This window comes from Nicotiana sylvestris, chromosome 11 (assembly GCF_000393655.2).
Source record: "Nicotiana sylvestris chromosome 11, ASM39365v2, whole genome shotgun sequence".
Taxonomy (NCBI): Eukaryota; Viridiplantae; Streptophyta; class Magnoliopsida; order Solanales; family Solanaceae; genus Nicotiana; species Nicotiana sylvestris.
Window position 1 is genome coordinate 112,859,408 of NC_091067.1, and position 72,089 is coordinate 112,931,496.

At 35.4% G+C, this 72,089-nt stretch overlaps 5 protein-coding genes and 2 long non-coding RNA genes across 8 annotated transcripts; 4 read left to right on the top strand and 3 right to left on the bottom strand.

Moving 5' to 3' along the window:
* Nucleotides 1-19,925: 19,925 nt before the first annotated feature.
* Nucleotides 19,926-24,439, bottom strand: LOC104232962 (3-methyl-2-oxobutanoate hydroxymethyltransferase 1, mitochondrial-like). Its single transcript, XM_009786236.2, has 5 exons — nucleotides 23,747-24,439; nucleotides 21,971-22,177; nucleotides 21,743-21,889; nucleotides 20,596-20,649; nucleotides 19,926-20,492 (listed from the first exon to the last, which is right to left on the bottom strand). Exons 1-5 carry the CDS (start codon nucleotides 24,170-24,172, stop codon nucleotides 20,250-20,252), a joined length of 1,077 nt encoding a protein of 358 aa, XP_009784538.1. The 5' UTR covers nucleotides 24,173-24,439; the 3' UTR covers nucleotides 19,926-20,249.
* Nucleotides 24,440-31,405: 6,966 nt separating this feature from the next.
* On the top strand, nucleotides 31,406-32,173 carry LOC104245240 (uncharacterized). The gene is made up of 2 exons (XM_009800823.1): nucleotides 31,406-31,624; nucleotides 31,751-32,173. The coding sequence occupies exons 1-2, from the start codon at nucleotides 31,406-31,408 to the stop codon at nucleotides 32,171-32,173; spliced, it is 642 nt and encodes a 213-aa protein (XP_009799125.1).
* A 5,982-nt stretch (nucleotides 32,174-38,155) lies between these two features.
* LOC104245238 (probable amidase At4g34880) lies at nucleotides 38,156-43,140 on the top strand. 2 transcript variants are annotated; one of them, XM_070163044.1, is made up of 7 exons: nucleotides 38,156-38,498; nucleotides 38,600-38,883; nucleotides 40,306-40,520; nucleotides 40,930-41,157; nucleotides 41,253-41,448; nucleotides 42,430-42,818; nucleotides 42,938-43,140. In XM_070163044.1, the coding sequence occupies exons 1-6, from the start codon at nucleotides 38,255-38,257 to the stop codon at nucleotides 42,787-42,789; spliced, it is 1,527 nt and encodes a 508-aa protein (XP_070019145.1). In that variant the 5' UTR covers nucleotides 38,156-38,254; the 3' UTR covers nucleotides 42,790-42,818; nucleotides 42,938-43,140. The 2 variants fall into 2 exon arrangements, with proteins under 2 accessions (XP_070019145.1, XP_009799123.1); XM_009800821.2 differs by having other exon boundaries at nucleotides 42,430-43,140.
* On the top strand, nucleotides 43,117-44,276 carry LOC138881511 (probable amidase At4g34880). Its single transcript, XM_070161743.1, has 3 exons — nucleotides 43,117-43,354; nucleotides 43,461-43,519; nucleotides 43,941-44,276. Exons 1-3 carry the CDS (start codon nucleotides 43,117-43,119, stop codon nucleotides 44,274-44,276), a joined length of 633 nt encoding a protein of 210 aa, XP_070017844.1.
* A 2,502-nt stretch (nucleotides 44,277-46,778) lies between these two features.
* LOC138882358 (uncharacterized) lies at nucleotides 46,779-53,370 on the bottom strand. The gene is made up of 2 exons (XR_011403946.1): nucleotides 53,278-53,370; nucleotides 46,779-47,269 (listed from the first exon to the last, which is right to left on the bottom strand). It is a non-coding gene; the product is annotated as an uncharacterized lncRNA (long non-coding RNA).
* LOC138882357 (uncharacterized) lies at nucleotides 48,293-52,940 on the top strand. Its single transcript, XR_011403945.1, has 2 exons — nucleotides 48,293-52,574; nucleotides 52,760-52,940. It is a non-coding gene; the product is annotated as an uncharacterized lncRNA (long non-coding RNA).
* Nucleotides 53,371-61,323: 7,953 nt separating the features above from the next.
* On the bottom strand, nucleotides 61,324-62,464 carry LOC104245239 (NADPH-dependent aldehyde reductase-like protein, chloroplastic). Its single transcript, XM_009800822.2, has one exon. The coding sequence runs from the start codon at nucleotides 62,239-62,241 to the stop codon at nucleotides 61,441-61,443; it is 801 nt and encodes a 266-aa protein (XP_009799124.1). The 5' UTR covers nucleotides 62,242-62,464; the 3' UTR covers nucleotides 61,324-61,440.
* Nucleotides 62,465-72,089: the final 9,625 nt, after the last annotated feature.

A 72,089-nucleotide genomic window follows, 5' to 3' on the forward strand; every position in this document is an offset into this window, starting at 1 on the left:
AATGCTCAACTGAAGAACGGTTGAAGTGCTTGAATGAATTCTCAAGTGTTCAAGTGATGTTTTATTGTAATGCTCTTTGTTAATACAACTTGGATGACATCACTTGAATGATGTAATCACTTGGTTGGTCAAAGGGGAGTGACTGCAGTACTGTAATGCACTGTTTGCGTGTACAGCGTAGGCAGTCACTTTCCAGTTGTAGACAGTTGACTTTGTACTACTGTCAGGGAAACACAAGGAGATCAGGTCCTTGTGTTGATTCTCTATCTTCTGAAGTCATGGCAATTCACATTAGCTGGAGTCCGTTAATTTGAGTTATGTACCAAGTGTGCCAGATTCCTTTTCTAGTTCTTTGACAATAAATTTGTTAGATCATCAAAACATAAAGCTAAGGTACTGTAATCCCATCATAAGTTCTCTTTCTTGTTTAACATATTTTTCAAAAGATTAATTACAATCATATCTTTTGTACTGCAATCTGCAAAGATGTGGTTTTCGTGAGCTGGAGTAAAACCTGCTTATGATGATCATGAAAAAGAAGGATAGTAAAAAATTTATGGGACTTTAATCAAAGCCATAAGGTATTCTACTTTCCCGTGATTAAGGTTAATCTATAAAATCTTGCACCCACATTGACTCTTCTTTAACTGTTTCTTCTTCACAATTGAAATTTAGTTGTGCTCTAGTCCTAGTCCTATCTAACATCTCAGGATAGTTTGAGCAGTATGTTGGCTGAGGATCATCATTATTCCCTTATTCAGAAAGAACCTACCAAATTGAAGACTCGTATGGGACCACATGGAGCTATTTGTTTTCATTGTAGGAAAATTGAAGTATCAAATGACTTATAATCACCAGGGATATATGCAGACTTAGTAAATGATAGAGCAGAATGAAAGAAAAAGATCAAATATAGCTGGTACCTATTAGTTGAGAATGTGTTTTTGTTGAGTTTCTTTTTAATATAGAAAGGTATTAAAAAGAGGGTGAATGGGAAATGGAGGGAAATGAAAATTTTGAGTAAAAAATTTTAAGTTTCCCTCTCCTTTTAATGAGACATTGTCTCTCATTGGTAGAGGAAAAGGAGTTTGGTGGGTTTATATACAAATGCACTTCATGTAGCTCTTAAAGAGTTAAGAAGAAGGCAAGCCTCGCGCCGTCGTCGTCGCTCGCTCGCTCGGCTCGGCTTCGGCTACGGCTTCGGCTTCGGATTTGGATTTGGTCAAATGATCGATTGATTGATTAATTTTTTGGACCAAATTTATTTGTTAATAGTAGATATTAACGTAATATTATCCGTGTTTGTAACAGATATGTTCCAATCCGTGTATTGTACCACCAGTTCCTAAATCATTAAAGGAGATGATGAACGCATTGTTGACAAGTTCTGGATTGCCACAGAACTTGTGGGGGGAAGCTATTCTTACGGCTAGACGAATACTAAATCAAGTACCCCATAGCAAAACACAATCCATTCCATATGAAAAATGGAAAGGAAGGAAGCCCAACTTGAATTATTTTAAAGTGTGGGAGTGTTTGGCAAAAGTACAAGTTCCTAAACCCAAAAGGGTAAAAATAGGACCGAAAATAGTTGATTGTGTTTTCAGAGGATATGCGACCAAAAGTAAAGCATATCGATTTCTGGTTCATAAATAAGAAAATCCTGACATTCATAATAATACGGTTATAGAATCTGATAATGCTGAGTTCTTTAAAAATATATATCTGTATAAAAAGGAATGTGAGTTGTTTGGTGAAGGATCTAAACGGCCTCGGGAAGAAACAAAAGAAAGTACATTTTATTAGGAGGATCCAAGATGTAGTAAACGTCAAAAAACGTCTACTTCATTTGGACCAGATTTTGTGACTTTCTTATTGAAAAATGAGCCTCGAACATTTAAAGAAGCTATGTCTTCTTCGGAATTATTGTTTTGGAAAGAGGCAGTCAATAGTGAAATAGAATCCATATTGAATAATCATACATGAGAATTGGTTGATCTTCCTCCTGGAAATAAACCTTTGGGGTGTAAATGGATTTTTAAAATGAAAGATGATGGCACTATTGATAAATTTAAAGCAAGACTTGTTGTCAAAGGGTATAGACAACGAGAAGGTCTTGACTACTTTGATACATATTCTCCAGTGACGAGAATTACGTCCATACGAATGCTAGTAGCTTTAGCTGCAGTTTATGGTCTTGAAATTCATCAAATGGACGTAAAGACAGCCTTCTTAAATGGAGATTTGGAGGAAGAAATTTACATGGAACAACCTGAAGGGTTTGTAGTTCCAAGTAAAGAAAAGAAGGTATGTAGACTTGTTAAGTCCCTCTACGGACTAAAACAAGCACCCAAACAATGGCATGCGAAATTTGACCAAACAATGTTGTCAAATGGTTTTAAGATAAATGAATGTGATAAATGTGTGTACATTAAAAATGTTCCAAATCACATAGTCATTGTTTGCCTATATGTGGATGATATGCTGACAATGAGTAATGACATTGCCAACATAAATGCAACTAAGCATATGCTAACTAGCAAGTTTGATATGAAGGACTTGGGAGTTGCAAATTTAATTCTGGGGATTAAGATCCAAAAGACTCCTGAAGGTCTAGCATTGTCACAATCTCATTATATTAAGACAATACTTGAAAAATTCAAGCACTTAGGCTTTAAAGTTGCAAAGACTCCAATTGACGTGAATCTTGCATTAGCAAAGAACAAAGGCCAAAGAATATCACAATTGGATTATGCTCGTGTGTTGGGATGTAATGTACATCATGAATTGTAAACGACCAGATATAGCTTGTGCTATAAGTAAACTAAGTCGATACACGAGCAATCCAGGTCAATCTCACTGGATGGCAATGAAACGAGTTTTGGGATATTTAGAACATACCCAAAACTTTGATTTGCACTACAGTAAATATCCTGCGGTGATTGAAGGATATTGTGATGCAAATTGGATCACCGGTTCAACTGATTCGAAGTCCACAAGTGGATATGTATTCACTATTGGTGGAGGAGCGGTATCTTGGAAGTCGTCCAAACAAACATGTATTGCCCGCTCTACAATGGAGGCTGAGTTCATAGCCTTAGATAAAGCCGGTGAAGAAGCTGAATGGCTCCGGAATTTCTTGGAAGATATTCCATTTTGGCCCAAACCGTTGGCACCAATATGCATACACTGTGATAGCCAAGCGGCAATTGGAAGGGCTGGGAGCGTTATGTATAACGGTAAATCTCGTCATATACGACGAAGACATAAAACCGTTAGGCAACTTCTCTCTAGAGGAATTATCACGATTGACTATGTAAAGTCAAGTGATAATGTGTCAGATCCACTTACAAAAGGCCTAACTAGAGAGGTAGTTGAGAAATCATCGAGGGGAATGGGACTATGGCCGAGAACAAGTCATTGTGGCGGTAACTCTACCTAGAAGACTGGAGATCCCAAGATCTAGGTTCAAGGAGATCAAACAAAGTCATTAATGACGGTTCAACATTGTCAACAAAATTTGTTTTAGTCCATTCTCGTGATGAGACAATGTTCAGTACCAAGGATAAAGCATTAAGGCTTTTTAATGATTTCTAAATTTGATACAGGGTATATCAAATAGTGTATCTATGAGATGACACGTTTAGGAATCACCTATGTATGTGTGAAGTGTTAGCCGCTTCAAGGAGAATTTTGCAAGGCCAATTCTCTACGCACTTATGAAACCAGGCAGTGTTCATGGCTGAAACGAACACAACAATGAGAACCAAAGACGGTTAAGGGATTGATTGTGTGACTTATGGTTGTCTAGGTATACACTAAAGTTCGACGGTTCAAAGATATCAAATCTACCGATTGACCGAGTATATCCGACATAATTTCACTGCGGAAAGTTCAAAGGGAAACCTACTTATCCAGATGCAATTAATCCTTGCTTGAAAATCACACAAGTTTTTCATGCATACTTCCGTGATATAGTCATTCCCCATTCATGTGGGGGATTGTTGAGTTTCTTTTTAATATAGAAAGGTATTAGAAAGAGGGTGAATGGGAAATGGAGGGAAATGAAATTTTTGAGTAAAATTTTAAGTTTCTCTCTCCTTTTAATGAGACATTGTCCCTCATTGGTAGAGGAAAAGGAGTTTGGTGGGTTTATATACAAATGCACTTCATGTAGCTCTTAAAGAGTTAAGAAGAAGGCAAGCCTCGCGCGTCGTCGCTCGCTCGCTCGCTCGGCTCGGCTTTGGCTATGGCTTCGACTTCGTATATGGATTTGGATTTGGTCAAATGATCGATTGATTGATTAATTTTTTGGACCAAATTTATTTGTTAATAGTAGATATTAACGTAATATTATCCGTGTTTGTAACGGATATGTTCCAATCCGTGTATTGTACCACCAGTTGCAATAGCAGCCGCCTAGTGCTCCTCCCACCATGGCTAAGTGCTTGCTCCATAACAAGCTAATACATGCTCCACCATGGCTTGCTCCATAACAAGCTAGTGTATGCTCCACCATGGAGAGGGGGCGGGTCTCACAACTGACTGCTATAAATATGAACAGCAGCAGTTGGAGAAAAGACACACCAAAATAGAATTGAGAGCTATTGATCTTCTCTTCACCGAAAACTCAACGTTGGCTATAATTTGCATTCCTTCCTCTCAGAATTTCCATTCGACTTCTGAGTTTTCCTCCCTTGTTCTGCATTGTTTTAAACTACAAACAAAGCATCCGTAAGTGTGATTTACTGCCGAACTTTGTATTCGCTGAAATACTGGGGTTTGAAGTACCGCTACACCAGTGTGTAATTCGTTCTATCCTGGGAGGAAATAATCCATAACCTTGGGTACTATGAGGGGATTAAATTCCTTAAGGAAACACTGTGAATTCAGTGGGCTCGAATTAATTTCTGTTTTATTTATATTTATGTTTATAATCTAACGTTCTAATTTCTAGAATCATTATTTACAAATACAGGCATAATAATAACAAGCTTAAGGAATTTAATAATTTTAATTTCTGTATTTGTGTTATTCTTATTATTCTGGAAACTTAAAACCTTTGTGGTTTTGTGTACTCCCATTTGGAGAGTAAAGCCTTCGTGGCATTTTGTTGGAGATTAAAATCTACGTGATTTTTCACTCCAGTTTTAAACGTTTATTAAACGTTTGTTTGTGTCATTTTTTTTTTGAGAAAAAAAAATGGCGAATGACAAAAATCAAGCTGTTCCGATGATGACTGCCAACGCATAGACAAGTCGAACTCCGACGTTGGCACCGGCAGAGAAACCCAGAAATTTTTCTGGGATGGATTTCAAGCGCTGGCAGCAGAAGATGTTCTTCTACTTGACTACGTTATGTCTACAGAAGTTCATCAAGGAAGATGTTCCTGATCTTCCAGATGAAACTCCAGAGAATGAAAGCTTTCTCGTGATTGAGGCGTGGAAGCATTCTGACTTCTTGTGCAGGAATTATATTCTTAGCGGACTGGAGGATAATCTGTATAATGTATACAGCGGCGTGGAGACGTCAAAAGAATTGTGGAATGCGCTTGAAAAGAAATGCAAAACTGAAGATGTCGGGATGAAGAAATTCGTCGCTGCAACATTTTTAGACTACAAAATGGTAGATAGCAAGTCTGTTATTACCCAAGTCCAGGAATTGCAAGTGATTATTTATGATCTACTTACTGAAGGTATATTTCAAATGAATACTGATGTTGAAAGTAAAAATTTTAGTAATTTTACTAACGGAATTTTCATTGAAGGTCTTGTCATCAATGAAGCATTCCAAGTAGCAGCAATAATTGAGAAGTTGCCTCCATTGTGGAATGACTTCAAAAATTATTTGAAACACAAACGAAAGGAAATGTCCCTTGAAGATCTCATTGTTCGATTGAGAATCGAATAGGACAATAAAGCTGTTGAAAGGAGAGGCCATGGAAATTCAATAATAATGGGAGCAAATATTGTTGAAGATAACAAAAAGAGAAAGAAGGCTTCTTGTCCGAAATACAACCCAAGCAAGAAGCGGTTCAGTGGAAACTGCTACAACTGTGGGAAAACCGGACACAAATCTACGGAGTGTCGTGCTCGGAAGAAAGACAAGAAAAGGGGTCAAGCAAACATGGTAGAAAATCATGATGATGTTGATGACTTGTGTGCCATGCTTTCTGAATGCAACGTGGTAGGAAATCCTAAGGAGTGGTGGATTGATTCTGGAGCCACTCGCCATGTTTGTTCTGTGAGGGAAGCATTTTCTACCTATGCTTCTGCTGGACCCGAAGAGATGTTTTCTATGGGAAATGTTGCTACAGCAAAAATTGAAGGATATGGGAAGATATTTCTCAAGATGACTTCTGGCAAGGTCATGACTTTGAACAACGTCCTTCATGTTCCCGAAATTAGGAAGAATTTAGTCTCTACTGGACTTCTTGTAAAGCACGGTTTCAAGTGCGTTTTTGTATCCACAAGGTTGTAATAAGTAAGAATGAAATGTTTGTAGGAAAAGGTTACCTTACTGAGGGCCTTTTCAAGCTGAATGTAATAGTTTTCGAAACTAATAATAAAACTTCAGCTTCTTCTTACTTACTTGAGTCAAATGATTTATGGCATGTACGTTTGGGTCATGTCAATTATAAAACCTTGCGGAAAATGATTAACTTGGTAATATTGCCTAAGTTTGAATGCGAAAAATCAAAATGTTAAATATGTGTGGAATCTAAGTATGTTAAACATCCTTATAAGTCGGTAGAAAGGAATTCAAATCCTTTAGACTTAATTCACACAGACATTTGTGATATGAAGTCAATACCATCTCGCGGTGGAAAGAAGTATTTCATAACTTTTATTGACGACAGTACTCGATATTGCTATGTTTACTTACTTAATAGTAAAGATGAAGCAATAGACGCATTCAAGCAATACAAAAATGAAGTTGAAACGCAACTTAACAAGAAAATCAAAATGATAAGAAGTGATAGGGGTGGTGAATATGAATCTCCTTTTGAACAAATATGTTTAGAATATGGAATTATTCATCAAACAACAGCCCCTTACACTCCCCAATCCAATGGGATTGCGGAAAGAAAGAATCGTTCATTAAAGGAGATGATGAACGCATTGTTGATAAGTTCTGGTTTGCCACAGAACTTGTGGGGGGAAGCCATTCTTACGGCCAGCCGAATACTAAATCGAGTACCCCATAGTAAAACACAATCCATTCCATATGAAAAATGGAAAAGAAGGAAGCCCAACTTGAATTATTTTAAAGTGTGGGGGTGTTTGGCGAAAGTACAAGTCTTAAACCCAAAAGGGTAAAAATAGGACCGAAAACAGTTGATTGTGTTTTCATAGGATATGCGACCAATAGTAAAGCATATCGATTTCTGGTTCATAAATCAGAAAATTCTGACATTCATAATAATACGGTTATAGAATCTGATAATGTTAAGTTCTTTGAAAATATATATCCGTATAAAAAGGAATGTGAGTTGTTTGGTGAAGGATCTAAACGACCTCGGGAAGAAACAAAAGAAAGTACATTTTATCAGGAGGATCCAAGACGTAGTAAACGTCAAAGAACGTCTACTTCGTTTGGACCAGATTTTGTGACTTTCTTATTGGAAAATGAGCCTCGAACATTTAAAGAAGCTATGTCTTCTTCGGAATCATTGTTCTGGAAAGAGGCAGTCAATAGTGAAATAGAATCCATATTGAACAACCATACATGAGAATTGGTTGATCTTCCTCCTGGAAATAAACCTTTGGGGTGTAAATGGATTTTTAAAAGAAAAATGAAAGATGATGGCACTATTGATAAATTTAAAGCAAGACTTGTTGTCAAAGGGTATAGACAACGAGAAGGTCTTGACTACTTTGATACATATTCTCCAGTGGCGAGAATTACGTCCATACAAATGCTAGTAGCTTTAGCTGCAGTTTATGGTCTTGAAATTCATCAAATGGACGTAAAGACAGCCTTCTTAAATAGAAATTTGGAGGAAGAAATTTACATGGAACAACCTGAAGGGTTTGTAGTTCCAAGTAAAGAAAAGAAGGTATGTAGACTTGTTAAGTCCCTCTACGGACTAAAACAAGCACCCAAACAATGGCATGCGAAATTTGACCAAACAATGTTGTCAAATGGTTTTAAGATAAATGAATGTGATAAATGTGTGTACATTAAAAATGTTCCAAATCACATAGTCATTGTTTGCCTATATGTGGATGATATGCTGATAATGAGTAATAACATTGCCAACATAAATGCTACTAAGCGTATGCTAACTAGCAAGTTTGATATGAAGGACTTGGGAATTGCGGATTTAATTCTGGGGATTAAGATCCAAAAGACTCCTCAAGGTCTGGCATTGTCACAATCTCATTATATTAAGACAGTACTTGAAAAATTCAAGCACTTAGGCTTTAAAGTTGCAAAGACTCCAATTGACGTGAATCTTGCATTAGCAAAGAACAAAGGCCAAAGCATATCACAATTGGATTATGCTCGTGTGTTGGGATGCTTAATGTACATCATGAATTGTACACGACCATATATAACTTGTGCTATAAGTAAAATGAGTTGATACACGAGCAATCCAGGTCAATCTCACTGGATGGCAATGAAACGAGTTTTGGGATATTTAGAACATACCCAAAACTTTGATTTGCACTACAGTAAATATCCTGCGGTGATTGAAGGATATTGTGATGCAAATTGGATCACCGGTTCAACTGATTCGAAGTCCACAAATGGATATGTATTCACTATTGGTGGAGGAGCTGTATCTTGGAAGTCATCCAAACAAACATGTATTGCCCTCTCTACAATGGAGGCTGAGTTCATATCCTTAGATAAAGCCGGTGAAGAAGCTGAATGGCTCCGGAATTTCTTGGAAGGCATTCCATTTTGGCCCAAACCGTTGGCACCACTATGCATACATTGTGATAGCCAAGCAGCAATTGGAAGGGCTGGGAGCGTTATGTATAACGGTAAATATCGTCATATACGACGAAGACATAAAACCGTTAGGCAACTACTCTCTAGAGGAATTATCACGATTGACTATGTAAGGTCAGGTGATAATGTATCGGATCCACTTACAAAAGGCCTAACTAGAGAGGTAGTTGAGAAATCATCGAAGGGAATGGGACTATGGCCGAGAACAAGTCATTGTGGCGGTAACTCTACCTAGAAGACTGGAGATCCCAAGATCTAGGTTCAAGGAGATCAAACAAAGTCATTAATGACGGTTCAACATTGTCAACAAAATTTGTTTTAGTCCATTCTCGTGATGAGACAATGTTCAGTACCAAGGATAAAGCATTAAGGCTTTTTAATGATTTCTAAATTTGATACAGGGTATATCAAATAGTGTATCTATGAGATGACACGTTTAGGAATCACCTATGTATGTGTGAAGTGTTAGCCGCTTCAAGGAGAATTTTGCAAGGCCAATTCTCTACGCACTTATGAAACCAGGCAGTGTTCATGGCTGAAACGAACACAACAATGAGAACCAAAGACGGTTAAGGGATTGATTGTGTGACTTATGGTTGTCTAGGTATACACTAAAGTTCGACGGTTCAAAGATATCAAATCTACCGATTGACCGAGTATATCCGACATAAGTTCACTACGGAAAGTTCAAAGGGAAACCTACTTATCCAGATGCAATTAATCCTTGCTTGCAAATCACACAAGTTTTTCATGCATACTTCCGTGATATAGCCATTCCTCATTCATGTGGGGGATTGTTGAGTTTCTTTTTAATATAGAAAGGTATTAAAAAGAGGGTGAATGGGAAATGGAGAGAAATGAAAATTTTGAGTAAAATTTTAAGTTTCTCTCTCCTTTTAATGAGACATTGTCCCTCATTGGTAGAGGAAAAGGAGTTTGGTGGGTTTATATACAAATGCACTTTATGTAGCTCTTAAAGAGTTAAGAAGAAGGCAAGCCTCGCGCCGTCGTCGTCGCTCGCTCGCTCGGCTCGGCTTCGGCTTCGGCTTCGGCTTCGGCTTCGGCTTCGGCTTCGGCTTCGGCTTCGGCTTCGGCTTCGGCTTTGGCTTCGGATTCGGATTCGGATTTGGATTTGGTCAAATGATTGATTGATTAATTTTTTGGACCAAATTTATTTGTTAATAGTAGATATTAACGTAATATTATCCGTGTTTGTAACGGATATGTTCCAATCTGTGTATTGTACCACCAGTTGCAATAGCAGCCGCCTAGTGCTCCTCCCACCATGACTAAGTGCTTGCTCCATAACAAGCTAATACTTGCTCCATAACAAGCTAGTGCATGCTCCACCATGGAGAGGGGGCGGGTCTCACAACTGACTGCTATAAATATGAACAGCAGCAGTTGGAGAAAAGACACACCAAAACAGAATTGAGAGCTATTGATCTTCTCTTCACCGAAAACTCAACGTTGGCTATAATTTGCATTCCTTCCTCTCAGAATTTCCATTCGACTTCTGAGTTTTCCTCCCTTGTTCTGCATTGTTTTAAACTACAAACAAAGCATCCGTAAGTGTGATTTGCTGCCGAACTTTGTATTCGCTGAAATACTGGGGTTTGAAGTACCGCTACACCAGTGTGTAATTCGTTCTATCCTGGGAGGAAATAATCCATAACCTTGGGTACTAGGAGGGGATTAAATTCCTCAAGGAAACACTGTGAATTCAGTGGGCTCGAATTAATTTATGTTTTATTTATATTTACGTTTATAAGATAACGTTCTAGTTTCCAGAATCATTATTTACAAATACAGGCATAATAATAACAGTTTTAGAAATGTTACCACTTTTTCGGAGGTCCTACGCTTTCTAGAAGTGGTTTAGCCTTTCAGAAATTTTTAAGTTCAGAAAATATAGAGAACTTCTAACATTTTTATTTGTATTAGCATAATATTAGCATGTGATGAGTTTAAATGGAGTAACATGATCAGTGAAGATTCATATAGCTGACCCCAATTTTCTTGGGACTAGGGCATATACCACCAGTACATGTTCTGTAAACACCTAAACTTTACAAAAGGTAAGGATTGTATCTTATCCTCAAAACATCCATCTATGGTTATTCTCATTCCATAGCTTCCTGCTCCTGATGACACTCTGCCCCTACCAGCTGTTCAGTTTGTCCTTTATTACATTTCCAGGCATCACCTACATAACCCCAAATAGACTCATGAAATCAATGTTGAAATATTGAGTTAACACTCTATATTATGTTTAACCACCGAAAAAGACCTACATATGAACTTTAGTTGAAGTAACATAATTTGCAGTTAGTGTACTCATTAACGGACTCTAATTCCTGCATCACCGTTTTTCGCATGTTGAGCATTCGCCTAAGTTTCCTCTTTTTAATTTTTTTTTTTTTTTTTTTTTTTTTTTGTTTAATAAGGCTGGCAGAGCACCAGAAAATGGGAAAACAGACTCCCAAACTTATAACGGTTTTCGCCATAGCGGATCCAGACATGGCTGCAGCAGCACACCAAAAGAAAGTGAGAACTTTAAGGACAATGGATGCAAATGCAAAATGCCAAGGGATGATGGTGATTCTAATGCAGTTAACTGCTCGCAATAATGTAGCTTGGAGGGTAAGGTTTATTGCTGTCGTAAACGACATGGAGGTCAACCTTCAGCACAGTCTTGGAATGAAACGGCGTTGAGGCAGCTGAAAACAGATTTAGAAGAAAATCAATTTGCTTATATTCGGCTGAGAAAATATGTGAAGGAAAAAAACGGCTGCATCAGGTATGCTAGGAAGAAAGACGGGGCTTATACATATATATATGTTTATGCTGTGCATGCTGATTACTACTTATTACTTCGATCTTGTGCTAAGGCTGGACAAGTTGATGTTAGGACTAAGCATGTTGTTGTACTGACTTTTGAGAAAAGATTGGAAATGCTTGAAAGAAGAATAGATTATTGCTTATTTAAGAGACTTCTTAATGATTTTGGTGAATTTTGTCGCGCTGAGTAAAGAAAATCGTCATTGATGAGCCTGTTGCCTTTGGTTTCGTAGCAAGCGTGTGAATTTTGTAGTGAGTAAAGAAAATCGTCATTGATGAGCCAATCGGTATTGTCTCAAGCAGGAGTTTTGGTTTTGTAGTTCGTTACAACTGTTATTTTAGTTATATACCTTTTTCCACAAGAAATCAGTAAAAAGTAATATAGGAAATCTATAGAAACTACTTATGAGATTTATGTTCTTTTAATCGATATAACACAGGAGATCTATATGCATTAGCTTTTTGAAAAGGACATATTTTTGCCAATTTATATTAACTCTAATTTTAATTGGGATGACTGCATAATTAGATATTTGTGTATTTAAAAGTCGTCATTCTATCTATCATGAGAACATCTTAAAAACCTTAATAGGCAGAATGGTTGATACACCCCCATTCTTGTTTGGTTTTGATATCTCGACCCCTTTCTTTCACAGAATTTCAGCTACACGCTTATAGTTGTTGAAACAAATTAATTTCCCTTTTGGCCTGCGTAAATATACACGACAGATAAAGTATGCCAAGACATTTTCTTTTAACAAACTATTTTTTATCTACACCATTTTAGTTTCCTTCAAAACAAGATTAAAAAGGTGATGATTCCAGTCCAGACATGGCTGGCAGAGCACCAGAAGATGGGAAAACAAACTCTCCCAAACTTATAACGGATCCAGACATGGCTGCAGCAGCACACCAAAAGAAAGTGAGAAACTTTAGGGACAATCGAGTTGTTTATATTCGACCGATCGAGGAAATATATATATGGGAAGTTGATGTTAGGGCTATGCATGTTGGAGTTTTGACTTTTGAGAAAAGATTGGAGATGCTAGAAAGAAGAATAGATTACTGCTTATTTTAGAGACGACTTCCTAATGATTTTGTTAATATTGTCGCAATGAGTAGAGAAAATCATCATTGATGAGCTAGTTGCCTTTTGGTTTTCTCGAAAGCGAGTGAATTTTTGTCGCTATGAGTAAAGAAAATCATCATTGATGAACCAATTGAATTTGGTATTTGCAAGCAAGAGTTTTGATTTTGTAGTTCATTACAAATATTATTTTAATTATATCAGTAAAAAATAACATAGGAGACTTGTAGAAATTGTTGCGGAAGCCAAATGTATAGAGTGTGAATAAGTCACAACTACTATACCAAAAATTATGACAGCCACCAAATAATAAATAAGACAATAAAGCAATAATAAAGGGAACACCAGAATTTACGAGGTTCGGCTAATTCTGCCTACTCCTCGGACACAACCAAATATTTTATTCCACTCCAAAATACAAGTGAAATAATACTAAAGAGAGAAGATACAAATGCCTTAAACAGATGAGAAGGCAAATGAGAGGTGTGTCTCAATCCTAAACATTAGGCCTTCTTTTATAGGGGAAAAATCCCCTCCAAACTTAACTCCCAACCAATGTGGGACTTTGGCATTTTGCCAAACTTCAACAGAAATAACATGTGAGATCAATTTTCTTTTTGACGGTATAACATAGGAGATCTTTTACGCAAGGACATGTTGCCAATTTATGATAACTCTAATTTTAATTGGTATGATCGCGTATGTAGATATCAGTATCTAGCCATTCTATCTACCATGAGAACATCTTGAATACCTTATATGTAGAATCAAAATACTATACCACCATTCTAATGACTGAGTTGTAATTAAATATAAAATAAATTTGATATGTATTAAAACTAGCTTAGAACTTTTCTCGTCATTAATTATTTACTTTGCTGAAATAAAAGTTGTGAGTATAATAAACTTATGACTTCAATATTTATAAAAAGGTGATGGTCCAAATTTAGAGGAAGAAGCGCTGCTCTGTGAAGACAGCAATGAGGTGACATTATTGCTCTCACAATAAAGCACCAAACCACACACAACCTCTGGCACAGTATTGCTCTCAATACTGCTGGCTGCTTAAACAACCAGTGCGCCATCGCTGGCACAGCCAAACCACTTCTTGTGGAAAGGCTTTATTAATAGTGTCCAATCAACCTTAATGCCCCACTCGGATCACCAGCTTGCGCTACCAAGCTCGGCAATCTTCTGTCTTGTTGAGCACCTTATATAGTGGCCCTATTGCTGATTTGTAGACGGTGTGGGACAGGAGAAGGGGCTTTCGTTGCCTGGTGGACATGAAATTGCCAAATTTTTTGGAAGCCAAAAGTGCTTATTTCAGAGAATTAAGGAATGAAAAAAATAAGCGTTTCCAGTAGTAGCATAAATTATTTATCCAAAGCTAAAAAAAAAAAAAAAAAAGAGTAACCCCAAAAGCACTTTTGGAACCTTAGCCTATCACAAATTGCTAATCTAATATTGGAAAAGTTCTTTTTAAAGTGATTAGTCAAAACATAAATTGCTAGTTTCCAAAAGTATTTTTTTCGAAAAAACACTTTTAACTAAAAAGGAAAAAAGAAAACAATAAATCCAGTGTGATCCCACAAGTGAAATCTTGGTAGGATAGTAAGTATGCAGATAGAGTCTGTTTTCGATAGACCCTTGGCTCAAAGGAAACATGACTTTTAACAAAAAAACATTTTTTAAAAGGCAAAATACCTTATCACTCCCCTAAACTTGTCACAGATTATTAGTTACAGCCTTAAACTATTCGTGGTCTTAATTACCCCCTCAACTAGGCCTTTTGAGAGCCATTACCCCCTGGATGCTGATGTGGCAAATTGTGTGGGTGCACTCGCCTTCCACGTGGATTTTTCTGCATATGTTGTATTTTTTGAAAAATAAAATATATTTTACCTTTTTAAGTATGTTACTTTTTTATATAATTTTTTTCGAATACAATTTATAATAAAGCTTGGGTAGAACTACATTATTTAGGCTAAAAAATTTTATTTGGCTAAAAATAATAAAGTTTTAGTTAAACTTTTTTTCAATTTGACCTAAAAATAAAGATTTATACAATTGAAATAAATAATCAAGGCATCTAAACAATTATAAAATACATAGTTTGGAATTAATTAGTTTGGCTATAATTTTTTATGTAGCTCTAAATTATAGTGCTCTAAAAATATACTTTTTACATATTTTACCTAATTGAAATAAATAGTCATTACATCAAAAGAAGAAATAAAAAGAGTGAACAATTGCAAGAAATAACTTATTATTTCTAACATACTTATTGCTCTAAAAAAAATACTTATTGCAGAAAAGTAGGGTAAGGCTACGTACGATAGACCCTTGTGGTCCGGCCCTTCCCCAGACCACGCGCATAGCGGGAGCTTAGTGTACCGGGCTGCCCTTTTTTTTATTGCTATAAAATTGTATCCATAGAGTAAGTTATTTTTTGCAATTGTACACTCTTTTTATTTATTCTTTTGAAACAATGACTATTTATTTCAACTGTATATTTTTACTTTTTTCAGTATATATATATATATATATATATTTGGCGAAATGGTTTCCTGACCACTTAGACTTGTAGGGGTTTTGAAAGCCGATACACAAACTTTCGTCTTTCCCATTTATTCACTCAAACTCGTGAAACCTATAACTAACAAATACCTTTGACCATTGACTATGCTTATGTGGCGGTAGCTTAACTTACATGGACATAGTGTGTACAAGTCACATTCAAATGGCGCGTGCATTTGTTACTATTCATTAAAAAGATTGTAAAATCAAAAAAATAAACAGAAACTATAAGGAAAACCAAAAAAGAAGAAAAAAAAACTTTCAACCTACCTCTCTCCCTTCGTCGTTTTCCCCATTCCCGTCTGTCCAATTTTTCGTTTACATCTTCTTCCGAATTAGTTCTATTCCCATTTTATTGTTCTTTTACCCTTTGTCCTCTCCACTGTTCTACTATATTAATGAAGTCAAGAATTTTTTTTTCTTCACCATTTTTTTTCTTGTGTATGCTCCTTCTAATTTCAACAGAGAGAATAAAACTGTCAACAATCGAGCTCAAAATATATCAGATACAAATGTGATTTTGGGCGTAACTTTCGCTGGAAAAACAAAACAAAAGCGCAAAAAGGACATCAGGTTTCATTGCATTCATGGGGTCCAATCGTACCCATTGTTTCTGATTTTACAAAAGGCTAGCAAATGTTTTGAAGAAGAGAAGAGTAATTTTTCTTGAAGTTGTAGTGATTTTTCTTGTATTTTGACATTGGGTTTCAGTGATTATTTTTTCTTTCTTCTTGATATTTATCCATTTTGATTTTTTCGACATTGGGAAGTCTCACTTTTAATGGATCAGATCACAACTTTCACCATTGAAAATGGTGGCTGGGTGGGAAAATTTATTCCAACACAGCTATGGTAAAGAAGAAAATAAGGGAAATAGAAGAAAAAGTAGAAATTAATAAATTTATTCCAGCACAGCCATGGGGTTTGTTTTCGCGCCCTTGACATGTAACAATCCCATTGGTCATTTGCTGACTGGATGGACACGTCTGTGAATGTGTAATACACGCGCGTAGGGTCAAGGGTCAAATGTGTTTATTAGTTAAGAGTTTCACGAGTTTGAGTGTTCAAATGGGAAAGTCCAAAGTTTGTGCATCGGCTTTCAAAAGTCTTACAAGTTTAAGTGGTCAGGAAGCCATTACGCCTATATTTTTAGAGCACCATAATTTAGAGCTATATAAAAAATTATAGCCAAAATAATTAATTTCAAACTATGTATTTTTATAACTTTTTAGATGAATTGACTATTTATTTCAATTGTATAAATCTTTATTTTCAGGTCAAATTCCAAAAAAAGATTAACTAAAACTTTATTATTTTTAGCCAAATAAAAAAACTTAGTCTAATTAATGTAGTTCTATCCAAGTTTTATTATAAAGTGTATTCGGAAAAAATTATCTAAAAAAGTAACATACTTAAAAGGTAAAAATATATTTTATTTTTCAAAAAAAAACCACATATACATAAAATCCACGTGGCAGACGAGTGCACCCACACAATTTGCTACATCAGCATCCAAGGGGGTAATGGGTCTCAAAAGGCCTAGTTAAGAGGGGTAATTAAGACCACGAATAGTTTAAGGCTGTAACTAATAATCCGTGATAAGTTTAGGGGGTGGTAAGGTGTTTCGCCTTTTTAAAATAAGCACATTTTTGAAAATTCGGCAAACAGCTATTAATTGGAATAATTCTATTCCTTCTAAATTTTGACAGCCTAAAATCTGTATTTGATTCGAGAGAAAAACTAAAGAATATAGGAGAACTAGGACACGAGTCTAATTTCACTAAACATGAAAAAACAAGCAAAGAGTTTTCCTATAATTTAAGTTTAAAAAAATGTGTCTAGAATTTTATCTTAAACGACACTGAAAGTTCAAGAGTTCATCCATTGTGGAACAAAAGCTTTACTATGATTTATCTACATAATATCTGTTCAACCAAAGATCCAAATTAAGTTAGTCATCGATCTCGTTCTGTCTTCTCTGTTAAATGGATTTCGAGCTCTTCTTAGCTTTTGTCTTTTTCAATTTTGCGACTTTTGTTGGTTCATGTCCGAATGTACTATTAAATTGTCTGTCCATGAGAACACACAACTTCCACTATATTCTGAAGACAATTGAAACTTCTTGTGAAATGTTGGGATTAAGTTTAGGAGCAATTTGAGAACTCACCTAATACAGAGATATTTTCTTCTATTCAAATTGTAAGTGAACATATGAGATCATTCTCAAGCGATTCCAAGCTTAAAGGAATGCTTTGGAATGTGAGTTTTATATTCTTTTAGTGGCTTTTGACTCACTGAAATAATTATGTTAGAGCTAATATTTCTATAGGAAATTTATGGGAGCATTACTACAATCTTGTGCTAAGGTTGCACAAGTTGATGACTATGCATGTTGGAGTATTGACTTTTGAGAAAAGATTGGAGATGCTAGAAAGAAGAATAGATTATTGCTTATTTAATAGATTACTTCCTAATGATTAAATTTTGTCGCGATAAAAGGGTAGCCCGGTGTATTAAGCTTCCGTAATGTACGGGGTCCGGGGAAGGATCGGACTACAAGGGACTATTGTACGCATCCTTATATTGTATTTCTGCAAGGGGCTATTTCCACGACTCGAACTTGTGACCACAATTATTGCTTATTTAATAGATTACTTCCTAATGATTAAATTTTGTCGCGATAAAAGGGCAGCCCGGTATATTAAGCTTCCGTAATGTACGGGGTCCGGGGAAGGATCGGACTACAAGGGACTATTGTACGCATCATTATGTTGTATTTCTGCAAGAGACTATTTCCACGACTCGAACTCGTGACCTTCTTGTCACAAACGTGTGAATTTTGTAAGCCAATTGCATTTTGTATTTGTGGCAAGCAGAAGCTTTGGTTTTGTAGTTTGTTACGAATGTTATTTTAGTTATATACCTTTTTCCAAAAGAGAGCACCAAAAAATAACATAAGAAACTTCCAATGTTTTGTGCGATAAAAATATGCCACATGGAGAGGAAAAAATTCGTAAAAGGTGATGGTTCAAAGTATGACAAACCGTTCAGATTATGGTGGTGACAGCAAGGAGGACTTTTCAGACGTTGCCAACCAGAAGAAGAAGCGCTGCTCTGAGAAGACAGCAATACGGTGGTGCTACTAAAGCACACCCTCCTCCGCGGAGTCACCTCTTAGGAGGGAGGTGACATGCAAGTATTACTCCTGCATAGACACCTAATAACCATTGCTGGCCCAACCCGAACCCGTGGAAAGGCTTTATTAATAGTGTCCCATCACCTTAATGCCCCCACTTGGGTTACAAGCTTGCGTTACCAAGCTCGGCGTTCTTTCCGTCTTGTTGGGCTCTTTATATAGTGGTCCTTTTGGTATTCTGTATACGGTGTGGGGAAGGGGATATTCTTTCCTTGCCAACTTAAAATGGAATAATTCTATTTCCTCACTAAAAACTCATCGTATGAGCATCTAAAGCAATAAATAGTAGAATAATACTAATAACTGCAGTATCTCAGGTAAAATATCCAGGATCTACGATAAAGAATTCTAGGAATTCCATTGGTTTAATTAGGGGTGTCAATGAATCTTTGAAAGCTGACTAAACTGTATCGAACTGATTATGCGGTTTCTTTTAATAAAAGTGTAGGTTCTAATAGAATACCAAATAATTAGGATAAGTTATTATTTTTGTAAATATATATCAAAAAAATATCAACCGTACAGATAAATTCATATAATAAGTTTAAAAATAATAAAGCATTAAATTTTTTCCTCGATCCTTGGGAATATTGAAACGGCTACAAGCCGACATGTAATTAATAACCGAAGTCCCAACTCCCAAACATATTCTGCTACTCATGTTAAAATTAAATTAGTTTCAACGTCTTAAATAGCCAAGGTATTCCAACGATCTTGAGTGGCAACTAACAACATATTAGATATTTTTCCTCTTGTATGATTTAGATTTCTCTTTTTAATCTTGTAATAGACTTTATTCTTGAGTCCAAACTTGATTGTTTCTCGTGTGACTTGTCTTTGCTTAATTTATTTTATGTTGTTGTCAAATAGTGGGATGGATCTATATTTCATCACAGTTTAAAACATAATTTATCTAAGTCGTATGCAAGTCCACATATTATCGCGTTCTAACTTCTAGTAGCAACTCTTATATGACATTTGAAATAATAATTAACCAAAACATACCGATACCGAAGAAAAACCGAAACGATTGGGACAATTTCGAAAAGTCTGATTTGGTTATTCAAAACAGATTAACCAAAAAATTGATGACATAATTTTTTAAAAATGACAAGCCAAATTGAACCATTGACAACCCTAGATTTAATGCAATCATCTATTAAGAGTATTACAACTAAGACATCACTCGAGGTCTCAAAATAAAACTTATCAATTGGACTAGACATTTCACCTCATGTACACTGCAGATTGCTCTGCTCTCTCTTGCAAAATGGTAGTATATAAAGGCATACTTTTCTTTTAATTTTTTGGTTTTTCTATAATAATACATTAGTAATGTTGCTACCATCACCATCTCTTTTGCCAACTCTAAAAGGAACTCTTATTTCCAATCTGGAAGTACAAATTGGTCTAATAATTTTAATCGACAAAATGAATGCCTCTTCTAGCACAAAAACACCTTACCCCCCCCCCCTTTTCCCAACCCACCTAGGCGAGACAATGAGTAATAGCTCACTCTAGTTCAGAAGGTATATTTAATAGCACTTCTTGGCTCCAACCATACTCAAAATATGCTGGTCCTCTCAATTAGGCAGGCGAATTAGCTGTCTGAATCTTTTCAGTGGCAGCAGCTGCTGCTGAAGCTGCATCACTGAAACCCAACTTCTGTAACTCGGAGAAGAAACCATCCATATCGGCTGCGCCTATCTTATATGGGCTATGAGCAGAGCTAGGAAAGGAACCATTTGTTACTTCTTCCTTGTACTGTAGAAGAGCTTTGTTGATAACATCTCCAACTTGCCCGAACTGCTTACAAAACTTAGGAGTAACCTGTAAAAGGTTTAGACATTAGTTCATGGAATATAGTTCAGACAAAAAGCACTAAGAGTAAGAAAAAGAAGATTGACTTCAGAGTAAACTTAATTGTACTAACCTTGGCATGGTGTGGGTGTTGCATCATCCCAAGTAGATCGTGATAAACTAGCACCTGCGTTTTAGGACATGCAATTAGATAACCTTAACTGTCAACTCCAAATTGTCGAAATGAATGTTCTACTGCGGGAGAGTGAAGACATTGACAAAGCATGCTAATATCATGACAGAGGAAATGTAGGTATGTCATCCTCCATGAGTGGCTTCTAAACTTCACGGCATGTAAAATCATGCATTGTGATGAGAAGAGATGAAACGAAGTAGCAATGTCATTCTACGTAAGGCATTCGTCACAGCAAGTCAGAAAAATATAGATAGCGCAGTGCAGTTACTTCCAATGATCCACCAAACATTTTATCCAACAGCAGCAGCTTATTATGTGGTATAAAGCCCCGCACTCTAAAAAACGAAAAAAGTTTTGCAAAGATGTTCCCACTGTGCAAACTTTTGTACTTTGATTGTCCCAAATTGTTATACTTTCCTAAAAAGAAAGTTTCAGAAGTTCTTCAATATTTAATCGTTTAAAAGAGCGGTTTTCGAACTTACTTTTTGTACTTAAAAGATGTTCAAATTCTTCAAAGAAGTAAATTTATCTACACTCTTGGACTCATTTTCATATAAATATATTAAAACTTTCAACTTTCACGTTAGTAATCATATCTTATCTAAATAATGGGACACTCAACCCCAAGAGTTAAATGTTTGGACTTCCAACTCTCAGTGAGTCATTAAAGTGTTAGTTTCAAGCATTCATGTTCTTTAAGAACTATATAGTACTGTTTGAACTTCATTTCTCTCTTTGGTTTTACATATAACAACAATTACTCCAGCCTGTTTTCCAAACTTCAAATTCTCTATTTCAAGTTTGAAGTTGAAGCGATGGACCAGATGGTAAAACAAACACTTAATATCTATGGCAAACGGTCCAACTAGCATACACATTTGAACTATGGGTCTGTACACCATTTCCCTTTTAATTGGTGTGCATGTAGAAAGTGATAAAATTTTCACTCGAACAAAACTAGAATAAAGCATTTTATTACCACAACATAAGTGGAAAAAAAAAAGTAGAAAGTGTAAAAGAGTTGGAATAGAACATTTTATTAAAACAACATAAGAAGTGAAAAACTGTAGGACATCCAACCAACCTGACCACTGCAGAAAGGCCCAGCACCGATTCCAATAGTGGGGATCTGAAGAGCGGATGTTGCTGCTGCAGCCACAGGCGCAGGCACACATTCTAAAACAACAGAAAAACAACCTACTTCCTGCAATGCCATGGCAGTTTCCACAACCTGCGAAATACATAAAAACAAGTATAAATGCACGCCTTAAACATACGAGTGGTGTACCCAATCAGCTTTTAATAGGTATACCTTGACTGCGCTATCAACATTTCTGCCTTGAGGCCTAAATCCTCCAAGTACACTGATTGCCTGTGGTGTTAGTCCCACATGCCCAATTACAGCAATCCCGGCTTCAACAATAGCTTTAGCTGCTGTAATTCTTGATGGCGCCCCACCTTCCAACTTAATTGCGTCCATCCCTCCTTCCTTTAGAACTCTTACAGCTGTATCTACTGCCTGCTCACAATACAACATTACCGACCCATTCACATTCCGTTGAAACTTAACAATAAAAGACCACCCTCGCCCCAATATGGAGAGGCAACATTTAATTGATTGTTGTATGTGCAAGTAACAATCATCACAATGCAAATGCTGGTTCTACTAGCAGCGTCCCCAAAGGTTTGAAAATTGAAGATTAGCAATAGCTTCAAAAGTTCATTTTTGAATGTTGTGTTGACGTGTAGTTTCTTGACTTAGACAAATCATTCACTTACTAAATAGGAACAACTTACAATTTTATCTTTATGCATACAATCTGCTTTAGTTTTTAGCAATATATTCGAAAAAGCAACAGAAAATTGGTAATAACAGTTGTAACGAAGAATCAATCTTTCACGAAATATCAACATTACTTCAATTCAATTAGAAATAGTGAATAATCAAACTAGGAAAATTTTGGATTCAAAGGTTAGCAATTTCACTTCCTCAAGAAGCAGTTGAATCAAAAATCTCTGTACAACAATAACTAAATTACATTAAGAATAATTAGCATAACATCTCATGACATAAGAAAAATGAATGAACCACAATGCAAAAGAGAAATGTAAAGCAAAATAGAAATGAATCAAAATGGCAGTTCTCGTTAAAAAATTGAGCTACAAAAAGCCACTCGACAAACATTAGAATCAGAAGTGCCAAAGAACTGTTTCTGGCTTCCCATTCATCCATTGAATATCCCTCGAACAAATAGCAACTAGATCATCACAGACATAAGAAAGCAATTGAACCAACGGAACTATATCGCAAATCTAAAAGGCATAAAATCAATAGAAACATCAATTCTGGAATAATTTTGAGCTAGAAAGATCACTCATGAGCACCAAAAGAACCGAAATTCATTCTCCACTGTCTTTATTCTTTATCCAATTTCTTACGACTCCCCATAAGTAACATCATAACATCACATGACTCGAGAAAAAGCATTTTATTATAACACGAATAACAAAGGCATGATAGAAGTCAAACCAAACTTTCAATTCTTGGACAAAATTGAGCAACAAAGGATCAACTGATCAGAACCAGACTCCTAAGGACCAACGGAACTCTCTTCTCTCCTCATTTTCTCTATTTTTTTATCCAAAATATCTCACCACCCCAAATAAGTAACAACGTAACATCATACGACACAAGAAAAAGCATTATGCTATAACGCAAATGACAAAGGCATGATAAACCTCAATCAAAACTTCAACTCTTTATCTATCCAAAAAGAAAAAAAAGAACTTCAATTCTTCAACAAAATTGAGTAATAAAAAGGAACTCTCGTTTCTCCTCCTTTTCTTTATTCTTTATCAAATATGTCACCATTCCAAACAAACAACCATAACTTAACACCCAGAATGCATAAAACTCAGTCACAGTGACAATGCTCATACAAAATTGAGCAACAAATGATTACCTGTTGGATTTAACTAATAAACCTGTCAGTGCAAATTTCTATACTGTACCAAATCAGACTTGCTAAGAATAATTCAATTTAACCTGCTGGTGTAAAAAGAGTTGCACAAAATTTTAAAAAATTACCTGTTTAGTACTAGACTCATAAGTACCAAAAGGTAAATCACCAACAAGAAGAGGCCTTTTAGCACCTCTAGCAACAGCTCTACAGTGAACAAGCATCTCATCAAGTGTAATAGGCAAAGTGGTGTCATGCCCATGAACTACCATAGATGCTGAGTCACCCACAAGACATATATCAATTCCAGCCATATCTATATGAACACCTGATGGGTAATCATAACCCGTCACCATTGTTATAGGCTCCCCCTTCTTATGTTTTTGTCTTAGATTCGTTAGTGTCACTCTTTGATTTGGGTTTTGGGGTTTCGGCCCACCATATACAGTGTTTTCTGGAACGTTACTCATGTACCTCAATTTTCTGTAATGGGTTTGCACATTTTTCCTCACTGAAGAAGAAATAGTTCTTGAAATTGAAGGAAAGAATACCATTTTGAATAAAGGCTGTAAGATGTGAATGATTGGATTGTAGATATATAAGCATGCAAGAATGGAGAAAGCAGCCCCTTTTTGCGCCAACCAAAAAGGACTTAGCTGTGGCGGGCTGAACCTGAACTATCCAAAAGCACCTGAAAAGTGAAAATTATCAAACAGTTTATTAGGAATTTGAAATTTCCGAGATACGTTCTGTTTAAACTGTTGTACACTGCCGGTGAAGTTGTTTATGGAGTATCAATCGACGGTGTGGCGATTGAGCATACCGATGTGAGTTTAATATTGGAATTTAGAGGATATATTTTTTTCGAGATTATTTCGAGAGAATAAAAGGATTATACTAAAGTAATTAATTTATGAGTCATTTAAGAAAGGGAATCTTACAATATATGAGTCATTTAGACTAGGAAGGTCATTAGGCGTCTATTGATGCAGGACTTTACCTTCTAGTTGTACTATACCAGCCATCTATTTCGTATTTTCGTTGTCGTATCCTGTATTTCATATTTCATATCTCTTATATATTGTTGCTGTTTTATTACGCATTTTTACATAACTAATGTATCATCTCCTATTGCTTCTTTTGAGCCGAGGGTCTCCTGGAAACAGCCTCTCTACCTTTCGGAGTAGGGGTAAGGTCTGCGTACATACAACCCTCCCCAGACCCCACTTGTGGGATTATACTAGGTCGTTGTTGTTGTTGTTGTAATCTTACAATGTTCCAAAAAAGTCTCAAATTACCAACTCGTGTAGCTATTAATCCGACTTACCAAAACTAGTTAAACACGTATAAAAATTGAAAATCCAAAGAAACATGGTTTTTTCTCTCCAAGAATGACAAAGATCTCCTTCCATATTTTCAAGCGTGATTAGCAACATTAGATGAAGGCGGAAAGGAAATTCCATGGATGAAGTAGCAAATAAAGTGATGAAATACATACATACATACATACATACATATATATATATATATATATATATATATATATATATATATACACACGGTTGAGATTCTTTGAAAACATATAGATGAGTCAATATACAAAACTTGAAGAAGATTGGAGGTTATTTGGACTGATTTGGTATCAAAATTCGTAGTTGAAATCGAGTTCAAAAATTCTTTTGCGTCATATGTACTAAACATGTATCACGCAGGTATACATGGATATACATGTGATACATATTTGATACATATGTGATACACAGTGTGATACACCTATCATTTTTTTCATGTTCATCTTCTATTTCGAATTTTCAATTCAAACCACCTCAAAACTCCACCAAATCATCCCAATATTGAGATTCAAGCAACTTAAGATGTACCCAATCTATTCTAATAACACTCACTCAAAAGAAAGCAAAAATTTAACCCTTTTTGGCTACAAATAGCTAAAGTGCTAATATTAGTAATATTTTATAAATGGACCAATTTTTGTAATAAACTACTTATAAATGAACATAGCTGGTATTTTCTCTTTAAGAAAAACTTTCCTGCTATTTCCAAAAAGTTGGCAATATAAGGGTGTTTGGTAAGCCCATAAATTTGTTTGATTAGACACACTCACTTATTGGTTTATCTGAATGTTTCTTAAAGGGATTTTTACCTTCCTATACAATATTTGAAACTTTATTACCAAATATGTCCACATTTAGTTAATTATCTGATCTAAACAAGTTTTGTCTACAAAATATATACATTTATTTAAACTAGAATCCTTCCTGCAATAGCCTTCCTTTTGTAGACGCAAGATTTTGGGATCGCATAGGATTCTTTAGAGATTTTATGCAATCATCGCAATTTAATTAAGCCTGTTATTACGTCGATTTTCTCTGATTATTATCGCACAATCAAGTTCTATTCTCTAGTGTTCTCTGTTTCCTCTGGTTTCAAAACCATAAGCGAAGGTTTTAAAAAAAATTGCAAACAATTATCTACAATTGTATTGAATTCTGCGGCATAATGTCAAAATTAGCTATTATGCTTCAGATAAATGATCATTGGGATAGCATTGAGGATACAAAGATTGTAATATTGATGGAATTGTAGTCAGCGAGGATTCAAATTATAGTCAATTGAATTCTGCAATTGTAGAGTATCTAATGATCGATACCTCCGAAAAAATCATCGAAATCAAATACATTATCAATGAATGTTGTCCTCCAATGAAAATTCGGAACGATATGGGACTTCGAGTATACACGGAGACGAAAAAGGAAAACAAAAGCTTAGGAATATATCCCCTATATATAACAGTGCATGATTTCGATTTGGAATGCAGTATCTCTAATTCGAGCACAATTACAAGTTTGCTCTGTATTTTCAGTGGTGATGTTTTGTCAGTTCCATGTGTTCTACAGTTATTCTACAACATATCTACAATGATACTACCTAACAAATGTAGTTCAACTGTTATGACTATTGAAGTATTCAATTTCACGTGTTCTACAATTTTACTACAAATTATCTACAATATATTTCTGAATTATAGATACTTTTAATTGAGTGCACGTTCATCTGGAATAGTGAAGGTGATTGATAGGCCAACATCTCCGACAATTGTGGAATATGAAAGTATCATCATAATAGAACATATGCCAAATGTTGTTGAAGTAGCTCAAGTCTACAAAGACAAGCAAACAATTATCAATGCAATAAAGCACTATTCTGTCATGAATAAGTTCCAATTTAGGGTGAAGAGGTAGCATAAGAAGGTGGGAACAATTCAATTGTTAAATTCATATTTATTTTAATTTGTAGTTTTTTTTTTGTGTTTTTTTGTATAGTTTGTACTTTCTTAATATATAAATTGTATATAATTTGTAGTTTTTTTGTATAAAAATTGTCTAATATAAAAATTTTATGCTTAAACAACCTATTATTTTGTAGCTACATTTTTCATAACAATTTTTAAATTGTTCTTATTCCGTAGTTGTTGCCTGGTATGTGTCGGGGACAATTGTACATGGCACTTCAAGTCCACCAGCCTAAACGAATCAGTATTGTTTAAAGTTCAAAAATTCATCAGCTTGTACACATGCTCTTTGATGAACAATACATACACACAAAGCAAACCTACTGTCATGGTAGTTGGTAGCATGGTTATACCAAAATATGCGGATCCTAAGATAATATACACACCAAAAGACATACAAATTGATATGTTGTCGGAACATGGTGTGAACTTGACATACATGCAAACTTGGAGAGCAAAGGAAAAGGCTTTAAAATTTTTGAGAGGTCATCCTGCTGATTCCTACAGTCACTTGCCAAGTTATTTGTATATTTTGGAGAAGACTTATCAGGGGTCGGTAGTTATTGCAGAAGACTGAAGATGACTGTTTCTTGTACGCATTTGTTGCGCTTAGTACGTCCATCAACGGTTGAGAGTATTGTAGGCCAGATATAGTAGTTGATGGCACCTTCTTGAAGTCGGTATATAGGGGAATAATGTTAACAACTAGCACAATGGATGCAACAGGTATTGTAGATTAATTGTATAAATATATTTGTAAAGTCATTTTTCAGTATGTATTTTTTATACTCTCAAGTTTTATTTAAAAAAATTGAATTTCTTTTTGTCACCTGTGTGATAGGTAACATATTACCACTGGCATACGTTGTTGTTGATTCAGAAAATGGCGCATCATAGAAGTGGCTTTTTGAGCAATTCAAACATGCATATGGTGAAAAATCAAATATGTGTTATTCCGGACCGGAATGAGAGTATCTTAAATGTAATATCTACTATGCTTGCATGTGGCATATTTGACAAATGTAAGGTCAAAGTTCAAGAAGGGTCATCTAAAGTTAAGCGAATTGTACTTTGCCACAGCACGATCATACACACATGATGAATTTGATGAAAGAATGACAAAGATTGAAAAGATCGACGCGTGTTATAGCATACCTATAAGATATTGGCTATCATAGATGGTCTCGGGTGTTATACCCCATTTTAACACGGGTCAAACTAGAGTACAATATATTGATAAATACGACGTTTAATTAATTAAAAGATTCATCACCTAATTATTTTAATGGTGAATTAGGACACCTAATTATTAAATAATGTAGTAAAGTTAAGTCAAGTTTATGGTCCGCTTAACCTTAGAAATTCTAGGTAAGGATTCTAATTATCTCAAAAGGAAGGAGTAAGGCACCTTTTAAGATTCATTAAAAAATAGTTAAACGGTCAAACTTAGGTTAATTAATCCAACGTCTTGTTACATAACACAAGTATACCTATTAGGTATTTTATACGTACTAAAAATAGCTCAAAGTTAATCACAAAATGACTTTAACAATATAGGGTTAATAAATGATCCAATTGGTTAAGTAAAAGTTAAAATGATGGTTTGTGTGAAATCCATAAACGACTTAGTTTGAAGAAAAGAATTATGGTTTAAAATGCACTAAAGCCATAGTTTTTGAAATACGTATTTGGCTTGGAATTCGATCCTACCCTCCAACGTTTTCCCATATGAAAGGATTTACCAAGACCCTGGCAGACTCCAAATCCTTGAGTGTTCATGGGTTAAAAAGTAGAAATAAAGAGAAGGCTTCAAGTCTTCATCTAAGTTAATGTTAGTCCCATGTGATGAATGAGTACTCTATTTAGCAGAAATACTAAATAATTAAATAAACTTAATTACCAAAACCCATACTAAACATGAAATAAGCATAAATACAAATAAATCGGCCGTAATCAAGAAGTTAGACAAAATGGATGTAAAGAAAAGATAAGAAAGACGCCATAGGCGCCCCAAGCGTTTCGCTTGTTTTCTTGCTATCCGATGCACTCCAGGGAAGATGGTATGTGATGACCCTATGTTCGGGTGGGAGAGTCTTGCATTAAGACTCCATGTTCTCCAAAGTGTACATGCAAATAAAGCGAGAAATAAAAATTAACAATATAATCTTAATATTGCAAATTGTATCCCCAACTAGTTGAGGACAATGAGAAAGTAAAGCAACACAATTACTACAGTGGTGCTAAAAAACCATATCAATAGAAGCAGATTCTTTACATAGGAATTTTAAGTCATCATGACAACTACTTGCGATGAATTAAAAGATGGAAACACATTTTGTTCCTTTAATATACTTATAGGTATGATTAACAAAACTAAGTTAACACTTTTTAGAGATTACTACGACATAGTAACTCAGGAAACATTTATTTAAACTAAAAGAATAAATCATTTATAAACACATATATAAGACCCTATTTTCGATACTTCAATGATACAATCTTAAGTCAAGGATCTGTAAAACCACTTCCATTAAAATATATATAAAATTTCTCTCATAGCAGGTCACTAAAAGGTTGAAACACTAAATGAACAGACCCTTATAACAGTATAACAAGAGGAAAGAATCATAACTTGGCTCAAATTATATTATTTACTTACGACAATGTCTAAAATAATTCTTATTGCAACTGGTTGAGATCTAGTTAGAACCTATAAGCATGGTCTCTAAATTTCGAGCAAAAAAAAAAATAATCCAAAGCCTGGTTTCTTTATAATAAGAAAATTTACATTGGTTAGCTTATAAAATCCTACTTTAACACGAGAGCATATGAGCCTTAATATCCATATTACATTGATTAGGCAGGTTGGTCATTTTATTGGTAATTTAGAGCTCTTGAGAAGATCTATCTTTCATTCTTTGGACAGTAAACTAAAAGTAGCGCAGCTATGAATATTTAACGCATGGAAGACATGAGGTGAACCCATTATAAATAGCAACACCCTATATGGATGATAGCTAAAGCATGAAGCATCCATATCCATACGCATTTACGCAACCAAATCATATTTTAGAGACAGTTTTATTTCATACAATAAGATTATTCGTGGTTTCTATAAAATACTCGTCCAACTAGCATCCTCGCAGTCTATTATGACTTAACCCCCATTCAAGAAATAGCTTAACATATGATTTCTAATATACGGAGGACAGCAGCTAAAGAAAATAAGGAACACTTAACATAAGATTTTGACAAAGGAGTAATAACACAAAAACGATGACTTCAATCAACTCTCAACAAAAAAAGGCATGACGAATATCCATTTTTAATGACGTCTCACACAAAGAGAAACTAATGCATTTCAAAAATTAATGATTCAAGCAGATACTACCTAGAATCGAAAGAAAAATAAGTAAAACAAAGTCACTGACCTGTTGCGGGGCAGTGAACTAGGGCGAGGGTCTTGGATTTATCGGACTCCGACCTCGAACTAACTACTTCGAACGATTCCGGAAAAAGGGCAAAACACCTCTGCTTTGACTAAAAAAATCAACCAATAGAGGCGAGAAATATCAAACGAAAAGCTAGGATTTTAGAGAGTGCTTTAAAGGAGTAAAAGCGGGAGCGAAAAGCAGTGAGTTTGAGAATCATATGCAACGATGGCTCTAGTAAAGGGGGCGGCTGAAACTCTCAAAATTTGGGGTGAAAGGGTCGGCTAAGAGCTTGTCCCCAAATGGATTGCATTTATAGGGCAAAAATTAGGGTTCTTGGTTTGAAAATTAAAATAGCCGTTTGAGAGAGGATTGGCCGTTTATTTCACCATTTTAGTCTATCATTTGGAAGGCAAGCTTCTCTGGAAAAGGGGAGATATCACGTGAGGAAGAGAGAGAGTTGAGAGATTTTTGTGGGTTTATTTGACCAAACTTAAATGAGGAAGGTATTCTAGAGGATTCCTGGACTTGGGCTACCGGGTCACTAGGGTTGAACTTTATTTTGGGTTAAAGAGACTTTGGGCGGCCGAAATTTAGGCCTAGACTGCTGAATATTTTCTTTCTTCCTTGTATATTTTTTTGGGCTTCTATTAATTATATTATATAATACTACTTACTATTAACATATAAAAATATTCCTTATACTAATTGATAAGTATAAAACTATAATATTCTTGGAACAAATATTTATAAAATGTAGGATTAAAGAAACATTACTATTTTACTAAATAAAGGAGAATGATATGCTTATTCACAAAAGGCGATAAGAATGAATGAACGAGTGAATAATAATAATAACAATAACATGTATAGTAAGAGTTTTAATAATAATAACAAATAGGCATAATTTGTATTAAAATAAATAGTAGAATAACTACCTTATATTATTAGTGATATTAGAAGCTTAAAAAAATAATTTGAAAAAAAGAAGGGACAAAATTGGATGACAACATCGGGTACTTGCTATGGTGAACAGAACGTGGACGATGACAGCAAACATTGCAGAATCATTGAATGCGGTAACAAAAGATGCAAGAGAGCTGCTCGTAGTAGAACTATTAGAGTACATAAGGCTTCTTGAACGTTGGACTAATGAAAAGTTATTGAAAACAAATGGTACGTTCACATACCTTGGAAAAAAAATACAACAAAGAGTTGGAGGACAACAAGACATTATCGCAGAAGATGAGAGTAATCTATATCCAGTAACGTCAGATCAATGATTCCATTAAACTAAATATATACTGTTAATTGTAGATAAAGTATTGTATAATTGTAGTTATTTTGTATATGTTGCTGACAACTTGTTGTGTGTTTTTAATGAATTGTAGGTGAGGGCTTCCATAGAACACATCTATACAGTGATAGATGGTGTGGAGCGCTTTATTGTTTGTCTTCAAAATAAGAGATGTAATTGTGGACAATTCCAGCTTGATGAACTTCCTTGTGCACATGCTTTGGTGGCTTTGAGGCATAGGAATGAGTCTTATAACTGTTGTTCTCCTTATTACACGAGGGAGAGCCTTTTGCTTTATGAAATACCAGTAGATCTGTTGCTTGACGAAAACAAATGGAATGTGCAACAGCATATAGCTGAAAAAGTCGTAATGCCACATACTAGGAAAAGACAGTCAGAGAGACCTCAAAAACAAAGATACAAAGCATATGATGAAGTAAATGCAAAGAAGTACAAGATTTCACGTGGCAACTGCGAACTAGAAATATCTTGTAAGAATACTCCCAAAAGGAAATAAAAATTAATAAAGTCACAAGATTTTTTGATAAATCATGTTGAGATGTTCTGGAGAATTATAATTGAGGTGTAATTGTGTTGATAAATTGAATAAAGACTATCTCCTATAATGAAATATTTTCAACTCTTAATGCAATTGGTTTGTAGTTGTTTTGTTTAATTACCGAGTGTATTTATCTCAGCCTTTCCTAATAACACTGCTTAAAATTGAATAGATTATGTATTTTATATATTAGTAGTAGACATAATTGTAGTTAAGTCGTAAAGAAATTATATGCTAAAAATAACGAAACAAAAGGTAACAAAACAAAACATAAGTAGTAGAATCAAGTACTAATAACTTTCAACCAAAAAGGCTTTTCCTCGTGTTTTCGATTCTAAGTAGTAGAATCCTGGACAAAATAACAAAACAAAAGGTAAAACAATTGTTGCACAAATCTGTTACAAATAAATTTCAACTGACTTGTTCTTAGTTAACAATTTGTCTACAACTTTAGTACAAACCAGTTATAACTAAACAATTTAACTAAAAATTTTCTACAGAAAAGGGAAACTAATTATTCTTCTTCCGGATTTGTATTCTCTCGTTCACAGCTGGTGCACCTTTTCTTCTTGCTAATCTGCCAGTCACCTCAGTCTCACTAATTGCACCAAGCTCTTGCTTTTTCCTAGCATAATCCCAAAGTAATGCTCCATAGCGTCTACGATGTTGATCAATATCAGAAAGGTCTTCTTTTGAAATCGCTAGCTCTCCAATGCTGGCATATTTTGCAAATGTCGCAACGTATACACCACAGTCACTGCAAAAAGAAATTAGGGAAAAAGATTTAGCATTCAGTGTAAAATAAAATATGTTAAATAGATAGAAGGAAAATCAACTTTTTCATAGAGTGATCCCTCTCTTTGCTGGGGTATCTCACCGACCAATCACTGAATGTCAAGAGGGTCAGAAACACCTTTTTCAATGTATGCCTTTGTGTTCTTGTAGTTGATGTTTCGACGCTTGCCATAGAAGCCGGTGTATGACAAATAGAGGGAGATCATAACAACAAACTTGTTGACAACAGATTCAACAAGGTTGTGATGTTGTGAAGAGACCATAGAATCATAAACATATAGAACCCTATTGGTAATGTTAAACACAACCAACAACCAAAGAAATTTTTTCACAATGTTTATGGGCATAATCACAAAATCAACTTGATCCCATGCAGCATTTACAAGTAACCTATACCCCAATATGTATTCTGATACGACGTCATGGGGTTTGACAACAACAAGCTTCTTATCGGTAGGAGCATTAACATACCTTTGGTAAATATGTTCAATTCTAGTTTTGAACATACAGTTAGTGGTTGTAAATCGTGTTTTGTTTTGAGGACCATACTTTCCTCTCTTCCTCAAATAGTATAAAATAACATCAGTGTGCTGCAAAAAAATAAATTTCATTATTTCTCAATGCTTCATACAATTTAACTACAATTTTTAAACAAAAAAACTACAATATTCTTAAATAATAGAATACTACAACTAATCATTAAATTCTGCCAGGGTATGTATTTACCTATCGTTGAGGACTTGCCCGGGATGTTCCAAAGTATAAAACTACTCCTTTTTATAAACTTTTTCCACTCGAAGATCATACCACAACTTAAGTTGGTTATCTTTTACAGAATAAGACGCCTTCCTCCTATTTAAACATATAACAATTACAATAAATATATAGATTCAACTGGAAATAAAAAAATTGAATGCACTAAAAAATATGAAAAATTTGTATAAACTAACCTCTTTGAAACCATATTGGTACCAAAGTATAACTACTTATTGAATTCTTCCAACAAGTCAGGATCAACATCATCCCCAATAACCTCAGTAAATGGATGCTTGATGAGGAAAATTAGAGATCCAACAGAAGTGCTCCCCTCAGAACTGTAAAAAGGGAGGAAGGGGGATCTGGCATGCTTTCCAGGCTACCTTGTTCTTCCTTAATGCACATGGGTTATTTCATCTTCATTAAGCTCGCCGAACTTAACAATCTGGGAGAAGATCTCTGGCAGCTCAAAATCATCAAGTGTTAATTCCCCTTTTTCAGATCTGGAGTTATTGTTTGAATCACCTACATTAATGTAGTCGGCTAGTTCACCTTCAAAATTTAAAACAAAAGAATAAGAAGACATGTTGCATAGTTCTTTATGGAAAATTGAAACTTATATAAAACCTGTTTTTTTCCTACAATTATAATGTAACATATAATACCATTGAAATCTTCACAGCGATTGTCTCCTTGTTGTATAACGTTTTCTTGTTGAATGGGAGATTGCATTTTTGTAGACTCCTTCTCCTCATTTAAATGCTCTCCTGGAACGCTAATATTAGCTTTCTGTTTTGGAGAGTCCACATGCATAATTTCCTTCTCTGTTACAATAATGTGTACAACTTAATTAAATTATAGATAATTTGCAGTAAACATTAACATCAATATAGATAAATTGTAGTAAATTTGTTGAAATGTTATCCTGCATTTGATATGCAAAATGTATTGTGAAATATGATGATAATATGTACTAAATCATACATGCATTTTCTTCATCAAATGTCCCTTCAAATTGGGAAGATAAATCAACACCTAGAGGAACATTATCCTTAATTTGAATGTCATTCATGTGCCATGTATCTAAGAAAACCATTGAAAATATAATGTAGATTAGTTGTTGGTAATTTAGGCTATATGTAGATATATTGTAGATATAATGTAGATACATGTTTTACTGCTGCTGACCAACATTGGTTTAGAACTACTGCCCGAAATGTGTTGATTGTTCTTTTCTTTGTAATGCTCATCTTTTTTCGTAGAACTGCTAGTAAACTGCAAGCATAATTTGTTAGGCTATATACTTTATGAATGATAATAGAAACTTAGACATGGTGAAAATTATTATCTAAAATGAATATATTTCGAATGAAACCTTAGCATCAATGTTAACCTTTTGACTGTTTATTGCCTGTAAAACAGGCTTGACTGAATCATTGAGTAACAGTCGAATACTACCTAGTTCTTGAAAAACCTCTTTCGTGAAAGTTCCAAGGTCTGAACCCACCTACATATTAAAATAAAAAGAGTTAACGAAATAATTTGCATAACATAAATTAAAGAAACAATCTAGGATTATGTATAAATATTACTTTATCAACATCTTTTCTTAATTTTTTTTATTTGTTTCACAATATCTTTCTTGTCATCTTTTTCAGTTGTCTGCTTATATCCGGATGGAGATAGAGCATCTGTCGGATGCTTGGACTTTGTTTCATCTTCTTTAAGGATGTATTCAACTTTATCTAGCAAATTCATTCTTGAAAGCTCTTTTGGTGTTTCAATTATGTTGGCGAACTGAGTGAAAAAAAATGTGAGAGACCTAGTCATATTATGTATAAATTATGTAGATAATTTGTATTAAATTGTGTGCGTAGAAGTGAAAACTATTTACCTTGATCCATGATGGTTTGATCATTCTATCTTCCAATGCAGATAATCATATCTTGTCCTTACTAGCTATCCAGTTAAGTATGCGGGGGATCGAATTAGCAACCCTTGTAGCTCTATCCATGTTGACTATAATGCAACACTCATACAACCATATTTGTATAGCTAGTGCAAAACCTCGAATGAGATAAAAATGCACAAAAGTATTGCGCTTGTGCCTAACAGACTCAAGCAATCGTGTATAAGATTGGATACCCCATGCGTAGTTCGCATACTGCCCCGAGTCCACCAAGTAGAACCTAAAATGGTCTATCAAACCTAAATTATCTTTGTTTGAAGGACAGAGGAAAAATTACGTGAGATAGAGAATACACAGCTTGACTGCATCCTCATTTTTCACCCAACTACGATCGGTTACAATTTGTTTCAAGTATGACTTCTCAACTTTTTCCTTGTTCGAAAAATAGCTGCTCATTATTTTACTTTCATACTTAGTTATGTAACCAAAGTCACTCACTTTTATAAAACATCTAAGGCCACTAATCAGGGCAAACTCTCTCAACCCGCAAGGCGTCCCCCAGCCTTCCAACGGGAAGGACTTCAATATAAAAATAAATTTTCGTTCTTCCTGTTCCCGCATCATACGTATACTCGGTTGAAGCTGGATTTAGAAAGGATCAACAGCGGTGTCCCAAAATTCACCCTCTCACCATTTATCTCTGCTGTAAAAAAAGCCGGAACCAGATGCGTTCAATTCATATTTCATGAGAAGATGAATTGCCTGATTTTGAATATATATTTTGGGCAAGGAAAGAAAATATCCAAAACATGTCTTCTTAAACAGCTTTAACCAATTTTTAGACAGTAAATCCTTGATTTGGCCAGGAATAGTAGGATCGGATAATGTCTAGAACCTAGTGATGCCATAATCAACATCATGTGGTGCAAAAAATATTCAATTCTACAGCAAAAAAAAAAAAACATCAAGTTAATAAAAGTTGTTTCAAAATCAGAAAATAAAATAACTACATTTATACTGCAATTTAACTACAACTAGAAAACATTAATACATTACAAACAATTAAGTTTCAACACTAGTAAACATATATAACAACTGACTACACTGAATCTACATATACATTGATAAAATTATGTTTAGAGCAAGGAATTAGAAAGTATGAACTAGACATAATATATACAATTTCTCTACAAAAAATGAAACTAACATCTACAAAAGAGCAAATAATAACCAATAAAACTAACTAAATCATGTAGTACATTCCCTAGCTAGCTGATTTCGAATAATATAGAAGAAATCCACAATTTACAGGGAAATATAGAAAATTTATTAACCTACAACAAATCTACATAATATAAACAAAATATCTACAAATACAAAAAAACAAAAATTATGTATGTTCATGAGAATGAGATCAAGTTTTTTAGCTTTAAAAATAATAATTAAAACTACTAAAATTTTACCATCTCCAATAACTGTTGGGGTATAGTTTTAGCCGCTTTTTGAACCTTCTTCTTTTTTGAAGGTTTAAGAGTAGGAAAAACTCTATTTTTTTTTGCAACTTTCGTAATAACTTCTTCTTTGACGAAATCATCATCGGAAGCAATTTCTTTGCCCTTCTGTTTTACAGATTTAACAGACGTCGAGGCTTCACCAGTATCCCTATCGTGCTTATGTTTTGTTCGAGCTTCTGCCCTAACTTCACGAGGGGAAAGCCTGGGGTCGGTCTCTGCTTTTGCATGTGTCGATTTTAAACTTTTTTGGGTGAATCCTGTGAGAAAACACCCAAATCAAAAGTAGGAATATCACCTACTTTAATTTTTTAGGGCTAATCTTCGAAAGTGTTTTCTTCTTGATTGAAAATTAAGCAAAAATTTAACCAACTAGTTTGATAGAAATAAAAAGGAAAGGGAATAGAAAAATATTAAATTAATAAGGTATAATTTAGAAAATATAAATGCATTATAAGGTTATTTTTGTTTTAAATATAAATATGATTTTTCCCCAAAAGCAAAAAAATTGCTTCTGGTGCTGTTTAAAAGTATTTTTTCATCTTGGCCAAACACCTCAAATTTTTCAAAAAGTACTTTTTTTGTTGTCCTCCTGGAAGCTTGGCCAGCCAGGCTCTTAGTTGATTTTGGTCCGTTCAATGAAACAAATTAGCATTATTCAATATAATATTTGTCCCTATTTTCTTTTTCCGCATATCTGATATCAGCATAAACTAGGCGAATATATTGTATTATTTTATATGGGATAGAATGCGAGATATGATACGTGGATTAGTAATACATATATTAACACCACTAGATAACAAAAATAATCCTTCGTATTTTGAAATATAGACATTTGACTAATCCCGCGTTATTAAAACAAGCTAGGAAATGCTTTTGAATTGTTTATTAACATGTGCAACACACTGGTCAATGTTGCCAGTCTTTTAGACATTGAAAGGAGTTTAATCTTGGACCAGCCAACGCATTTGGATCTTTTGGGAAAGTATTGGTCATTCCTTTGACATCCATTCTATAAAGTGAGCTTCATACTAAACAGATATTCTCATAGCTTTCACAAAAAAAATGTCTGTTCTTGCCATTCTATTCATTTGTTTGTGCATGATATTGTCCAACTTCAATGGGAATATTACTGAGGCAAAAACATTCTCATTTGAGGAAATAACTGTCAGTGATATTCAAATAGCTTTCAAGCAAAACAGACTGAGCTCAAGGCAACTTGTTGAGTACTATCTAGGCCAAATTCAAAGAGCTAATCCAGTTCTTAAAGGAATCATAGAAGTGAATCCAGATGCACTATATCTAGCAGGTATGAGTCAAACAACTTTTGGACGGGTTAATGACTTGTCAACATTTATCCATTTTGACCTGTCTAAATTCAATAGATTTGACACTCCTAGCTACTTGCAGATAAAGCTGACCAAGAACGTAAAGCGAAGACGCCAAAATCATTATCCAGGCTACATGGTATACCTGTTCTTGTTAAGGACAACATTGCAACTAAGGATAAGCTTAACACAACAGCTGGATCTTTAGCTCTTCTTGGATCCATCGTACCACAAGATGCTGGTGTAGTCAAGAAGTTGAGGAAAGTTGGGGCTATCATACTTGGCAAGGCAACTATGACTGAATGGGCTGCTTTTAGATCTGGAGAGTTGCCTAGTGGTTGGAATGGTAGACTTGGCCAAGCTCTGGTGAGTTATAGCTCAAAAAAATAAATATCTATTATTTAATTTAGAGGCGATAAATGTGCGGGTTGTGTCAAATTTGGGTGACTAAAACGAGTCAAATCAGCAAATAGGTCATGACCGGATTCACTCAAAGTCTACTTGGGTCAAAATCAGTTAGATTAAGATGGATCAAATAATGGGTCATAACTATATTGGGAATTTGCCTTTTGAAAATAATATGAAGGCCAATCTTTTTTCCTTAAATTATTACTAGTTAAGTTCTTCCAGAAGTACACAATTCCAATCTTTAAATTTGATTATGATGAAACCTGTTTGGTTTTAAGTTCTATTTTGACCCGTCGGGTTGCACTAATGTGCTATTTTGATAAGTTTTACCCCCATTGTTTGATCGATCATTTCGAGTTCAAGTCCATAGGTCTAGAGGCGGATCCAAAATTTAAGCTCTATTTGTTCCACCTTTAAGGTTCTTATCTTTGAACTCATGAATATGCGGACATATTAGACTGGATAAGATAATGAATGAAGATATTCGGGAAAGGGTGGGCGTTGATATCGTGGACGACAAGATGCAGAAAGCGAGGCTTAGATGGTTCGGACGCGTGCGGAGGAGAACCATAGATACCCTGGTTAGGAAGTGCGAGCGGTTGGATTTGACAGGTACGAGAAGAGGTAGAGGGCAGCCTAAGAAGTATTGGGACGAGGTGATCAGGAGGACATGACGTTGCTTCAGATTTCCGAGGATATGACTCTTGATAGGAACGTGTGGAGGTCGAGCATTAGGGTTGTAGGCTAGGGGGTAGTCGAGCGTTATTCTCTCTTTGTATCAGGTAGTCTGATAGAGTTTTGTCTAGGTCTGTTAGCGATCTATGTTGTGTTCACATTATTTTGTTGTTTTGTATAATATTGTATTATTGCCCTTTCACTTATTTGTTGTCTCTTACGATGCTATTATTACTTTTTTGGCTTCTTTTGTTGTTACAGAACTTTTTTTTTGTTTTTTTTTTTCCTGATATTATTGTATCTTCTGGGTCCCCAGAAACAGCCTCTCTACCCTTCCGGGGTAGGGGTAAGGTCTGCGTACACTCTATCCTCCCCAACCCATTAGTGGGATTTTACTGGGTATGTTGTCGTTGTTGTTTGGGTTCATACCTACAATTTATTGCAATATTAGCGGATTTTAACACAAATTTATAGTCCGCGTCAAAGATATTGGATTTAAATGAACCCGATAGTGATACATTGCATCTGCATCTGCATAGGTCAAGTCAGTCAATAAGTTATCCAACTAGTTTATACTTGAACAGGATGTTAAAATAGATTGATTTTGCCACCTGTGATTTCTTAAGATGCAAAAGATCGGAATTAAGGTGAAACAAAGATCTAAAGTATATAATTGACTAAAAAGAGTTTACTCATGTTATTCAGAATCCTTATGTAGCAAGTGCTGATCCATCAGGATCAAGCACTGGTTCAGCAACATCAGTAGCAGCAAACATGGCAGCAGTAACACTGGGGACAGAAACAGCAGGCTCCATTCTATCTCCGTCAAGTGCTAATTCTGTTGTTGGAATCAAACCAACTGTAGGCCTCACCAGCAGGGCCGGCGTTGTCCCAATTTCACATAGGCAAGACACTGTTGGGTATGTACAGATTTAAATCTTAGGTCTCTATATACTGCCAGCATTTGGATCCACGACTGCTTGCTTTACAATTAAATGTTCAATCCATAACCATATTAAGCCCTTTGTAAGTCATCCGCTATATCATGGAGTAGTTGTTAACCTCCCAGTTTTCTCCGAAAGTGAGTGAAGGGAAAAGAAGAATAAAAAATGACTTTTTAGATCTAAATGCAAAGAAATTATTTTTACTGGATAATTTACCTGTCCAAAGTTCACATTTTGTTCAAGTTGTAATAGTACTGCAAGAAGATAAATAAAACAGCAAATCAAAAAAGAAACAAAATTAAAGTGCAATACATTAGGGATGCAAAATGCAAATAAAAAACAATGAACAGATTATCATATACAATGCTTTTTCTGCATAGAACAGGCCAATCTGCAGGACAGTATCTGATGCTGTTGAGGTTCTTAATGCCATCGTTGGTTTCGATCAAGATGACTCACCTGCAACGAAACAGGCTTCCACTTACATTCCTCGTGGTGGGTACCGGCAATTTCTTAAGGCTGATGGGCTCAGAGCTAAGAGATTGGGAATTACAAAGGACCTTTTTAGCTCAGATGATATCAAGGCTTACCAACACCATTTTAACACCTTAAGGTAGCCTTTTTATTCTCACTAGCATTTCCGTAGTTTAGTACTGTTACTAAATATCCTAATAGCAATGCACTTTTTTCTGGGATGAATATTTGAAGGCAAAAAGGAGCAGTGTTAGTTGACAAACTGGAAATACCTAACATCAACTTGGTCTACACCGCTGTGTTTGATGCTCAAGGCATTGCACTGACCGCCGAATTCAAGATGGACCTAAATGCATACCTTAAAAAGTTAGTCCACTCTCGAGTCCGATCCTTGGCAGATGTTATAGCCTTCAACAAGATTTCAGCTTCGGTAAGTACTGTCAATCAATTAACACCTCAGTATTAAACAATGTTCAGGTTAGTTGTACTAATCCTTGTAACTGTTCTGTTATACTCAGGCCAAATGCATTTAAATCATTGGTCTTTTAAACTAGACATTTTCCTTTTAAATTCCTCACTATTCTTATAGTGGAGTTCAAGTCTCTAAGCAAACTAAAAGACTCATCGTATACACTAGACCTGAGATAAGGGCAACAACCTCAACTATGGTTTAATCCAACCATTCCAATATCGCCTATATGAGTCCCTTGTTCTTAGCTAACTCTACATCATTTTTTAGGAGATTTTTGGTCGTTTAAGACAACTTCCCAGTTTCCTCTATATGATTTTGGTTTAACTCTACAACATTTTTTAGGAGATTTTTGGTTTATTTCTATTAAACCATCTTAGACGACCTTCTCTCTATTGCACCCTCTCTTTGATGTAATCATTTCTAATCTTATTTGATCTTATGTGACCGTGTATTCATCTTAATATCGTATCCCTACCACATTCATTATGTGGATATGTTGCTAGCTGCTCTCACCATCTTTCCATATTGGCTAACACTGATTTTGTTTCTGAATGATATGTAAAATACTCACATTAAGTTTCAAAAAAACTTAGGTATAAGGTCTTTTTATCTCTCCACTAATAGACTCCTACAGATATAACAGGTTAACTCATTGGTAGTCTTTGTTTCAGATTTTGAACCTAGCATAGTTCTATTCTTTGTTACTCCACATAATGTATGCAAATATTTACTCAAAAACATTATCGCCTTACCCTCCATTCTCCAAAAAGGCAAAAAATCCTCATATGACTTAACATGTTAGTCACATGAGTCGTGATTGAAACTCTCCGAAGTAAAAGATATGTCATACATTGTAATCAAAATTAATTTACTAGGTATCATCACTAGAAGTAGAATGGAAATATATCGTGTTTTCATTCTTTTTTGGTGTTAATGTAGGAAAACGTCAAAAAATTTGGTCAAGATACTATGTTGGAAGCTGAGAAGACAAATGGAATTGGGAAATTGGAAAGGGAGGCACTGAAGAACATAACAAAAGCATGTAAATATGGGTTTGAGAAAATGATGAAAGATAATAAATTAGATGCTTTGATGTCACCTGGTGCAAACATTGCTGGTCTTCTCGCAATTGGTGGTTATCCAGGGATCAATGTACCTGCTGGTTATGATAAAAATGGAGTTCCATTTGGGATTTCCTTTGGAGGACTAAAGGGTTCTGAACCTACACTCATTGAGATTGCATATGGCTTTGAACAAGCAACTCATATCAGGAAGCCCCCTCCTTCACATCCTCGCTAGGAATTACATATTCAATTTCAATCTAAAATGTATCCACATCTCAAGTAATATTATCTATATATATCTGCAGTTTTACCAAGCATGCAAGAACTCTTTTTAAATAGAAATAACACATGATTTGTGGAATCTCTTAACCATTATCCTATAGCAAAAGAAATGATCAAATGCCCCATATCCCTGCCGTCTCAATCGCAGAATGAAAAAAGTTACTGTTCTGTAACAGTGTCAGGGTGTATACGTACTTTCCAAATGTCGTTTTTTCTCCTGTCTTGGTTGTATTATTTTTTTTCTTGGTTGTTATTGCTATGTGCTTCAGGATAATGACTAATGGCAAGGATTGTCTTCTGCTTCCTTTTTGTGGCTCTATTCATTTGTCTGTGCATGATATTGTTCAACTTCAATTTCTCATTTAAGGAAATAACTGTCAATGATATTCAAATAGCTTTCAAGCAAAACAGACTGAGCTCAAGGCAACTTGTTGAGTACTATCTAGGCCAAATTCAAAGAGCTAATCCAGTTCTTAAAGGAATCATAGAAGTGAATCCAGATGCACTATCTCTAGCAGGTATGAGTCAAGTAACTTTTGGATGGGTTAATGACTAGTCAACATTTATTGATTCTGTCCATTTTGACGTGTCTAAATTCAATCGATTCGACACTCCTACTTGCAGATAAAGCTGACCAAGAACGAAAGCGAAGATGCCAAAATCATTATCCAGCAGAAGCGGATGTAGCTCATGAGCTACGAGTTCAATTGAACTCATAACTTTAATACGTGACTCAGATGATATGTAAAATATCATCAAAATCTCAATAAATATTATGTTATGAACCCATAATTTTTAATGTGTAATGGGTTCAGGGGTAAAAACATAAAGATTGAACCCTTCAAATTGAAATTTTGGATCCGTCTATGCTATCCAGGCTACATGGTATCAAGGGCGTATCCATAGCATCCGTCTCTGCTATCATGGTCTCTGCTATCCATAGCATACGGGGCACGTCAAACCATGCTCCCTCCGCCAAATTAGGTATTTTTTATGTAGGTATTTTTTAGAATTTGTCCAGTATTATGTATTAGCACCCATGCTTTATAAAGGTTGAATGGTGCACTTGGTTCAATACTTAATTATTTCTCCTCCTTTTTTTAGTGGTGCACCCATATTCTCGAAATCCTAGATCCGCCTCTGCATGGTATCCCAGTTCATAAGGATAATGTTGCAACTACGGATAAGCTTAACTCAACAGCTGGATCTTTAGCTCTTCTTGTATCCATTGTACCACAAGATGCTGGTGTAGTCAAGAAGTTGAGGAAAGTTGGGGCTATCATACTTGGCAAGGCAACTAAGACTGAGTTGGCTTCTTTCAGATATGGAAGCTTACCTAGTGGTTGGAATGGTAGACTTGGCCAAGCTCTGGTGAGTTATAGGTCACAAAAAGTAAATATTAGTAATTCTTTAGAGGTGTTAAATGTGCGAGTTGGGTAAATTCGGGTAAGTCAAATGGGTCAAATCATCAAACAGGTCATGACCCAACTCACTAAGAGTTTGCTTGAATCAAAAAAATGAATTAGACTAAAATAGGTCAAATTACGGGTCATAAACCCATCCTTCCAATATGACCTAATTTTTGCTGCTTTTTCACTTTGTTTTTTTCTCTCTAAAATTAATTAGTTAAGCTCTTCCAAATTAACATACTCCAACTTTTAATTTTCAAGTTTAATTATGATGAAACCTGTTTGGGTTTAGGTTCCATTTTAATCCACTGGGTTGCACTATTTTCATCATTTTTAATCCAGTAATTTGATGGGTCATTTCGAGTTCTAGCCCCTTAGGCCAGGTCAACAGACGGGTCAGAACTCAACTCGTTAAATTTGGATAGGTTTGAGCGGGTTAGCACAAAATAGATCTATTGTGGCACCCCTATGATTACTTAAGACATGACTCTTGATAGGGAATTATGGAGGTCGAGCATTAAGGTTGTAGGTTAGGGGAGAGTGTGAATATTTCTACAGCACAATAGAGTGAGACTATCCAGTTAGGAGTTAGACTAGGAATGTCATTGGTCGTCTATTGACGCAGGGCTTTACCTTCTAGTTGTATTATACCAGCCATCTATTTCGTATTTCGTATTTCGTATTCTGTATTTCATATTTCATATCTCTTATATATTGTTGTTATTTTTAATACGCATTTTTATGGTACTAATATATCATCTCCTATTGCTTTTTGAGCCGAGGGTCTCCTGGAAACAGCCTCTCTACCCTTCGGGGTAGGGGTAAAGTCTGCGTACATATTACCCTCCCCAGACCCCACTTGTGGGATTATACTGGGTCGTCGTCGTCGTCGTCGTTGTATGATTACTTAAGACGGAAAAGATAGGGATGAAAGAGAAACGAAGATTTAAAGAAACCGTTCTTGGACTACAATAACAAAAAATCGGCTTAGTTGAAAGGGATCAATATTGCATGTTGAGGTGATGAGATGAACTATAGAACTGCTCCTTTTAATTTATTTACTACTAGATTTGTATGGCCCGTGACCAACACCGTCCCAACAATGCAGCTTAAACATTTCAATTCATGCGAATATAGATCTAACTTAAATCTGTGGTGATTTAAGCATAGTTCTAGATACGAAGCAAAAGGAAACAAAACCTACCTGAGGCTGAGTCGATGACAAAAAAAATAAGCATTAAGGTTGAAAAATATCGGCCTTGGCCAGTCCCTGCTAAATTCTCATATCTAAAGCGAGAGTTTATACATACCAACTAATAGATACATCAATTGATTCTGCATTTTTTTTTCTGGATATTTCCTTTTTACTTCTTCCCAAAGAATTAACCTTATTGGTGTTTTCAACAAAGTTACATTATTTTTTGAAAAGGCACAAAGATATATTATCTCAAACGTTAAAGGAACAACATCAGCATCTCTAGATCCTCATCAAAACTCAGCCAAATTTCAGAGTCATATAATTCTATTCACATAGGCGTAGGACAATTAAAGCGGAAAGCTAAGGTTAGAAAAGTAGTCACAAGCAGCATCAGGAAAATTCCCCGATAGACATATCATAGCTTTTCTTCGTAACTAACTTATTTTGTTGTCTACATCAGTAAGGATAACCATCCACAGTCCATGAATGGTAGAATTGCTTGCTCTCATTCATGATGGGGTTGTGTGGGTTGATCTATATTATCTTCTCGCTGGACATATATCTGCGTATGCTAGAACCATTTAGAGCTTTAGCCTTCAAAAGTCTCCCCATGTAGGAGTAATAAAACACCACCGAGATCCATGACATGATTAAAAACAACGACCTTGTCTTCACGCACACCCTTAATAACCCCCCTGCAAACCTTTTTACTTATGCTTCAATATCATCTAACCATGAAGAGAACCCTATAGCCCTTCTCCATCCCAACTAATTTAGGTGTTTTAGCTATATGCGGATAAAAAAAGTCAAACATAGTCATAAAATCTAGGCAATTAACACCTGCAATTTCAAGACATAGACAATTGAGTTGGCTTGAATTAAGGTTGAACTATGGTAAAACATGATTGAATTAAATAATTACGTTTTTGTCAATAAAATTCAAGTAGCAAAATAAAATAACGAATGAAGAACTCCTTAGAATAACTTAAGGTACCACAAAAACCTGTAGCACAACTTTTGAAGTTATTGCTTAGAAGTTTCTGGAATACCAGAGACTTCAATGTTAAGTCAATTTCTATCATAACATAATATTTTACATGTGATTTCATATTTGATGTTGGTCATTTTTTATCTGTAACATATTGCGTACATGTGAAATCACATAATCACCCGTTCAAAATATATAATGCTCCGCACAAATTTGATGCTAAGTTAATTACTCTAGCTTCAAGTATAGCTCTTTTAGTAAAGAAATTTCACCTATTTATGACATTTTTTTTCTTGCTCTCATAAATACCATAATTCCTTCATATTTTGGTAGTGAAAGTCAAGGGATGCTGATAAAGCCCTTTACGTAGTAGAAACTAAATAAAAGGAGAGCTTCTAGTGAATCACCATCAACGTCAGGCCTCTAACGCTTGATGAATTAACCTAAGTTATTATAGGACAATCCAAATAATGTGACATAAAAAAAAATTCCGCACTATGATAGTAAATTGATTTGAGCAAGTCACTTAATTGATTGACACTTTTAAACTTGGTAACCTACTCCACACATTCACAACTATCTTTGCAACAAGTTTTTTTGGTAAAGCTCTGCAAGACTATGCTGCAAAATCCGATGATAAAGCATTCCACATACCATCAGTGACTATTATAAGCCTTCCCCAGCATCAGCATCAGCATCAGCATCTGAATTGCTACTAAAAGAAAGAAAGAAATATCTCGTTCAGGAAGCTGGTACCAGCAAGCCCATCCTATTCCAAGCTCCATTCATCTCTTCTTCTATGGTTCAGATTCATTCTCTTTAAGTTGTTTTTCAATTTCTACAGTTGATTAATTCATTCAAAAGCATCAACTACTAACAGTATCTACAGAGATGATGAGTAAACCAAGTATATCACAAAAGAGCCTTTTTTTAATAAGATGCACGAAGAGAATCTATCCTAATTAATAAATATTAACAAGAGATAACTTGAAGCTCCTAACACCATGTAATTAGAGTCATCGTCAGTTTCTTCTTTTGAGATCTAGGTATTTAATCCGTAGTGATATGAAGATTAAATTCTGAAATAAAAGCAAAAAAATATTTACTAATTTTTTAGAAGTAAATACGCTACCTTTTGGTTTAATGAATGATACTTGTGTATATTGCAGAATACCTATGGTAACAGAAAAGGATAAAAAAAATTCACTTGTTTCAGTCATATCATCAAATGCCTTGACTGCACTAAAAATCTTTTATGTTCTATTACTATTGTCGGACAATAATCACATTCACGTATGGAATACACAAAAAAGATGAAAAACTCAATAAGCAGAAAGATTCCAATATGAGTAATCTCAGAGAAAATAGAATCACAATTCTACTACTAAGTTCATCCTCAAAGAACCCATTTACTCTCAAAACAATATTATACAACTAACACCAGAAATAACAGTATATCACAAATATGCATTTATGTAGCTATTTTCAAACATCAAATAAGATACAACTACTGAATGTAGGTAATGTGCCGAGGGTAAACTAGTAAAAGAAGAGTTTAAAAGTTGTTAGCGACGTGGACGGATCAGATTAATTTCAACCAAGGGCTGATATCAAATCCATTAGAATATATGAGACTATCTCAGTGCAGGAGGGGTTTCAACGAATTTGGCATGTCTCCTCTCTCTATTTTGTGCTCTCTCTCTATATATATATCTCTCTGTACTTCCTATCTCCTCTAAATATGAACCTTTCTTCTCTCATAAATTCTTCTTTTCTCTATCAAATTCTGAAGCAATCCACTTTAATATAACAATAGCCAATTTCTTATTACCTATGCTAAGAGCTGCCTATTGAACTCTATTTCAGGTATTTCTCTGGTTATTCAATTGATTTCTCGGAGTTGAATCAAGTCGAGTGTTGCTGATTAATCCTAGTTTATGTTTTAGATTTTTGTTGAAATCGAACTCGTAAACTCAATTCCAGCTTAATTGTAATTGTCTGAGCACTTGTGGCATTCCTGAAGCTTATGAATGATAATTGTGACTCTTGAGTTGCGGAGATTTGTTTGAAATTCCTATTTTGTCTATTTGTAATTGTTGAGCACATAACAAATTGGTATCAGAGCGACGATTTTGATTATACATGTGGGAAAATGACTGGGGCTGAAGCTACTAGATCGAAGCAGACCGAAGAACAATAGATGAAAAGGCTAGATGGTCAGATTCAATCCAATAAGTTAGAAACTGATTCCAAGCTTAATGCTATAGATTAAAAACTAGCTGAGATGAGTTCTACTTGGCTGGGTATGAAGCAGCTGATGGAGGAAACACATACGGCGCTAATGAAGTTGATTGAGAGGGGAAATGGGAAATCATCATTCGACGAAGAGGAGAGTAGTAAGGGTGATGGGTTGTTACCTAAGCCTAGAGGTATTGACTATGGAGAAGGGAATGCAAACAGAGCTGGGGACAATTTCCCTCCTAAGCTGCAATTTCGGATATATAGTGGAGCTGAACCTAGATCTTGGTTGAGGAGGTGTGAGAGGTATTTTAGGGTCTATAAGATTACTGATACAACAAAAAAGTTGGAGATGACCACCTTGCACTTAGAAGGGGAAGTTGAGGCATGGTATTTCTCTTTCACTCTCACTAAAAGATAAGTGAAGTGGGAAGAATTATGTGAAGAGCTAGTTTTATGACGCTAATGGTGACAGGATGGTGAATGACTTTAAAATGCTGGTTCAGACTAGCACCGTGAATGCCTATTTGCAAAAATTTGAGGACCTTAGAGCCTTAGTGCTAATGAGAAACCCCAGGGTACCGGAAAATTTTTGTTGGAATGTTTCATTGCGGGGCTTAAGGAGGAAATTAGCGAGACAGTGATGATGCATGATCCCTATTCTTTATCTCAGGCTGTCTTTTGCCAGGAAACAAGAGAGGATCATTAATACTAGGGAGAGGAAGAATAAGTGGCTGCATAAGGGCACTATTGCTCCAGTTAACCAAGAAATGAGCAGGACTAACTTCAATCCAAGAAGACCCCCAGACATGACTTTTTTTTTTTTTGATGAAGTAATATATTGTATTAAAGGCATCAAGAAGATGCAAAAGATTACAATAGAGAGCTTAGCTAACTGGTTAGGACAAAAAACCTATTCTAGAGCCTTAAGTTTACCAAGCGCAAAAATCAGTGGTTACTAAACCATTGAGAGAGAGCTAATGACCCCCAGACATGACTGTTAAACCAGAGGAAACAAAATTTCAGGAAAATTCCGGGAGCCTGTTGGAAATGTGGTGACAGATATTACCCTGGCCATATTTGCAAAGATAAACAACTCAATACCATGACGGCAGAGGTGGAAGAACAAGAAGGGGGAGGTCAAGAAGAGATACAAGAAATGGAAGAAGTTACTCAAGAATTGGAGGAGGGGGAAGAGGAAGCAGTATGCTTAAATGCCATGACAGGAACCCCTGAACCTAACACCTTTAAGCTTAGAGGACTGATTAAGAAGAGAGTTGTAATCATATTAGTAGACTCTGGCAGCACTCATAGTTTCTTGGACAGTCAGACAGCCAAGGAACTAGGAGTGATAGCACAGATGGACCGACCATTGAGAGTGACAGTTGCAAATGGACAACAAATGTATAGTCACCAGAGTGTAACCAAGGTTAGATGGGAGGCTAGTGGAATTGAGTTTGAGGATAAGTTCCGGTTGTTGAATATAGGCAGCTGTGATATAGGGTTGGGGGTGACTGGATGAGGGCTCATACTCCAATTACTTTTGATTATGAACCTTACATACTCAGATTAAGACAATTTTAAAAAAATGGTGGATCTGAAGGGTGATACAGGGCAAGGAGAGATGCACCAGATCACAGCTAAGTCAATGGGCAAGTTACTGAAGAAGGGAAAGGCCCTCCTAGCACATTTGTTCACTATGGAGGGTAAAGAAGATGAGACCAACGAGGAGGTACCAGAAGAAGTACAGCAGGTTCTAGAGTCTTATGCTTCTGTATTTGAGGAATCAAAATCACTACCACCCTCAAGAGACTATCACCATGCCATTCCCATTGTTCCAGGGGCCAAGCTAGTTTCACTCAGTCCCTACAGGTCACTGGGGACCGGAGGCCGAAGAAGTTTTCAATCAATTGAAACGGGCTATGAGCAACACTTCTGTACTGGCTATGCCAGACTATACTCAAAACCTTTGTCATTGAGACTAATGCTAGCTATCTGGGAATTGGATCTGTGCTGACTCAAGAAAATAAAACCATCACATACTATAGCAAGGCCTTGGCTCCAAGGCACCTGGGCAAATCAGTGTATGAAAAGGAGCGCATCCATAGACAAGTGGAGGCATTATGTACAAGGAGGGCACTTTATAATTTCATTTCAGTCTCAAATACTTGATGGAGCAGAAAGTAACCACAACCATTCAACAGAAAGGCCTAACCCAGTTATTGGGATTTGACTATGAAATACAATACAGGAAGGGGCTGAAAATAGAGTGGCAGATGCACTATCCAGGGTCCTAGATGAGCAAGGAGAGGTAAATGCTTTCTGGTGTGCAATCTGTGTGGCGGGAAGAGATAGAGAGAAGTTATCAAAATGACAACCGAGCTCAAGATTTTATTACTGCTGTAACAGTCAACCCAACTGCACACCCGGACTATAGCTTGGTTGCAGGAGTTTTTAAGTTCAAAGGAAAGGTGTATGTTGGTAAAACCACGGCCTTAAGGCAACAAATTCTATAGACCATGCATTCCTCTGCTATGGGAGGTCACTCTGGCCAATAAGGCACCTTGAAGAGACTGCAATTATACTTTTAGAGGTGCAAGAGTTTGTAACTAGGTGTGATATATGTCAGAGATGCAAGGATGAAACTGTGGCCAATCCAGGATTACTACAACCTTTGGAGATCCCTACTCAATCTTGGACGGACATCAGCTTAGATTTCATAGAAGGTCTGCCAAAGTCCCAAAGAAAGGATGTAATATTAGTAGTGGATAGATTCACTAAATATGCACACTTTCTGGCCTTACAACATCCCAATACAGCCGCTCAAGTGGCAGAGTTATTCATCAAAGAAATATATAAGCTCCATGGTCTTCCAAATACCATGGTCTTAGATAGGGAGAAGGTTTTTACTAGTGTCTTCTGGCAACATTTATTCAAGGCAGCTGGAACTACACTATGTATGAGCACAGCCTATCATCTAGAGTCAGATGGCAAGACAGAAAGACTTAACATGTGCTTAGAAGTATATCCTAGAGCCATGACTATGAGCAAACCAAAAATGTGGGCAAACTGGTTGCATCTGGCTGAGTGGTGGTACAACACTAACTATCATACATCCTTGCAAAGCACTCCATTTCAAGCATTTTACGATTATGACCCCCCAAATGGGGCCACTACTGCAGACTCCAGTGCAAGCTGTCCAGGATTTGATTCAGGAGAGGATTCAATTCTAGTAGGTTCTTAAAGACCATCTCACCCAAGCTCAAGCTAGGATGAAATTGTATGCTGACCAAAGGAGAACTGAAAGACAATTAAAAGTGGGGGATTGGGTCTATCTCAAATTGCAATCAGGAGGCAACTCAAATTATGTCCTAAGTATTATGGACCTTATCTAGTGGAGCAGAAGATAGGAACTGTGGCCTACAACAAGCTCAAGCTACCAAGTACTGCTAGGATTCATCCTGTCTTCCATGTGTCACTACTAAAGAAGAGGATTGGACCAATGATTATTCCTCAGCAACAACTGCCAATACTTGGGGAAGGACATATGCTAGTTAGGCCTATAGCCATCCTACATAGGAGAATGGTGAAGGAGAATAATGCAGTGGCAGTTAAGGTGCTAATTCAGTGAGAGAACCTTTCACCGGAAGAGGCGACCTAGGAAGATTGGTCCTTTATTAAGACCCAATTGCCAGAGTTCTTGCAACAATCTCAACATCATCCTTGAGGGAAAGAATGAACTGAAGGAGGGTGGCATGTAATGTGCTGAGAGTAAACTAGTAAAAGAAGAGTTTAAAAGTTGTTAGCGACGTGGACAGATCAGATTAATTTCAACCAAAGGCTGATATCAAGCCCATTAGAATGTATGACACTATCTCAGTGCAGGAGGGGTTTCAACGAATTTGGTACGTCTCCTCTCTCTATTTCGTGCTCTTTCTCTCTCTATACTTCCTATCTCCTCTAAATTTGAACCTTTCTTCTCTCCTAAATTCTTCTTTTCTCTATAAAATTCTGAAGCAATCCAGTTTAATATAACAATAGCCATTTCTTATCACCTATGCTAACAGCTGCCTATTGAACTCCATTTCAGGTATTTCTCTGGCTGTTCAATTGATTTCTCGGAGTTGAATCAAGTCGAGTGGTGTTGATTAATCCTAGTTTCTGTTTCAGATTTTTGTTGTAATCGAACTTGTAATTGTCTGGGCACTTATGGCATTCCTGAAGCTTATGAATGATAATTGTGACTCTGCGTTGCGGAGATTTGGTTGAAATTCCTATTTTGTCTATTTGTAATTGTTGAGCACATAACAATGCATATATAAAATCCAGCAAGAAAGAAATCCAAAAAACAGAAAAAATAAAAAACTAACAAATACACCAAAGTCCCATTACCAACCTCAAATGGTTCACCAAACAAAGGAAAAACTGAAAAAAAGGTCATAGACATACATACATCACATGCCACAAAGAAGCTGGAATCAAAATGGAGAAATTTGAATTAAAAACCAGAAGCGAAAACGTTAAATATTAAGAGAAAAAATTGAAAGGGGATTCCTATCAATTGGAAGAGAGCAACAACTCATAAGGATTAGCGAAAAGTCAAATTACCCTAGACTGGCCAAGAAGCAACAGAGCACACAGAGAGACGAAGGAAAGGGAAAGTAAGAAAGAATGAACTGCAACGGTTTGTTCGTGCTTTGGGTTAAGCTCAAATTACACATGGAAACTGATGCGGTGGTGGTCCAATTTTGGGATTAAAGCACAAGTTTCATTAAATGTTGTTAAATGTCCAAATTGCCCTTGAACAAAATTAAAAAGACAGCTAAGCAGGCATGTCGAAACTCAAGCTCTTCTATATAACTAGACACCAAGATCTAAAACTTTCATGTTTTAGTCATCTCTCAATTCCTTATGGATTTTGAGATATAAACTGTCAAAGTTAGCCCTGTGCAACAGAAATATCTTCTTCATCTTCTCGGATAGCCTGTAGTATACCAGCCATAACTCTTTGTACACAAATCCAAATGCAAAATGGTTTAACTTTTTGAAAACTAGACACAAAGAGCTACAACTTTTGTTTTTGGATCATCTCCAAATTCCTTATAGATTGTGAGATATGAGCCTCCAAAATCAGATCTGCATAATAGAGATTTTCTTCTTCGCGAACGCGAGAGTCACTTCATGAACGCGAAGAACAAAATCCCAGAAGCCAAATCCTTCTTCGCGAACGTGAGAGAATCCTCGTGAACGCGAAGAACAACACCAAACACCAGCATCAGCTATTGCAAAACAACTCAAAATAATCTGAAACCACCCCGAATCACACCCGAGGCCCTTGAAGCCCCGTCCAATCACACAAATCAGTCCCATAACATAATACGGACCTGCTCGAGGCCTCAAAGCACATCAAACAACATCAAAATCATGAATCGTACCCCAATTCAAGCTTAATGAACTTTAAAACTTCAAACTTCTACCTTCGATGTCGAAATCTATCAAATCACGTCCGATTGACTTCAAATCTTGCACACAAGTCACATTCGACGTTACAGACCTACTCTAACTTCCGAAATCGGAATCCGATCCCGATATCAAAAAGTCCACTTCCGGTCAAACTTCTCAAGACCTTCAAATTCTAACTTCCGCCAAATGACTCCAAAATGACCTATAGACCTCCAAATCCACTTCCAGACGCGCTCCCAATACCAGAATCACCATACAGAGCTATTCCCAAACTCGGAATCCCAAACGGACATCGATAACATTGAAATGCACTTCAACCTAAATTTATGAAATTCTTTCAAAATTCCAATCTTCCACCATATGTGCCAAAACGCTCCCGGACTAACCAAAACCTGATCCGGACATACGCCCAACTCCAAAAACATACGAATATACTGGAACCTTCAAATCCTGATTCCGGGGCCGTTTACTCCAAATCAACCCTTAGTCAGATTCTTCCAACTTAAAGCTTCCGCAACGAGAATTCTCTTTCCAAATCCTTTCTGAACTTCCTGAATTAAAACTCCGACCACGCGTGCAAGTCATAATACCTGAAGTGAGGTTACTCGTGGCCTCAACCCGCCGAACGACGCGCTAGAACTCAAAATGATCGATCGAGTCGTTACAAGTTAAATAGTAGTAGTTTCATTTTTGAAAGCTCTCTAAACACAAAGCCTTGCCAACATTAACAATTGCTACTTTACCTTTTATTATCAAACTAGTGGGGGATAGCCTGTGCTGTGCACGGGCCCAATAACAGTATACTCAGGGATGGAGCTAGAGTGCCGAAATGAGTTCATTTGAATCTTATAACTTTGATTTAAATATTATATTTGTCTTATAAAATTCATTCAATATATATAAATTATTAATTTAGAATACACTTGTATTCATTTATGGAAAAGCTCTTTTGTTAGAGTCCACCTCCAAAGAATCCTAGAGTTAATCTTAAATCAATTGAAATTAAGAAAAAATTATCATAATGTCGAGTTCGAACTATTACGTGAAAATTAAATTTTAAAGGAGTTTGCTTCGTTATTGAGTTCCACTAATTAGCATGAGTAAATTTCCTACTTAAATTATATGTAGCTATTTAAATCAGTTGTGCATAAGTTCTCTCTTGTTAAAAAAAAGTCTCATTTAAGGTTTCGAACATATAATTAAGAAAATTATTTAATAGCATTAATATAAAAATATTTAATTAAGTGATCCTATAATCTTCATTTTAAGATTTATAAATTTTACTTTTGAGAAAATCAATGGATATGTCCAATGCGTTATTGAATTTATCAATTCATCCTTAAACGATTAGAGATTTAGAGACCGAGAGAAATGAGTAACGGGAGAAGTATCTTTAGTCTTTTCAATGTTCAAAACACACAAAAAATTCCATAATAGCTACTATTGATTTCCTTATTCTTGTAAATATTTTGATAATACAATATCTAGCGTTGAAAAATAGTAAATACTAAATAATATGTGAAGTCTTTTAAGCTAAATGTAAATATGCTAGTTTGATAATGCACTTTCATTTCTGCTATAATTTTGTTTAGAAATTAGTGAAAAACTGCGGTAGTAACTTTTAACCCTTTTTTTTTTTTGAGTATTTTTATACTTATGTTTGTCACACCTCCTTTTTTCCGAGGCGATAGGGAATTTTTCCAATTAAAGTGACCTTAATCGAATGTGATTATTTATTTATTTTCAGAGTTGCCACTTGAAATAATTTATGGTGTCCCAAGTCACTTGTTTATTTTAAATCCCAAATCTAAGAAATTTGACTCTTATTTATGGTCTGCGAACACAGAAGACCGGGTAAGAAATTCTGTTAACCCGAGAGAAGGTGTTAGGCATTCCCGGGTTTCGTGGTTTTAGCACGATCGCTCAACTATTATTAATTGGCCTAATTATCTGATTTAATACATGGTTTAAACCTATTGTGTATTTTTATCTTTTAACCGCTTTTAATTATTTATGAAATTATTTTTGGAACAAGCCGCGATGTCGTACACTTATCGTTTTGGTACACATTACAAACCGCGCCACATGAAATGCACCCGCGATTTATGACATATTTATTTTATTATTATTGTTCGAAGTTATGGTCGGGTCACATGAAATGCACACTCGAATTGGGACTTACGTATTGTGACTATGCCATGAGAACCGTACCCGATAATTTATTATTGATCGCACCTAAAGCAAGCTACGATGTTTATGAATATTAACGGCTCATACTCCTAACGAGCAAAACAATTGCATAATGCAATAAAGGTTACAGTTTCAATATTCATTTCAATTTAGCCCAACGAGCCTACGGCCCATTTCTTTCATTATCCAACATAAACCAATCATTTTAATTATTTAGCTAATAGATGATGACCCACGTATCTTCCTTAATTAATTTGCTCAAAACAAAGCTGAATCCATGTAGATTTAAACAGTGATAAAAAAAATATATATAAAAAATTACTAAGACCAATGATTGATCACAAAGCAAGGAGCCATATTGCCAAAACAACACATAAAGTTAAATAGGAACAAAATGAACGGAGGAGTGAATAATTGAACCTTAGAATATCATAATCGGATTTTCGTCGAAGCTTTTAGAAGCGTACATGGGTTTCCAGCCAGAAACAAATCGGAGTTGGCGAACTCGAAGCGGAACCGCGAACGGAACTCGAACCGGAAACAAACGACAGTACCTCGACGTGCGACTGAAACGGAGACTCGGACAAACAACTTCGACGACCTCGAAGCTCACCGGAAAACTCGAACTAAACCAGAAAAGGGTGAGGAGTCTCAGTGTGATTGAAATCAGACGACAACTGAAACGAAAAAGAAGAAATCAAGAGAGGAAAAATGGAAATCAGAAATTCCACTCTTCCCTTTTGTTCTCTTGATTTTGGTCGTTCCCCCTCTGTTTGTCCGTTCTCCTCTCTCTGCCAGGGGCGGACCTAGGTTGGTAGTTGACGGGTTACGTGACCCCGTTAGCCTCGGCAAAAATTTTGTAAATACATATTATATATGTGTGTAGTTATATACGGGACCCCTTAAATATTTTAATGGTGCCCCCAAACACAAGTTGATGGATGAAAGAAGTGGTTGCTTTGGGCACTTAAATTCTCTCCTATGCTACGGTGATGCGGGTTCGAAACTACCCAAAGCTTTCCTCAGTCCGTCTTCTTTTTTTTATTTTAGTTCTTTGAATACAATGTAATTTTTATTTAATAGCAAAATTACTTTATTTTTACTTTAATCTTCTTCTTTTCTTAATATTCAATTATAGTTTAGTACTAATACAAAATATAGTCAACTTAATTAATTTTATTCTTTTTTGTAAATTCCTTCCTTAGAATTGAAAGCCTCAAATTGCAACTTATCGCTCCACAAATAGAAAAATACAAATCTTCTCCCACAATCTTCTTTAACAATCACTTTGAATTGGCAATGGAAACTAAGAATTTGAGACTCTTCTTCAATTCTTTTAGTAATAACATACTCTTACTCTTAATTTCTTTAGTAAGTTTTTTATAATTTTACTTTTGAACGCCCTATTGCGAAGAATTCTCTCTCTTCCCGTTTAGTGCTTTCTTTTTCTTTAGAACTTCTTTTTGTTAATACTTGGATGATAAGTCATCATAATCATTAAGTTTCAAAGAGTTGCAGGTCGTATTTTATCGTTGGCGATTAGCATATACAGTGGTGCCCCCGTCATGCTCGAATCCTCGGTCCGCCTCTACTCTCTGCTATTTTTCTATGTGTGCGTATGCCTTTTTAGTTGAGAACAAAAAGAGGCTCAAAATTAGAAAGGGGCGTTGTCAGGAGTCTTCTTCGCGGGGTGGATGGCTGACTCCTCCCTTCCTTTTTTTTGTTTTGTTTTGTTTTATTTTTGTCTCCTTTTACAGCTTGATTGGATGGTTGTTATCAGTTCTATCGTATCGTATTGTTACTTTAAATATAATATTTGTTTTGTTTGTTATTTAAATTTTATTGTATCGTATTGTTAAATTTGTCGGTACGCAACGATGAAATGTGTCACTTTATGTAACGACCGATTTGGTGTGATCGCGTCGTTTCCTTGTGTTTTTCTCTCAATCTCACCCTTCATTATTATTAAATAATTTATTTTATCATTTACCCTACCTTTTTATATACCATCTCATAATTTTTCTTTATAATATTACAAGTTTATTCATAATATTACCGGTGCATGATACCATGAAACGACGGCAAAATAATACAATCCATCCAAATATTGTATTCATCAAACGATACAGTACAATATAATACGATACATTATGAAACGATATATAACAATCATCCAAACAAGCTGTTAATTGTGTGTGTATGTGGTCTCTTTAACTATGAGGTTGGAGAATTATGGGGGTATTTTGCTATTGGGGGATTGGGGCAGCCGATTCAGAAGATGATGGGTGTCCGCCGGGATTTTTGGGCTTTGGGGCTGCCGTTCTTAGCTTAGAATTTAGCTTAGCTTTTTTCTTCCTTTTTGTTATGTGGGTATATATATAGGTGTAGGTATAGGGATTAATTGATGGAAGAGATAAAGATTGGGAGTGTGATTGTCTAGGGTAGTTGTTATTTGTAGGAAATTACTAAAAAAATGCATGTGAATTAGATGATAAGAGAGAATCTTTTGCCATGTGACAATTTTCCATTGGCTCTTTTTTTTTTCTTTTCTTGATAATTACTAGAAAAATTTATTCCTACTAAATAAGTCAATAAAAAGCAAGGTAAAATTATTACACTCAATATTTATTTCTCAAAAACTTCACTTAAAATTAAACTAAGCTAAATAAAATTATATCCCTTTTTTTTGTTGAAACTTTTTTTTTTTTTTTTGTAAAATGAAAAATAAACTAATCTATCTATACTATATTAAAAGCACGAAATCCCTTAGCGAAATGTCGTTCGCCTTTTTTATCCTTTTAAAATAGAGCTCACACTAGACAAAATAGTCATTTAATTATTATCTTAATATTTAGGACTTTAAAAGAAACTAAAATTTGATTATTAGATTTTTCCTTATTGAATTAAATAAGAAACCCCAATATTAAGGACTTTAAAATAGATATTATTTAAGAGAATTAATTAAGAGTATTACGTTTCTTTTCCTTGTATACTCACGTGATTTCCATAGAAATATGTTTACATTGATTCCTCTTATTAGGGAACCTATAATTCTAACATTACCTAATTAAATATTTGTTCTAATTATTAAATGTAGTTTTCAATATTACATAAAATCGATAAAGAGAATAATATTATGCTCGAGTAGGAGAATAGTTTGAAAATAATTTGTATCTTCTATACTATCAAAAAAGCATAAAATCTCAACAAATAATTAAGTCTTTGAATTAATAAAGCAACGAAAAAGTCAATTCAATTTTGTTTTAAAATTATTATGTAAGTAAACTTATTTGTCAAGTTGATGAAACTCTTAAGGTACACAAATTATTTTACACAATAAGAGCAATTGCCGTGAAAAAAATAAGAAAATAGAGAAAAATTTATTATAATATACTATTAAAAGTTAAATTGCTAAAATGTTAAGTTGAAGCAATAAGGATATAACCCAAGACAAAAAAAAATTCACAAAAATTACCCTTATCATTTTTCTTTCTTTTTATATTTATTTTAATAAATGATAGCTCCCCATATTTTTCATATCGTATTACATCATTTTTTATAATTCAATATTAGCTATTTCATACTTTATATTGTTATTTATCTATAGGTTTCTAGGAGCTATAGTTCTATCTCTACGCTCACAAATGTCTAAAAGACCCAAAGATTCAAATTCTTCAATTTATTTTATTATCTTTGAATAATTATTTTAAAGTATTTTTTTTGTTATCTGTTTATAGTATTTGGTAATAAAGATAACACTAATTTTCATAAGATATATATTATCTCATAAATCATAATAAGATATATAAAGACTTATGTGGCGTAGGATTTCTTTGTTTAATGAGCTAACTTAGCAAGATTAACATTCATTATATTTAGAAACTTACATTTTCTTTCTTTGATATTTTTTCAGTAACTAAAATACATTATTGAATAATATATATATAATTTTTAAAAATTATTTATATATTGATATAGGTACACGCGCAAAGCGCGTACCCTAATACTAGTACTTTAAAAATATATAACTTTTTTTTTTTTGTAATTTCTAAATTATCTAAAATAAACTTATAAAAAGGTGAAATAAAACTACAATATTAAAATTAAACCTAAAATCTATTTAAATACTAAAAGTGAGTGAAAAAATAAAAAATTAGATGCTCACAACGTTTGATTTCAAAAGCAAAGTCATGGTACCAAAAAAGAAAAGCAAAGTGACAAATTAAAGTTTGTAAAATTAATCGACTTCATTTTAAATCCAAAATATAATAAGAAAACTAAATTGACCAAAACAATTTTAAAAATACCATTAAGGTGTGTAATATTTGATTTTTAGCCTTAAGCAAATAATAGGAGTATTAAAGTTGACACTTGACAGTATTTACAAGGAGTGATTTTGAAGTTACCTTCTTTCACATGGAGTTTTTGAATTATAATACTATGAGAATAAGCTCAATAGCCACGTGGCTATGATAGGGAACTAAAAAGTAGAAACCCAAGTACACGTTAGCTGTACTGGCTGTTCAAAAGGCTGCAATTTGAGAGTGACACGTCAAAAGCTGAGTAGTGTAAATGGTCCACGTTTTGAGAACTCAGAGGGTATGAAAGTTATAAACAAACGAATACACACACAATAGCAGGAGATACAATATTTCTAAAGCAAGAGGTCTACTAAAATACCAAAACTGTCCCCGGGCGGCAAGTAGATATGTCAACGAAGTGCTGCCTGCATCAGCTGTTCCTTCGTACTTCTTATATACTCCGTCTTTTTTAACTTACGATGAACTTATTTAACTGAACACGAAATTTAAAAAAAAAATAAATACTTTTGATATTTGTAGTCGTAAACAAATTAAAATGGGGTTAGAGTATTTGTATGATTATAAAAGTTTTTCATTAAGGGTAGAATTAGAATTTTAAGTTAATTTGTTTTTAAATTTAGAAAGGGATTAATTTTTTTGGAACTGACAAAAAAAATATGCTAAGTAACGTAGAGAGCAGTAGAAAAATAATACTCTAAATAAGTAGTAATTCAAAAACAAACCAAAATGAGACAAATTAAAACCAGAACCAAGGATCGAACACCATTGTTTGAAAAGAAAGAAAAAAAAAAAAGGATCAGATGTAGCCGCCATTGACCCGAATGATTTGTCCATTAACCCATTCAGAAGCATCACCTGCCAAAAACCCAACAACCGGCGCTACATCCTCCGTCTGTCCTAGTCTTCCATGTGGACACTCATCAATTACCCTCTTTATCATCTCCTCCGTTTTCCCATCGTAAAACATCTCCGTCGCTATGGGTCCCGGCGCCACGCAATTCGCCGTTATTCCAGTCCCTTTCAGCTCCTTCGCCAGTATCTTTACCACGGCTTCCACCGCCGCCTTCGACGCCGTGTAAGCCCCGTACCCAGGCCTGAACGCCGCCGCTAATGATGTCGTTAAGCATATAATCCTCCCCCCTCCGCCGCGCTTGATTCTGCTAGCCCCTTCCTTGCAGCATATGAAAGCCCCACGTGCGTTCACTTCGAAGGTCCTGTCGAAATCCTCAAGGGTTGTGTTTAGGATTGATGGGTATTTCCCGTCGAGTACGCCGGCACAGTTGACTAAGATGTTGACCGGCGATTGAAAGGCCGATTCTGCAGAGTCGAAGAGGGATTTGACTTGATCTGGGTCGGAGATGTTGGCTTTGACGGCGATGGCGCGTGGAGAGGAATTGAAGGTGGAATTGATTTGGGTTACGACGTCGTCGGCTTTTGTGGAGTTGGAGGAATAGTTGATGACGAGCTTAGCACCCAGAGATGCTAAATGAAGGGCGATGGCTTTGCCGATGCCGCGAGAAGAGCCGGTAACGATGGCTACTCGATCTTGTAGTGGGAAGCTTTGGCCTTGGGTTGATTGCTGAATTTCTTCTGCCATGACTCCAGAAAACTGATGAAATTGCTAGGAATAAAGGGAAGTGTGAATAGAACCTGACGAGTAGGAAGATTACATATGAATGAATATTTATATAGACAGTGAAGTGAAGAGATGGAAGGGGGGGAAGAAAGTGGGGAGGAATCAAAGGGGTTGGACTTCGGAGGAAAGCACGTCACTGCTCAAGTCACTTACTCAGGGAAGTCTTTACTCTTCCAAAAATCCCTTTAATGATTTTGAGGATAAAAAGGTATAGGGATGATATAAAAATTTAATATAATTTTAATATTATGTTTGGTTAGCAAATTAGGTATAAGTTATTCTGGTATAATGTATATAGGGTGAGATAGTTGGTACCGGTATAATTTATGCCTTCTTCTTAGAAATTATGCAATTGTCATTCTTAATACAACATGTCAATTGAATAAACAACAATCCGAGCATAACTAATCCTAACATAACTTATAGCGGCATTACTTATACCTGCATAATCCGTATTCTAACCAAACGACCCCTAAGAGTTTACTTGGATAAACGGGTCATAATGTAATGAGTAAATATTCTAAAACCCATTTAAACTATCACTTTTTATCGTTTTTTTGCCTAAATTATTATCTGTCCCCAAAACCCCCCAAAAATTACGTGGCGTGCAACCCGATCCACAAATAATTTCAATCTATATTATTATAAAAGTATGAATATGATGTTGATCGACAAAAATAACCTTAAAATATATAAAAAAAAATTATAGGTTATTTTGGTAAAACATAATAGACATAGAGTTCTAGTTAAGTATACTACCTTTGGATTTTGGTACTTAAAGATCCGCTACTAATTACCATCTATATTGATTAGAAAAGTACATTAACAAAACCCATTCCTAATTGATGTAATCTCAAATAGTCATTACATATTACAGCCAATTGATTGTATTTTCGTCAAAAATTGAAATTCAAGATCGATGCAAATTTTATTATGTTGTCCAGCGTCATTGTTAGCCTCTACTTTATCATGTGTTTACTTTGCTTACTTTTTTGGGTCGATCATATTTAGAATTTTCAGGAGAAAATCTAGATATATGTCAATCATATATATTTTCTTCCACAAAATTACCCGTGCCAAATTCAAAATTGCTCGAGCTTTAGAAGGATGAAGATATATAATATCATCACTGGCATCGATCCTCTCTCCTCTTGTTTGTTTATGATGCCAGTGGTGATAATTATGATCTAGCTAATATTATTTCTTTACATATGGAGTTAGGCTTTACCCGGCAAAAAATTTAACCTGTCATATTCCTCTTAAGTTTATTTTTATCTTATATCTTGTTTTTTAATTTTGTTATTTAGCATAGATTAATATCTAATAACTTTAGATTGGTTAAATTGTGAAAACGATGGATTTGAATCAAATTTCGATACGAATACTATTTCTTTTCACACGTATTTCTCCCAAGTTTATTTTTGCAAATCCTTCCTAGGAAATTAAAACACAATAGGAGGAAATAAAAATAAAAAAATTTAGCCCAACGATAGATTTGTTATTACATAATATAAATTTCTCTACTTTTTAAGTATAACAACCTTTTTAGGATTTGGCTGAATCTTTAACAAAGTTCAAACCAAAATTAAATAACGGTGGTATTCTAAACTCGAAATGAAAATATTGTAAGCATACGATATTTGGATCTACGCATAATTTGTAACTATAAACTAATTAAAAATTGTGAACAACGTATGTTGCTGCATATGATGTTCGATATAAAAATGTTTTGAGTTTTAGAAAATCTAATTAATATGACCTCACTACACTAATTATTTATAATGTACGAGGAGTATTAACTCAAGGGAAAAGACAATCACCAACTAGCTCGGGGCACACAAAATTAATTAACTATAGGTAACATAATAAATTTTTGGAGTGGAGTTCATGTAATCGAAGTTTTTGAGTACTCCATTATATAATACTTATTCTTACACACTCTTAAAAGAGTTTATAAGAGCACCAAGTCTTACTATGATGAATAAATTAATGTGATAGAAGGCCCAGTATATCAAGTGACCCCACTTATGAAAGTACAATGAGTATTGTTATTATTGTTTGTCCCAACGTATCAAGTAAGCGGCTGAGTCCGTGACACAAATATTTAAGAATTAAAATTCGCTTCTAATAAAAAAAGTGAAAATTGTGGAGCAAAATTGTTCACTCTAGGAATCAATTACAACCTTATAGTTTTGACTTTCATGTAATCATAATGTTGCTTCGATTAAATTGAAAAAAAAAATAGATACCATTAATATTACATCAATGCATGTATAAGAGTAATTAGAGTTTGGTTTTTAAATTAAAAGAGAATAAATGTAGAGAAGAACAAGTTTAAATTAGACATGTATTAACTACCATAAAGAATCATAAATACGAGACAAATTACTTATATCGATTAGATTATCTTTACTAAATCATTGAAAAACATTTAGTTTCAATAATAAAATAATATATTAATTGAGATTAACCTACTAAAACTTAAATTTTAATATTATAAGCTAGAGAGAAAGGAAAAATAGAAAAAAAAGAGGAGGAGAGAAAAGAGTGATGATCAAATATTTGTATGTGTAGATAGAAGGCAAGTGTGACATACATTGTTTATAGATTCTTTATATATTTGTTGACATTTTCAAAGATTAAATGTTTCTTCTCATTCCTATTGTAAAAATCTACAAGAAGAAGTAAGTTCTTATAGTTCAATCTTTAAAGTCATCTCATATGTCCACAAAAGTCTTTCATACACGCTTTGTTCATGTACAATGAATCAGAGATCGAGTAAATTCAATAATAGATGTTTGTTGATATTCCAATCTTTTTTCTCTTTTTAGGGAGAGCTAATACGAAAATTTTAGTTTATCGGATATAATAGCTATGAGGGAAATGAGTGAAAACATCTATATGCAGTAAAAGAGAAAAGGATCGTTGATTCCTACAGAACCTAGCAGTTAAAACGTTAATGGTAATAATAAACATGCAAGCTATGAATTAGCTACAAGTGTGATGTCTTTAATATTTTCATAAGACATAAGTTGCACGAAATGAACGTGTTCAATATTAATCAAGCCTATTGTATTGTACACTTCTAAATTTATTCTCTTAAGGTTTTCTTTTGGGCTTCTTTTCATCCTTCTCCTCTTAGTTGGGGTGTTACGTGTGAAACACGTACATAGAAACTAGTAAACATAAACAATCCAATAACTCAATTTATAAGAATCTCTACAATCAAAGGGTATGAGAGCAAGGCAATAAAGGAACCACATAATAATCAAAGGAATGCAACAAATATTTCAAAGAAAAACAACAGGATAAGTAAAGCACGTGACAATTAAGGTGTGCAAGTACACAGTTAAGGCAAGCAACAAATAAGCACGGAGTCATGGAAGGGACGAACAATTTAATACAAGAATAGTTAAATGACAAATAACAATTTACGGCATAGAAAGCAAATAAATCATGTAACAATTAAGGCATTGAATGAGATAATTCATGAAATAACGAGAAACATGGGAACAAATATCTTAACGGCGTATATATACTCATCACCTCGCATATACGCCGTTTTCTGACATAATCCACATAACACATATTTCAAATTTTCTAATTCCCTCAAGTCAATGTTAAATCCAATACTTACCTCACTCCGCAATCAAATCAGAGCTCAACCGAGCATTTCTTCTAAAATTCACCTCCAAACCAATCGAATCTAACCAAATATAGTTCAAACAATTCAAAATAAGCTTTAGAAACAACCCACGTGGGAAAAAGATTCAATCTTTAATGATTTTAAAAAAAGTCAACCCCGAGCCCGCTTGGTCAAAACCCGAGATTCGGACCAAAATTCGATTATCCATTTGCCCCACCGAGCCTAGTTATGTGATTAGTTTCGAAATCCGACTTCAATTTGAGGTCTAAATCTCAATTTCTCAAAATCTATAATTTCTACCATGAAAAAGCTTAGATTAGAGGTTAGAAATCAATGGGTGTTGATGGGAATGGAAGAAAACAAATTAAAATTTACTAACCTATGAAGTTGGGATGAAATTTCTCTTCAAAATCGCCTCTAGGGAAAATGGTGAAAAATGGGTTAAATCTCGATTTTTAAAAGTTTTAAAGACTGGATGTCAGGTGTTCATCATGTTCGCGAGAAACCTGACGTGATCGCGAAGTAGCAGTGGCTATAGGGCTTCGCGTTCGCGAAGGCTTACTCCCACCATGACTTCGTGTTCGTGGTCCTGATGTCGTGTTCGCGAAGAGTAAAGGCTAAGCTCCCATATATGATGACCCGATAGAGCACTTTGAGTTTTAGCATTTATTTCCGTGTTCCCAGACCTCGACTAGCTTCGTTTAGTGTTCCTCGATTTGCATGCACAGTTCGTGTCTTGTTCCAAAAGTTTTCATGTGAAAAATAGAAGAAAATGTGAAATTTTATCTTAAAACTCATTTGATTTGACTATGGTCAAAATATTATGTAAACGAACCCGGATCTGTGTTTTGACGGTCCCGGTGGGTTAGTATCGTGATTTGGGACTTGAGCGTATGCCTAACGTGATTTGTCGAAAACTAACGATTTAAAGGTTTAAAATATTCTTAAGTTTAACCATAGGTTGACTTTATTACTACGGGTTTGGATTTCAGTTCCGTAATTTGGTGTAGGTTCATTTCACTATATATGACTTGTCTACAAAATTTGGTGCAAAACGAAGTTGATTTGACGTGATTCGGATGACCGGTTGTAAATTTGCATGTTCTTGAGTTTCTTAAAAAATATCATTCATTTTGATGTTCGATTCGTAGTTCTAGGTGTTACTTTAGTATTTTGATCGCCTGACAAAGTTCGTATGATATTATTACACTTGTGTGCATGTTTGGTTTGGAGCCCGAAGGGCTCGGTTGAGTTCAGATAAGCTACAGAGTGGTTTTTAGACTTAGGAAATTGTTGGTTCTGAGTTTTTTGATATCTGGTGCATCCTTCTTCGTGATCGTGAAGCTACTCTCCCGATCGCGAAGACTAACCTGGGCTGGGGTGGAATTTCCTCTATGTGAACGCGAGGTTGAGGTCGCTAACGCGAAGCAATGGTAGAATTACCCTTCGCGAATGCAACCAAAGCTACACGAACGCAATGGGTATGGGCGTGGAAGGAGGATCAGTTGTGTGTTTTAGGCGAACGCGGTTGGCGTGTTGCGAACGTGAAGGCCAGGGGGCAGAGCCATCTCAAACGTGTAGGGCATCTCGCGAACGCGAAGGCCAATAGGGCTGCTATTGTAACGACCCGATGGGTTGTTTTGCTTTCTATATCCCCATTTCCCTAAACACTCCACGTATATGCTTTAACTGTTTTAGGACTTGTGGGGATAGTTAGTTCGGGATTCGAAAGGGTTCAGATTGAAATCGGAACACTTGGTTCCTTATTATTGGCTAAATAAGGCTAAGCTTGACTTGAGTCAATGTTTTGGGTAAAAGACCTCAGAATAAAGATTTGACGGTTCCAATAGATTCTATGATGATTTCGGACTTGGTCATATGTTCGGATCGGGTTTTGGATGACCCGAGAGCGTTTCGACGCTTAATAGTGAAAGTTGGCTCACAGAAGGTTTTAAAGTTCTTTAAATTTGGTTTGGAGTAGATATTGGTGTTATCGAGGTCCGTTTAAGATTTTGAGCCTGGGAATAGTTCCATATGGTGGTTTAAGACTTGCATGCAAAATTTGGTATCATTCCGAATAGCCTAGGTATGATTCGGCGCGTTCAGAGCGAATTGGGAGCTTGAAGTTCATATTTTGATTCGATTTGGTTTTGGGGTGCGATTCTTAGTTTCATTGTTGTTCTACGCGTTTCGAGAGTTTGAGCATATCTGTATTATGTTTATCAACTTTTTGGTGCATTTGGACAGGGTCCCGGGTGGCTCGGGTGTGTTTCGGACCGCCCGGAGTCAAGTTGGAAAACACCAGATTTCTGGTTCTGGTTTCCTTCTTCGCGGTCGCGGGGAAGGGGCCCCGTTCGCGAAGAAAGAAAATATGCGGCTGAAATTGGTCTACATGTTCGCAATAGCTAGCTCGCGTTCGCGAAGGTCTGGGAACTATGGCCTTCGTGTTCGCGTGACGTGGCTCGAATTCATGTAGAGGAGGCTAGGCTGGGCTGTGGCCGCTGTTATTCTTCGTATTCGCAAATAAGCCCTCGCGTTCGTGTAGGGTAGGCCAATCAAGCCTCCGCATTCACGAGGACCTTATCACGTTCGCGATGGGTAATTTTCTGGGGCCTGGGCTGTTTGCCTTCGGGAACGGGAGGCTCTTTCCGTGTTCGCGAAGAAGGGGCAGTTGGGCAGTGTCTTGTTTTAAAAATGGGACTTAGGCCATTTCCTCTCATTTTTCATTCTCTTGGGTAATTTTGGAGCTCTTTGAAGAGGGATTTTCACCTAGCACTTTGAGGTATGTAATCTCTATACAATGTAAGTTAAATACATAGATTATGGGTAGATTTTAACATGTAAAATTGTGAAAATTATGGGTTTAGATGAAAAACTTATGTTTTGATAAAAATGGGATTTAACCATAAAAATGGTTATGGAATTTAGTGAAAATTATATAGTTGATGTTCGTGAGATTATGAGTAATAAGTTTCTTAAAAAATTTTCGGAATCCGGGCACGTGGGCCCGAGGACGAATTTTAGGAACCTTTCAATTGGGATTGGGTAATCACTCTAATAATTAGAATATGAACTTTTGATCATGTATTGATTAATTTATACAATATTTAGCTAGTTTCGGATTGTTCGGCACCGAGTTGAGGCTTAGGAGTGAATTTGAGGCTGGAAAGTGAGCTTTGAGATGAGGTAAGTCTCTTGTCTAACCTTGTAAGAGGAAATTTACCCCATACGTGATTTAAATTAATATTTGCTTCTAATTGTGGGGGCTACGTACGCACGAGAGGACAAGAGTCCGTACATAGCTACTATTTATGCTTATGTTCGGGTAGTTTAGGACTCAAATCATGAATTACTAATGTTTGCACCCTACTTATTAATTTAAGTGCCTAAATTATATTAGAACTTGTTAGAGGAATTGTAAAAGACCGAATTTCACTTGCTTGAATTTAGAGTGGATTACTTGACCGTTAATGAGAAATGTATTAGATTGTGTATTAGCCTTATAATAACGTTTAAGTCAAATGCTTATAAAGTATCCTCATTTCTTGTGGAGCGGGCCGAATGCCTCGGCAGTAGAATAAATGTATTCATGGATCAAGCCGCACGTCCCTCGGCAGTGTACACGTTATTCTGGGTCGAGCCGTATGACCTCGACATAAATCATGCTTAATAATACTCGGAGCTTAATTATACTTGATATTATTTTGTGGCTTGTGAGGTTACAATTATTAATGACAGGAATTAACTTGGAATTTATTAATTTGTGAAAGAATTATTTGTTCCTGCTTGTTAACGAGTTATTATTATTATTATTATTCACATAACCCATGTTCATTTAGAATTTCTGTATTCATATTATTAGCCCATAGTAAGTGTCGAAGTCGACCCCTCGTCATCACTTCTTCGAGGTTAGACTTGATACTTACTGGGTACATATTGTTTATGTACTCACACTACACTTCTGCACTGACCGTGCAGGAACTGAGGTAGGTGCATCTGACAATCACACCGGCTCACATCCCCGGTACAAAGGCCTAGTGGTGAGCTGCTTCCCGAGCCATTTCGCAGCACCTAGAGTCTCTACTTTTTATTCATTTCTGTCTATTTTCATTTCAGACAGTAGCTAGAGTTTTGTATAATATAGTAGTGCTCATACACTTGTGACACCAAGTCTTGGCGCATGCACTAGTAGACTTGTGATTTTGGGATTATTACTATGGTTATGATTGCACTCAACTGCTTTCGTTTTATTTATTTAAACCTGTTGTTTCTTAAATCTTTTAAATTAAGGAAAGTTTAATTACTTGGAAATCTATTAAAAAGGAAAATCACGTGGTTCTTTCACTGTTGGCTTGCCAAGCGACGCGACTGCCACGCCCCAATTCCATTATAGGCCGTGATGGCGCCTAACACCGTTGTTAGGCAAGTCAACACTGATCAAACTAGCAGTTTCCCATTTTAAATAAATTACTAAGTGGATAACATTTCCTCATTTGTTATTTTTTTTTAGAAATTTGCAAATGTAAAATAATTAAACGGAAGCAAACGAGTGCAAATCGAAATCATGAAAACAAATCCAAAATCATAAGTCTACTAGTGTGTGCCAAGACCTGGTGTCACAAGTATGTGGACATTCTAGTAGAATATATAAAATAATACTAGTCTACTATCTGAAAGAAAATAGATAGAAAAATATAACATAAGGAAGACTCCAGCTGCTGCAGAACATGCAGCTAACCATGAAGTCTCGATATGGGGATCAAATCTGCGCGCCGGACTGGTAACCCGATGCATCTGCCTCAGATCCTGTACAATTAAGTACAGAAGTGTTGCATGAGTATATAAATAATATGTACTAGTAATTATATAGTCTAACCTCGAAGAAGTAGTGACGAGGGGTCGACTCCGACACTTACTAAGGGCCAACAATATGATAATATGAAATTCTAGTTAAAACATGATATATAGAGATGACAAGAAAACTCAAAGTAAGAGATATCTAAACAATCCTTTTAGCATATTTAAGAACCAAATCATTTCCTTCATTTAAAACAAATAATTTCTCAAACAATGAATTAATATCAATCATGAAATGGACTTCCAGTCCTATTAATAGCACAAATTCTACCGAGGACGTACAACCCGATCTAACATAAATATAAACTGTGCACTGCCGAGGGTCGAACGACACGAACCATAAATGCATCTATTAACCTGCCGAGGCAAACGGCCCGCTCCCATGAGACTTGTGGAAAGAATCACTCTGCTCGCGGAATATACTTGCGACGCCGTCAAATATAAATTTATCAATAAATCATAACCTTTCTCAATTATTTTCAAATAAAGGAAATTCAACTTGAACCTTTTGCAATCTTAAAATCCTCAACTTAGTTCCATTCGATACAGTTAACAAATAAAATCAGATAATGCCACACAACATAGTATAAGCCTAAAACTACCCGGACATAAACAGGAATAGTAGCTACGTACAGACTCTCGTCACTTTGTACGTACATGGCCCCCCACATATAACAACACATATTAATTAAGTTCACATGTGGGGTAAATTCCCTCTTACAAGATTAGAAAAGAGACTTACCTCGTCTCAAAGCCTGCTTCCCAGTTCAAGAATGCGCTCAAACCTCCAAATTTGATGCCAAATGATTCGAAACTAGTCAAATATTATATAAATAAATCAATTTATGCTCAAAAGTTCATATCCCACTATTAAAGTGATTACCCAACTCTAAATGCAAAATTTCTAAAATTCACCCTCGGGCCCACGTGCCCGAATTCCAGAAATTTTCAAAGAAAGTTGTTAACCATAACCTTATGAACATAAATATATGATTTTCACTAAGTTCCATCATCATTTTCGTGGTAAAATCCCATTTTTATCAAAAACCTAGGTTTTCATCTAAACCCATAATTTTTACTAATTTACATGTTATAATCTACCCATAAACTATGTATTTTACTCACATTGGGTAGAAATTACTTACCTTACAAAGCTAGGTCGAAATCCCCTCCTTAAGAGCTCTCAAATCGCCCAAGAATGCAATAAATGACCCCAAAAATGTCCAAGTCCCATTTTTAAAACTCACTGCCCAGCTGCCTCCTTCATTGCGAACGCGGAAGGGACCTCGCATTCGTGAAGGAAAAC

Excerpts from the sequence above, each read along its gene's own strand:
- LOC104245238 (XM_009800821.2), top strand. The coding sequence starts at position 38,255 with ATGTCTGTTCTTGCCATTCTATTCATTTGTTTGTGCATGATATTGTCC. Across the intron at positions 40,521-40,929 it reads CATAGGCAAGACACTGTTGG|GCCAATCTGCAGGACAGTAT; the intron begins GTATGTACAGAT and ends TGCATAGAACAG. Across the intron at positions 41,158-41,252 it reads CACCATTTTAACACCTTAAG|GCAAAAAGGAGCAGTGTTAG; the intron begins GTAGCCTTTTTA and ends GAATATTTGAAG.
- LOC104245240 (XM_009800823.1), top strand. The coding sequence starts at position 31,406 with ATGACAGCAAACATTGCAGAATCATTGAATGCGGTAACAAAAGATGCA. Across the intron at positions 31,625-31,750 it reads ATGAGAGTAATCTATATCCA|GTGAGGGCTTCCATAGAACA; the intron begins GTAACGTCAGAT and ends AATGAATTGTAG.
- LOC138881511 (XM_070161743.1), top strand. The coding sequence starts at position 43,117 with ATGGCAAGGATTGTCTTCTGCTTCCTTTTTGTGGCTCTATTCATTTGT. Across the intron at positions 43,355-43,460 it reads AGATGCACTATCTCTAGCAG|ATAAAGCTGACCAAGAACGA; the intron begins GTATGAGTCAAG and ends TCCTACTTGCAG. Across the intron at positions 43,520-43,940 it reads ATTATCCAGCAGAAGCGGAT|TGGTGCACCCATATTCTCGA; the intron begins GTAGCTCATGAG and ends TCCTTTTTTTAG.
- LOC104232962 (XM_009786236.2), bottom strand. The coding sequence starts at position 24,172 with ATGGTATTCTTTCCTTCAATTTCAAGAACTATTTCTTCTTCAGTGAGG. Across the intron at positions 21,890-21,970 it reads ATGTTGATAGCGCAGTCAAG|GTTGTGGAAACTGCCATGGC; the intron begins GTATACCTATTA and ends TGTATTTCGCAG. Across the intron at positions 20,493-20,595 it reads AACACCCACACCATGCCAAG|GTTACTCCTAAGTTTTGTAA; the intron begins GTTAGTACAATT and ends AACCTTTTACAG.
- LOC104245239 (XM_009800822.2), bottom strand. The coding sequence starts at position 62,241 with ATGGCAGAAGAAATTCAGCAATCAACCCAAGGCCAAAGCTTCCCACTA.